General features: G+C 50.4%; 3 protein-coding genes across 6 annotated transcripts in view; 2 read left to right on the top strand and 1 right to left on the bottom strand.

The window, feature by feature from the left end:
- Positions 1–20015, top strand: part of PLBD2 (phospholipase B domain containing 2) — a 24114-nt gene extending 4099 nt beyond the window's left edge. Inside the window, exons 2-12 of the mRNA XM_075898205.1 lie at positions 5815–5908; positions 6415–6573; positions 7386–7486; positions 8726–8940; positions 9395–9489; positions 9837–9997; positions 11931–12026; positions 12556–12627; positions 13864–14016; positions 14875–15037; positions 15978–20015. Coding sequence (XP_075754320.1) covers positions 5815–5908; positions 6415–6573; positions 7386–7486; positions 8726–8940; positions 9395–9489; positions 9837–9997; positions 11931–12026; positions 12556–12627; positions 13864–14016; positions 14875–15037; positions 15978–16145 — 1477 coding nt within the window. The 3' untranslated portion in view covers positions 16146–20015. The remainder of the gene's footprint in view (positions 1–5814; positions 5909–6414; positions 6574–7385; positions 7487–8725; positions 8941–9394; positions 9490–9836; positions 9998–11930; positions 12027–12555; positions 12628–13863; positions 14017–14874; positions 15038–15977) is intronic.
- Positions 20016–23492: 3477 nt separating this feature from the next.
- Positions 23493–37201, bottom strand: LOC102454795 (L-serine dehydratase/L-threonine deaminase). The gene is made up of 8 exons (XM_075898204.1): positions 37046–37201; positions 33165–33325; positions 32395–32434; positions 31753–31892; positions 31472–31563; positions 30283–30510; positions 29522–29646; positions 23493–25794 (listed from the first exon to the last, which is right to left on the bottom strand). The coding sequence occupies exons 2-8, from the start codon at positions 33315–33317 to the stop codon at positions 25586–25588; spliced, it is 987 nt and encodes a 328-aa protein (XP_075754319.1). The 5' UTR covers positions 33318–33325; positions 37046–37201; the 3' UTR covers positions 23493–25585.
- Positions 37202–37877: 676 nt separating this feature from the next.
- Positions 37878–60710, top strand: SDSL (serine dehydratase like). 4 transcript variants are annotated; one of them, XM_075898203.1, is made up of 8 exons: positions 37878–38006; positions 49187–49372; positions 50124–50163; positions 50643–50782; positions 52708–52796; positions 55515–55742; positions 57890–58014; positions 59961–60710. In XM_075898203.1, exons 2-8 carry the CDS (start codon positions 49205–49207, stop codon positions 60152–60154), a joined length of 984 nt encoding a protein of 327 aa, XP_075754318.1. In that variant the 5' UTR covers positions 37878–38006; positions 49187–49204; the 3' UTR covers positions 60155–60710. The 4 variants fall into 4 exon arrangements, with proteins under 4 accessions (XP_075754318.1, XP_075754317.1, XP_075754315.1 ...); XM_075898202.1 differs by lacking the exon at positions 37878–38006 and adding an exon at positions 41077–41309; XM_075898200.1 differs by lacking the exon at positions 37878–38006 and adding an exon at positions 44093–44246.
- The last annotated feature ends 8546 nt before the right edge of the window (positions 60711–69256 follow it).

Below are 69256 nucleotides of genomic sequence, written 5' to 3'. Positions count from 1 at the left end.
GAAAGAACCAGCCACCTCCTTGGAACAATTGTTCTCAAACTCTGGTTCTGTTTAGGCCAGCATTAGACCCTTGTTGCTGTGTCATGCCTCTTAATCAGGAAGCCTCTTTCATTTCTGTGCCCGATCATCTGGCAGGCAAAATGATCTAGTAACATCCTAGCCTGCTGTCAACAAGTAACAGATCGTAGGACTGTCTTGACCTGACTTGCCTTCCAGTGAGTGAGCCTGGCTGCCCCATGTTTTGGGTGAGCATTCCTCATAGGACACTAAGGCTATGTCTACATTGCCCCCATTTTGCACAAACAATATGCAAATGAGGTGAAGGGTGAAAGAGCGCCGTGCCTCATTTGCATAATTAATGAGGCTCTCTTTTTGTGCAAGAGGCTTTTACGGAAAAAGAAGCCATCTACAAAGCTCCTTTTTGTGCAAAAACCCCCTCTTGCACAAGAGCCATTCTTCCTGAAAAAAAATGTGGAAAAACGGCTCTTGCTCGAGGGGGGTTTTGCGCAAAAGAGGCAGCTAATTAATTATGCAAATGAAGCACGGCAATATTCCACACTGCACTTCATTTGTATAAGTTTTTCCGGAAGAAGGCTACAGTGTAGCTGTAGCCTAAGGCTATGTCTATACTCGCGGCTTCTTGCACGAGAAATACGCAAATGAGGCTAAGCGTGGAATATCGCCGAGCAAGAAAAACCTTCTTGCGCAATGCCGTTATTCTTGAAAATAATTGGCATTGTGCAAGAGGGTTTTCTCTAGCGTGAGAAGGAGCGGTGTAGATAGCTCCTTCTGGCGCAAGAGCCTCTTCTGAGAAAATGGCGGCTCATTAGGTATGCAAATAAGGCTCAGCGATAGTCCTAGTCTCATAGACTTTAAGGTCAGAAGGGACCATTATGATCATCTAGTCTGACCCCCTGCACAGTGCAGGCCACAAAATCTCACCCACCCCTCCTAGAATAATCCTCTCACCTATATCTCAGATATTGAAGCCTTCAAATACTTTGAAGACCCCAAGATGCAGAGAATCCTCCAGCTGTGATCTGTACCCCATGCTACAGAGGAAGGCGAAAAACCTCCAGGGCCTCTGCCAATCTACCCTGGAGGAAAATTCCTTCCCAACCCCAAATATGGCGATCAGCTAAACCCTGAGCATGTGGGCAAGACTCACCAGCCAGACACCCAGAAAGTTCTCTATAGTAACTCCTATCATCCCTCCATTGACCTATTTCCCACTGATAATGAATGGTCAATTAGTTACCAAGATCCTGTTATCTCATCAAACCATCCCCTTCATAAACCCATCTAGTTTAATCTTGAAACCAGATAAATCTTTTGCCCCCACTACTTCCCTTGGAAGGCCGTTCCAGAACTTCACTCCTCTAATGGTTAGAAACCTTCGTCTAATCTCAAGTCTAAACTTCTTACTAGCCAGCTTATATCCATTTGTTCTTGTGTCCACATTGGTATTAAACTTAAATAATTCCTCTCCCTCCATGGTATTTATCCCTCTAATATATTTAAAAAGTGCAATCATGTCCCCCCTCAGCCTTCTTTTGGTTAAAGTAAACAAGCCAAGCTCCTTGAGTCTCCTTTCATAAGACAGGTTTTCCATTCCTCTGATCATCCTAGTGGCCCTTCTTTGTACCTGTTCCAGTTTGAATTCATCCTTCTTAAACATGGGAGACCAGAACTGCACACAGTATTCCAAATGGGGTCTCACCAATGCCTTGTATAATGGCACTAACACCTCCTTATTTCTACTGGAAATACCTCGCCTAATACATCCCAAGATCGTATTAGCCTTTTTCACGGCCATGTCACAATGGCGGCTCATAGTCATTCTATAATCAACCAGGACTCCGAGGTCCTTCTCCTCCTCCGTTACTTCCAACTGATGTGTCCCCATCTTATAACTAAAATTCTTGTTGTTAATCCCTAAATGCATAACCTTACACTTCTCACTATTAAATTTCATCCTATTGCTATCACTCCAATTTACAAGATCATCCAGATCTTCCTGTATGATATCCCGATCCTTTTCTGAATTGGCAATAGCTCCCAATTTTGTCATCCGTAAATTTTATTAGGACACTTCCACTTTTGGTGCCAAGATCAGCAATAAAAAGATTAAATAAAATTGGCCCCAAAACTGATCCCTGAGGAACTCCGCTAGTAACCTTCCTCCAACCTGACAGTTCACCTTTCAGTATGACCCGCTGTAGTCTCCCCTTTAACCAGTTGCTTATCCACCTCTCAACTTTCATATTAATCCCGATCTTTTCCAATTTAACCAATAATTCCCCATGTGTTACTGTATCAAATGCCTTACTAAAGTCGAGCTAGATTAGATCCACTGCATTTCCTTTATCTAAAAAACCTGTTACTTTCTCAAAAAAGGAGATCAGGTTGGTTTGGCACGATCTACCTTTTGTAAAACCATATTGTAATTTGTCCCAATTGCCATTAGCCTCAATGGCTCTAACTACTTTCTCCTTCAAAATTTTTTCCAGGATCTTACATACTACAGATGTCAAACTAACAGGCCTATAGTTAACCGGGTCGCTTTTTTTCCTTTTCTTAAAAATTGGAACTATATTAGCAATTCTCCAGTCAAATGGTGCAACCCCTGAGTTTAGAGATTTATTAAAAAATTTTGCTAATGGACTTGCAAGTTCATGTGCCAGTTCCTTTAATATTCTTGGATGAAGATTATCTGGGCCCCCCGATTTACTCCCATTAAGCTGTTCAAGTTTGGCTTTTACCTCGGATATGGTAATATATACCTCCTTATCCTTAGTCCCATTTGTTAACTTACCATTATCCCTAAGCTCTTCATTAGCCTCATTAAAGACTGAAGCAAAGTATTTGTTCAAATATTGGGCCATTCCTAGATTATCCTTAACCTCCACTCCATCCTTAGTAATTAGCGGTCCTACTTCTTTTTTTGTTTTTTTTCCTGCCCCCATATTCAATGCTTAGCCTCATTTGCGTATTTCTCGTGCAAGAAGCCACGAGTGTAGACATTGCCAATAACAATGAAGGGGCAGAAGGGACTTTTATTGTCCAGACTGCTGCTTTACCAGATGCACACTGTGACTCTGCTCACTTAGGCTATGTGACTGGGGTGAGAGGTTGCTTTGGATCAGACTTAACGTGTTGGTTAGCTACCTCTCCCAGGTTCAAAGCTGGCCTAGACAGTAACAAATAACTGCGTTTTACTGGCTCATCACACGGCTGCCATAGGAGGCATTTCCCTAAACTCTGTGCAGCAGAAATAGTTACGCTTCTTCATTCACATGTGAAGAACAACCCTTCCGTAACTTAGCAGAGGAGGCTTATTTCAGATTTAAGGAAAACCATCTCTTTAGGAGAGAGAACAGTGCTACCCCCAAGCACTCAGAAATTCTGTCCAGCCCTCTAAAAATCACAATTTTTTTTTTAACCAATAACTCTACAGTTTGTCTTGAGGCTGTTGTACTTTCAACCTTTTCTCTGCAACTGAGAGCTGGAATCCACCTTTTTAAAATAAAATTAAAAGCGGATTCTCATGGGACCACATTGGTGTGGGAACTTGGACTTAATAAAAAGCGCCCAGCATCATGTGAGCTGACCTCACTGCGATGTGTTGCTCCCTCTGGAGCAGTCTACTGTGCTCAGTGGCAGCTGCCTCCTGGCAACAGATGCTTTGCTGTGTGTAGACGTGATGGTGACATACCTAGGTCTGTTGGAAGGGGGTGGTTTGGCTGCTGGTTCTGGTTGGAAGTATGGCCTGCAGGCCTGACTTGCTTTGTGAGCTCAGTCAAGCCGCTTCGGAGTACCAGCACTGGAGGAGTTAAGCTGTATTTAGCACTCTGAAATACTTACCACAATACCCTTCCGGGGATGCCTTTGAGTTACCCCTCATGGGATCTTGCTCCATTATCAGGTGGGTCCTATAGAGAGGTGACCCTGGAACCAGTGGGGGAAAGCTCTCACTGCCAAAGCCTTGGCCATATCTTTCCAGGGGCTTTCAGTCTCCAGGGCAATCAAGCTGGCACCAGTGTTGTTTCTCTTATAAATCAATAACTCTCCTTGCCCGTGAGTGGGATGATTAGCCAGCTGCAAGGGGGCAGGGCTGTTATCTTGGTGCGACTATCTGGCTGCTTGCTGGTGCCCTCCTGTGCTGACCTTGAGTTTTGCTTACTGATTTCAGCAAGGCTGAGTAGAGGTGTGGGCTCCTGGGCTGTCCTGTAAGCAGGGCTCAGCAGGAGGCAGCTGGGAATGGCTGTTTTCTCCTGAGTGAATGTGTTAGGTTTTTTAAAAAAAAAAAAAAACTCTGGTGTTCAGTGATTCTATGGAAAGATCCAAATGCTGCTGGCTGGTGGGTTTTGTTTGCTGATGGTGTACAATCCGCCCAAGACCTGACTGTGGGATGGAGAACAGGGCTACAAAGGGATGCCACTTAGCCAGCTGCCAATGGCCTTGTCCTCTTTGTATCTCTCCCTCCCCTTCCAAATTACATGCTCTCTGTCCACTTCTCTTCTCCACATTCTCCCCCCCCCCCCTCCTTCTGGGCTTTGGGACTGGGGGTTGAATTAGCAAAGGTGTGGGCAAGTGCACTGTGTATAATGGGCCTGTCCAGAGAGACCCTGGCCAGAGCTCAAGGGCAGTGGAAGGGCTGGTACAGCCACAGAGATGGGACCCGTGCTGGGCCCCCCAAAGCTGTGCAACAGCCGGACGGGGGAGCCAGCTCCTGCAGGGCAGCACCGTGGCCGGCCCAAACCAAGGGGAGCGCCAATGTCACCGCTGCAGCTTTACCGCGCAGGGGGCCCAAACTTCCCCAGGTCACAAGCGGAGTGACCCTGCTCAGTTTGCTCTCGGCGGGGGGAGAGATGTGGTGTAGTGGGGGTGCTGTCCGCTCTGTAACCTAGGGTCCCCCTGTGCTGAGAGGTGTGATTCCCACTGACTCATCCGCATGTGGGGATGTAGTGTCAGTACCTTGCTGGTTGCGGTACTTGGGCTGTGGATGACCCCTACTGGCCTCTGCCATGAGCACTGCCCAGCAGGTGGGCTGCCTAAGTCAGGTAGACAAAGACCCAACTGGTCAGATGGGTTAAGGGAAGCAAGAGAACTAAGAACGTGAGTGGTCGGGAGAAGGGACAGTTGCTGGTTGGCAAACATAAAGGGAACAGCCTGAGCTGAAGGGCTAGGGTGATGGATCCCTAACCCAAGGGGTCTGAGGCCTCTGAGTCCTGGCTCCTGTAACCACATCATGTCTACACTGGGCTGTATCCTGGAGAAGCAATAAACTCTCTATTCTACTGGCTGGTGGAGTCTGTTCTTGCTGCAGACTGGGTGCAGGATCGGGGGTATCTGACTTGGCATCGCAGCCCGTCTGGATACCATGGAAATGCCAATTCCTATGTAAGGGATGATAATTATGCAGGCCCTTTAAGGGGGAGCAAAAGCTTGTCTGGTCCTTCCCCTCCTCTCCTCCCCCCATCATCTTCATTTTGCTCCCGATTCCTTCCTTATGGAGGAAGACCCCCTCCCTATGGCTGTAGTGCGTGTCTAGCCCTGGCGGCAGAGTGCTGGAGGAGTCTTGGCAGCAGCTCCAGACAAGGCACACCAGAAGCAAAACATAGAGGAGCCTAGAGAGTGGTTTGTTTTGTCCCAGAGCTGGAGACTTTATCTGAAGGCCGCTTAAAATAAAATAAAATACACAGACGCTGTGCCCAGGAGGGCATGGCTAGGGGGCTGCACAGGGAGTTGGCGTTGTGTGGGTTCCAGTGGCATCTATTTCTTGTTCATTCAGTGGCCTCTTTGTTTGGTCAGGTGGGCCTTTCTGGAACTGGCTACCAGTGAGAAGTACAATGACAGTCTGCAGGCCTACGCTGCGGGACTGGCTGAAGCGGCTGTATCCGAGCAGGTAAATGGTGGCACATGGCAGGGGTTGGTTAGACCCATAGAGTTGGAAGCTCTGCTCGGGTTGGTCTGCAAGGCTCTCTCCTGTTCCAGTCCCAGGTTCCCCAGCCTTGCTATGCCTCTGCCCTTTAGTCTGCACAGAGGTCTGGTTCAGTCCATTCCTGGCCTTCTCCTATCAGATGGCCAGTGGTGCCAAAAGCTTGTGGGCCACTTGCGCCCAGTGGGGGTGAGGCTAAGGTTCTCACGCTTGTTTTCACGGTGAGCTAAGCGTGGCTTAGACTGAAGTCTGGAAAACCCGATGTGGCTGGATTGCCTCTCTGCACTCCTCAGTTGCCTTCTGCCCCATGTGGCTGGTTCCTAGCTCTCTAGCCAGCCCACAGGAGATGCTTTGGTGACAAGAATGTGGCTTCATGCAGCGGTGATGGAAAATGAGCCCCTCAAGGATATTAAGTGGATGAAAAGGAGGTGAGCAGGTCTGCCTGTTCCAGTGTTCTCCTATTCTTCCCCCAGCTCATCTACATGCACTGGATGAACACTATGGTGGGCTATTGTGGCCCCTTCAAATACCAGACTGACTACTGTGAGAAGCTGAAGAGCTACATAGAGACCAATCTGGCCTGGATGGAGACGCAGATAGAGAAAGGAGATGCTCCTGAGTACTGGTACCAGGTTGGTTTGTGCTGCTAAGGGGTGGGCCGTACTGTGCATTTGTATGGGTGTGTTGGTCACTGTGGGGGGGGAAAGGGCAGTTTCCTTGGGTCCGGGGCTGGAGTCTGGGAGGCCAGTTCCCATTATGCTCCTCCAGGAGCTCTAGACCAGGTACCTACCGGTGAAAATCTGGGTGTTCCATGACTTTAAGTAGAAAGGGGAGCCAGGAACTGGAAGTTACTTGGTGCCATCAGCTTTAAAATTGGCTTGCTGCCCACCTGTGTCCATTAACGTTCCCCTGGATCTTTAACCAAGCGCAGGATTGACGTTAATCCTGGTTGTCTTGCCCACATTCCAGCTGGGGTGGCTAGATCCGGCCTTCATAACTCTCCCCTCTCTGCAGCGTTAGCTGGCAAAGTTCTTCCTGCAGGACTCTGTGTAGGCAATGTGGACTGAGTAGTTCTGTACATGCACCGGAATGGGCTTCAGGGGTGAGCCATAGAGAGCCTGAATTGTCACGGAGAGCTCACATGGCTGAGCAGAACCTTCATAGTGATGCAGGACAGCACTCAGCGTGACCGTAGGAGTTTGCAGAATTCCAGGACTTGAGGTTCAGGGGGTCCAGCTTGCAGGCTGAGCATGTGTCAAGCAGTCAAACATGGAGCGGGATGCCCTTCCAAAACCCTTTAGAACTGTCCCTCTCTTTAGACTCCCTTTTCCAGTTCTTGTTGCAGCTCTTCCTTCTGCCCTCCCCACGTGACTCTCAGACCCCAGATGGCTCGCTAGTCTGTGTGAACGTGGGTTTTGCAGTATGCTTGTCCCTCCCTTGACAGGTGCGCCTGGCTCTGCTGCAGCTGAAGGGCCTTGAGGACAGTTATAACGGACGAGTGGCTTTCCCCACTGGACGATTCTCAGTGGCCCCCTTTGGGTTCCTGTAAGTCTCTTTGGGCATGAGGGTGGATGATTGGCCAGAACCCTTTTAGCTGATGTCAGGATCAAAGGGGCTGGAGAGAGGAGGTGGGTGTTAGCCTGATATGTGCTTGGCAGTTACAGTTCACTGGCAGCTGTAGGGAGGAGCTGGGCCTGCATTCCATATGTAGGCAGTGAGGGGAAGATGTTGGCTTTATGGAGTCATTATTCTCCTCATGCTAGAGGGGAAACTGAGGCACAGAGATGTGCTGTAACTTGAGTCAGCGGTGGGAGTAGAACCAGGAGCTCTGACTCTGCTGTGATGGCACCCCATCACATGCTCTTGTTACTGGTCCTGTTTGGGCATGACTTGTTGCTGTATCCCTGTCTCTTCAGGAAAGGCCCTGTCTTCCTGCTCTACACCCCCTCGCCCCCAACTTCATCTGCTTAGCTTGCTGCCAGCCAATATGCATGGCTCTCGTTGGCTCTGCAGAGCTAAGGTCATTGAGGAGAACAGGCTAGATTTGCTTCTACCTCCCAGCGGGCAGTATGGGTTCTTATTGCTCTTTCCCATTCCTCAGTTTTCCCATTCCTCAGTTTTCCCATCTATAAACCAGGGAGTGGAGTAGTTTCCTCCCAAGGTCCTGAGAACTGCTTGTTAATGTTTGCATGATGCCTTGATGACTTCACATTGGGCTGTTGGCCCAAAGGACAGGACCTCACATTTTAATTGTAGTACTGAAGCTTCTTGGACTGGGGGTAGGACGAGTCCAGGCAGAAATAGTCTATTTATACCCACACAGCAGAGTAGACTGACAGATCCCAAATTTACGTGAATACTCTCCTAGCCTTGGGCTCTACTAGTGAGCTGTGACTACCCTGCCCCTGTGCTGCGCTGCTGGGTCTGGTGCTGGCTGTGCCAGTCTCCTTGCTTTATTTTGCCCTGGGGTTGAGGTGAGGCCTGACTCTCTGGAGCAGAAGCAATACCCTGTGCCTGTATTTGCTGCAGACTACAGTTCTATGGCCATTGCTCGGGCTTGCACCTTCCCCATAGTGTGATATGGGAGTCCTGTGTGCCAGGACCAGGAGGGCAGAGTTCTCTGCTTCCTCCGCCCCAGAGTGTGGGCGTAACTTGGAGTATCCTGCAGCAAGCCTTCAGCCATGGAGAGGGCCAGTGGCTCAAGGGTTGTCTCTGCTCTGGCAAATCCAGGGGCTTCTGGCTATGCTGCCGCAGTCCCATGTGTCTTTCTCTTCTCCCCCCAAGCTTGTTCCAGCTGGGTGGTGACCTGGAGGATCTGGAGTCTGCCTTGAACAAAAGTGGAAGAGAGCGCTCCCTGGGCTCAGGGTCTTGTTCCGCTCTCCTCAAGCTGCTGCCGGGGAACCAGGAGCTCTTGGTCTCCCACGACACCTGGAACACTTACCAGTCCATGCTGCGCATCATCAAGAAGTACACGCTGCCCTTCCGGACCTCAGCCCAGAGTACGTAAGGCAGGCAGGGGGCCTGGGAGATTGGTGCTCCTGAGTAGGGGCCAGAGGAAGGGAAGAAGTGAAGGCAGGACGAAGGCGTGGAAAGACAGCAGCAGAAAGCACTGTATCTGCCTACCAGGAAGCAGGATTGTTGGCTGTCCATGGGAAGGATGAGAGGGGTAGCTAACAGAATGGTGCTTCTAGAGACCACATAGATGCAGTGTAAGTTTCCCCGCTTCTTATGCGAAGAGAAGGGTCCCACCAGAGCCAGCCCAAGGTACAGGCCAACCGGGCTACTGGGGCGCGCAAATGGCTCAGGCCAGCCCTGGGTCCCACTCCCCTTGCCGCAGACCTTGCCACAATTGTAGGGCTGCTTTTTGCTCTGGGAAGCTGGTAGGACCCATCTCTGGAGGTGACGTGGCATGGCATCTGCATCCCTGATAGCTCCTGTGGTCTGCTCCTTCAGGTGATGCTGTCATCTCTGGGCACGTCCAGACATTCTCATCCTACCCCGGCACCATCTTCTCGGGAGATGACTTCTACATCTTGAGCAGTGGCTTGGTGAGCAGCTGCTGCCTGGATCCTCCTCCCCTGCCTCCCTCCCCCATGCTCCAGCTGTCCCTGGGTTTTGCTCGATAGGGATAGAGCCTCCTGCCCCACTGCTGCTCTGGGACTCGAAGGGGTTGTACACATCCAGGCCCTTGGTTACTGTCTACACCAGGCATCCTGTAAGCTTCGGGCTGAAAGCCAGATCTCCCTCTGTATGAACTGGCCTAGTACTGCACCCTTCACATGGGCAGTGGGGCTGGTTTCCCCTCTGGCTCTGCCTGTGTCATGCACCTGCCCCATTTGCCCAGGTCCAGGCTCTTAGGTCACATTCACTGTTACCTCCATTCTGCTTCTTGTAGGTGACTTTGGAAACCACCATTGGGAACAGCAATGCTGCCTTATGGAAATACATCCATCCAGAAGAAAGTGTCCTAGAATGGTTAAGAAATATAGTGGCAAACCGGCTAGCCAGGAGTGGGGCCGAGTGGGCTGCCATTTTCCAGCAGTTCAACAGTGGCACGTAAGTTGAGTTGCAGTCATTCTGTCATGTCCTCTCCCTCCCTGGCAGCCATGGATTGGAATGAGGTGAAACTTCCAGGTTATTGCCTAGAAGTTTAATCACGCAGGAAGATCTAACCTCTCCTGATGTTGGATTATTGCACAAGGTGGTTCGTGGTGATGGCATGATATTGTGGGAGTCTTGACATGCCTTGGCTATGTGGTGTCGCATGGTGTGAGTATGCTAAGTTCTGCTGCATTGCATGATAATATGGTGCTGAGACCAAGAAGCACATTTTAGAAGCTTTATGGCTGGTATGTGTGTGCTCCACTGCTGGGTGGAATTATTACTGATCGTCACTGTCATTGTTTCTATTACTCTAATGCCTACACGACAACCTAGATCATGTGCTGCATGTACGCAACAGACAGCCCTTGCTGTGAAGAATGTACAAGTAAAGAGCCAGGATAGATCAAGGGTAGAGGAGAGGCACAGAGCACAGACTGTTCAGTTGTGTGTCATAGGACTTGTACTGCTAAGGGAGTCTCTCCTTTTATGTAGATTGAAGGGGTTACTGGTTTTGAATTCTGTCTTTGTTGGTTGCTGCTTTGAAAATCTGTCTCTGTGAGGTAGTCTAGAATGGGGATATAAAATCGTGTTTTATTGGTTAACAAGTTAAATGTAGTGTTAAATGCTCTGTTTAACTTAGTAAAGATCTTCAGTGGGGCTGGAGAAAAGCCCTTGCTTATCGCAAGTGAGGTTGCTCCAGACGGGGAATCTTGGAGGGGGAGCACTGCATGGGGGGGCCAGTGAACTGTTCCCAGGTACTGGAACTGTTAACCATTTACCCGTTAAGGGTGATGCTTACCAGGTCACCTGGCTAGTCTTTGTCCTTATTCTGGACTAGGGATGTGAATCAGGATATCCTAGGGCATCATGGATTTGTAATAAAAATGGAGTCTGTTGCATTTGTCACTAGGCAGTTTGCTTGGCTTGCAGAGACATCTGCAATGCTGCAGTCATTGCCTACAGAACAGCTCCTTTTGATTTCTCCGCAGCTCTTCTCTGAAACCAGCCCCAAATGACGTACTGACCTGGCATGGCAAGGGTGGGGGGAGAAGTGGGGACAGACAAAATGCCACTGACTGTGTTCAGTTTGTTCCTCATTATGGTGTCCACTGCAGTCACGTGAGAGTTGCTTTCACTGCAGCCAAATGGGGATCCTTTAGACAGAAGCATCCGAATGCCCATCCTGGGTCAGACCCATGGTCCATACAACTCAGTATCTTAGGATAGTTCCCCATACTGATATTAGGGGATTGCCTGGGGCCAGCAGCAGGGGGTCAGGCCTGGAGCCAAGGGAAGCCAAGCAACTCAACAGCCTGCTCTGTTCTGCCACACTTTTCTCAGCTAGGACGCTCTACTTCGCCGCAGCAGTGGGAAGGGGCGCACCAGAAGGCGGGGGCCATGGGACAGCCCTACCGGTATCCGTGCCAGACTGTGCAGAGGGCATGATCCATCCCCTGTCATTCAGTGCCAGCTACTGGCAGACTGAGTTTAGGGAACCTGGAGCAATGGGATGTGCCCTTGTCTAACAGCCTGTGTGTGTGGTTTAAACCCAGTTATACTTTGAGACTCCCCACACATCCTAGCAATGTGTTCTGCAGGTTGTCTGTATGCTTATTAACAGTAATCACCAAAGAGTGTACAGTAGTTATTTTGAATAGCCACATGGTGGCAGCATTAGTACACCAGCACTATTCATAGAATCCTAGGGCTGGAAGAGATCTCTGGAGATTACTGAGTCCAACCCCCTGTCTAAAGCAGGACTAATCCCAACTATTACTTGAGATTTACCAACATGGCCTAAGGCATTCAACCTTCTTCCTCCTCCCTCTTCTCCTCTCCCCGCCCCCCCCCCCCCCCCCCCCCGGTCTCCCCATCTCTTGCCCAGGTACAACAACCAGTGGATGATTGTGGATTATAACACCTTCCTGCCAGGCAAAGTTGGCCTCCATCATGGGGTGCTCACGGTGCTGGAGCAGATCCCGTAAGTGTCTTAGAAGGGAATATTGGGCTGTGATATTACCAAGCTGCAAGCTTGTTCCTTCTCCCAACCCTCCTCTGAGAGTGGTAGGATGACTCCTGGCTTACACCATCATGTTGACTGACTCAGACTGCCCCTGTAACTCGGAGAGGAGGTCACCGTCCTTTGTCTGATGCTGAGGCTTCAGCCCTGGGGTTTCTGATAATGGCAGTCTGCCTGCTTCCCCCTAGGCTAGCCAGCTGCTCCTGCTGGGTTTTTGTTCTAGGTCACCGTTCTAGGCACTGATCAACTGCAGAAGCCCTGCTAAGTCAGAGGGTCTTGGGGGAGCCTGTTGAGTCTGGGGCAGCTGCCCATCAAAGCTGGGTCTGTATGCTCCTTGAGGAGCTGGCTGGCCAATACTCTGCCACCCTGACTCTTGGTTATCCAAGGTAGAGGCTGCACTCCTGCATTCCCAGCATGCACTCTGCTTCCTGGCTTGTGTTCTGATCTATCATGACATGACTTGTTCTCTCTGTCTCTCTCTCTCTCTCAGGGGGCTGGTGGTCGTGGCTGACAAAACAGAAGAGTTGTACCAGAAGGGATACTGGGCCAGTTACAATGTGCCGTAAGAAGCGCTGCTTCTCTCTCCATCCCAATCCCCAGTTTAGGGCACCTTGCTCCAGGAAGGATGTCAGCTGGGTGTAAGGAGCAGGCATCTAACCTCTCTTGGGCTTATGAGCAGTATTCTCTGCTCCCAGCCAGCTGAGGCTGGGAATGCTGTACTCTCAGGGAGCTGTGCAACCTGGTCTCAGAAGGGCAGCACTCTGCTAATAAGAGGGACTCCACCTTTAATTGCTGTCTGGGGGAGGGAGGTGAAGGAGTAGTCAACTAGATGATTAACCAATAAGCCTAGGCTTATCGTTTAATCTAGTCGACTATTCGCATCCTCCCTTCCCCCCCCATTGCTGCCTCTCTAATGGAGGCAGCAAAGTGGGGGAATGAAGCTGGAGCTGGCTTAAAAGCTAGTTCTGCCCCCAACTACACAAAGCAGCCTCCGTCCGTGGCAAGCCTGGGCCCACCGAAGACCAAGGCTGGTCTGCGGCAGCAGCCCCTGCCTGCAGGGAGCTCTGACCTTCCCCTGCAGACAGACTGCTGCCATCCCACACTGCTGCCTCTGTATCCGAAGCAGCAGAGTAGGGTGGCAGGCAGCCAGTCTGTGAGGGGAGCTGGTTTTTAAGATGGCTCCTCTTGCTGACTAGCTCCTTCCTGGCTCCTTTTAGTTCTGCCTGTGGAATGGCAGGGGGCTCCCCAGGAGCGGGCTGGCGTGCGCTGGCTGCTGGTCCCGCCCCCAGGGACTGGAGAATAGTTGAGTAACCGATAAGAATCATGCCGTTAGTTGACTGTTCTATGACCCGCTGTCTAACATCCCTAGTCTGGGGGTTGGTATGCAGTGGGGTTGGCAGCTGGGCCACAACCGGGTGGAAATGCCCCTTTAGAACAAGCCTTGCTCTGGCAGGCTCTTCTAGTGACGCCTTGTGAAGAGGGCCTCAAAGAGCTTCAGAGCCTGTGACTTCTCCTCATGACCCTCTTGAGGTGGGGGAGAGCTGTTATCCCCCTTCTGTTGATGGGGAAACTGGGGTGCACAGGCAAGAGCTTGGCCCTAGATGACACTAAGTCAGGGATAGAGCAGGGAATTGAATCTCCAAGCCATAGGCTAGTGCTCTAACCAATTGGCCATCCCTTACCTTCCCCCATCCCACTGGAATCTGGCCTGGCAGGGGTGAGATTCTCTGTGGCAGCGTATTAAAAACAGGAGGTGTCCCTGTTTGACTTGTGTGGTACTCTGTCCCCTGCTCCCTAGATACTTTGAGGAGATCTTCAATGTCAGTGGCCAGCTGGAGCTGGTGAAGAAATACGGAGACTGGTTCACTTATGACAAGAACCCCCGGGCCCTGATCTTCAGGCGCAATCAGACACTCGTCCGGGACATGGACTCCATGATCCAGCTCATGAGGTGAGGGATTCTCTGGAGGGAGTGGAGCTCAGCAGTGTTTTATCCTAGGAGGGCATATGGCTTGTGGAACAGGCAGACCTCGAGATACAAGAGCTCCGTGCCCTTGTCATGGGGAGAAGGGCACAGACAGGGTGTCGAGATGAGTGTGGAGGCGGAGTTTAGGGGCTCTTTGGCGGGATGCCACTTAGCCTGATGTTGACAAGGCAGCACAGCTACGTGGAACAAGGGAGCCTCCTAGGAGCTGATGTACCGTCCTTGCCTCTTGTCACAGCAGTGCTCGTCATGATACCAGGAGCACAGGAGCTGTTCTCCAAGAGGCCAGCCTCTCCTGGGTGTCGGGCTGAGGGACAGCTGGGGCAGATGCAGTTGCACTGGGAGATGGGCCCAGAGAGCCAAATCAAGAGCCCTCTAATTGTTCAGGTGTTTGGGGTTTCTTGAGGTTTGTCTCTTAACTGCCATGCCAATCATTCAGCACTTTGTCAGCCCCGGCAGGGTGATCCGTTTCTCTGTGCGCCCATCCTGCTGAGTCTCACCTCAGTGTAGATCCCACCTTTGGAGCTCTGGCCTGTTGGGGCTCCAGGACTCTGATCTGATGTGCACAGAAGAAAGCCAGACTCCGCAAAGGCAGTATTGGCCTTCATGGCTCTGGCTCTGTGGCAGCTGCTTGATCGATGAGTGCAGTGGAAGAACCTGGACAGACCAGAATAGCTCCTCTCCTTCCCCAAGTCAAACCCAGCCTAGGGTGCATCCCCCCCCCCCCCAACTGGTTGTTGGCATGAGCTCCATACCTGTACCTGCCAGGACCCACCTCTCCTCCCCTGGGCTGCCTCCATTGAACATATTTGTGCTGCCTCTCAGGTTCAACAACTTCCTGAAGGACCCACTGTCCCGGTGCCAGGGCTGCGACCCGCCCCAGAACGCGGAGAATGCCATTGCCGCCAGGTCGGACCTGAACCCCGCCAACGGGACCTACCCGTTTGCTGCACTGCGCCAGCGATCACATGGGGGCACCGACATGAAGGTGAGGGGTCTGAGGTGGTGGTAGTAATAGAGAGGGAGTTAGGAATGGAGGGGAATCTGATGGGTTAGCAAAGGGGTGGGCAATAACTTTTGATGGGAAGGGCCATTGTAGTGTGGAACAAGCACCCTTAGGGGTACTCAAGAGAAGTCTGAGGGGTACAACACAACTGAAACTTGGCTATAACTGAATTTTTGTTCTAAGTTCTACAGTATTTTAGGTTTTATTTTTTTTTGTACTTTTTACACCTAAAAATTTCATTGCCCGCCCGGCTACGATTAAGTTGTTTAAACAAATGTGCTGCAATGGTAGAAGAAAATTTTGTCTGAAAACTGTAGGTACTGAGGGTACTTATAATTTTATTTTTAAAAGGGGTACTTTATTTATTAAAAAAAAAAAAGTTGAGAAACACTGGTTCACAGAAGCACACATGGCCTGCTGAGGTGGGGCAGGCAGCGAGCTTGGCTGCAGCTCCCAATGGGCTGTGGGCCAGATTTGGCAGCTTATCCAGCCTGTAGACTGTATTTTGCTTGCGCTGTGTTAGGCTTCTTCCCCAGCAGGAAGAGGTGCTACTGCAGCCTCGGCCCACAGAGCAGCTTTTCTGGCTCTGGATCCAGAAGTTCTAGGTTTGATGCCTGCTGCTGACAATGTTTTACTGAGGGGCAGGGACAGAGGTGACTGGTTGAAGGGCCATCTGTCACGTGACAGCCTTCTTCCCTCCCTACCTCCCGCCTGGCTTTGCCCTCTTCCCCCATCCCCTGCTGGTGTCCCCTAAGTGTCTACTCTGGGCATGGCATTACAAATAATGTGTACACATGTGCACTTGCATGTTGCCTTTCCACCTGTTTCCACTGGTCCTGTGCCCTCCGGCAGCCAGAGGCTGTCCAGCAGAGTGTGTGACCGGGGATGTTCCTGCTGACTTTGCGGAGTTTTCTCTCCCTAGATCACATCCTACGTGATGGCCAAGGGCTACAGCCTGATTGCTGCCAGTGGGCCTACCTGGGATGAAGTCCCCCCTTTCCAGTGGAGCACCTCTCCCTACAGCAACCTAGTGCACATGGGGCACCCTGACCTCTGGAAGTTTCCTCCCATCAAGATCTTGTGGGACTGAAATAGAGACTGGATCCCCTAGGGTGTGAGGCCAAGTTGGCTGGCAGACAGGTGCTGATGGTGTCTCCTTGTCTGCTTCAGGAGGGTGGGTGGGACTGCTTCATCCCAGCTGCCTTTTTCCTGAGATAAGGAAAGAATGCGTCTGTGTCTGTGTGCAGGGGTGGGAGGCAGAGGAGACAGCACAGTGACTTTGGGTACCATGGAGCTACTGCATCAAATTCAGCCCTGGTGAAAGTTCAGCAAAGCTGATGGCCATTGCACCTGCTTCTGCCAAGCCTTGATTTGGCCCAGGGGATGTAGCTTATCACATTGAGCTTGCAAAACTGGCTTCTTGCTCTCTGCACAAACTGACACTCTCCAGAAGCCAGGGGATGCCCCCCTCCTTTCCTGACCCATTGGTGGTTCAGTCCCTGGCTCCTTGAGGGCTCCCCACTTGGGAACTCACCTCCAAAGACCAGAGCTGCCACACATCCCACTCGGAGGAGCTGCCCTGCCAGGATGGCGAAGCTGGGTCCCCTGTGGGCTGCCAACTCGTGTGCTGGCCCTGAGAAGTGGGTCAGTCCCCTATGTGAACTCTGGGAGTGGCGCATGGGAGGGGTCACTCTTGTGCTTGAGAGCCGCTCTCGCGGAGTGTAGTGCAGAAAGGCAGGTTTGCCTCATCCCCTAATCTTCCCAGCTGGGGCTTGGTGTGCTGTCCCCGCTGGCATCTGCCAGCCCCGGAAGATCCCAGGCAGAGCATCCTCCGAGGGGTGGGAAGACTGCCCCAGCCCTCTGCCGCTATTACTCTGCCACACCTCTCTGCACGCCAGTGCTCACGGATGATCGTGGCTATTTACCAGTGCTGCCTTTGAATCATGCACTGCAATGTGATGCCTCTATGGCTCAGGTGATGGCCTCAGCCGTTGCTTCCCGTCCAAAGCAAAAGCAGTCTTAGTCTGAAATCTGTCTGCCCTTGTTCCTGTTGTGCCCACTGCCTCCCTCAGCCTGGCCCTACATGGCCCCACAGCTGTGTGGCTTGTGCAAGGTGAACATAAGAATGGCCATGCTGGGTCAGACTGAAGGTCCATCCAGCCCAGCACCCTGTCTGTCCACAGTAGGCAATGCCAGGTGCCCCAGAGGGAATGGACACAATAGGTTATGATCAAGCGATCTCCCTCCTGCCATCCATCTCCACCCTCTGACAAACAGAGACTAGGGACACCATTCCTTACCCATCCTGGCTAATCGCCATTAATGGACTTAACCTCCATGAATTTATCTAGTTCTCTTTTAAACCCTGTTCTAGTCCTAGCCTTCACAGCCTCCTCAGGCAAGGAGTTCCACAGATTGACCTGGGCAGAACCTACTTCTCTTTAACAGGACCCAGACTCCCTTGGAGCCTGGATCAGGTACTCTCTCAGCAGGAGGCATTATCCCCCCATGGCTTAGCTGCCTGCTGGGCCCGATGGGGGCTGCAGGATGGGGCTTGTTCTGTGCTCCGCTGCAAACCAAGGCATTCTGGGCTTGGGCAAGTGGCATTAAAATAGCTAATTGGTTTAGCTTGAGTAACAAAACTTGCTCTGTTGTTTCTTGCTTGGCTCTGGGGGTGAGAGAAGGCTGGTTGGGGTTTCAGCTTGTGTGTGAAAATTCCTAGATTAAGGCCCAAAGGGACCCTTATGCTCATGCAGTCTGACTTCTGTGTTACACAGACCCGAGCATGTTGCCTGGCTCAAAGCCCATAACTTCTGGATGAGCTTGTGTATGGGGTGCAGCAGATCCCTGGTTGGGTCACTTTTCCAGCTAGCAGCACGGGCTCCTTGGTGCTGTCTGCTACTTCCTCCTTCACGCCCCCCTAGCCCTTCCTGGTGTGCACCCAAACTTGGATCACTCAGTCTCTGCCCAGAGCTCTGGTGCTCATAGTTGGCTGCAGCCATAAAAGCAGCATTTCTGCCCAACTTTGGTCTGTCGGTCTGCAAGCAGGATGGGAGAGGGGGTGGAAAGCTGAGGGAATCCCTTTCTCAGCTGCTAGTGCATGAGATGAGTGAGCCTGTCTGGGCGTTTGGGGATACCCATACAGAGATCTGGGAGGTGCGTGGCCTAGGTAACCCCTCGTGTAGGCTCGGTTCCATGCTGGCAGCAGATGAACTCTTTTAGCTGATTGCCACCTGAGTGTGGTTGTAGAACCAGGGCCAGAGCTTGGTACAGCCATGAGATGTGTGGAGGCCACTGTGACTAGGCCTTAATCCAGACCTGTAGCAAAGACCCTTATTTGTGCTGTGCATCTCCTGGTACTGCTTTGAAGAACAACAAGGAGTGCCCTAGGGCTAGTGCATTAGTCTGCAGCCTACAGACCTGCATTCAGTTCCCTATTCCAGCACACACTTCCTATGTGGCCTTGGGCAAGCGAGGCAGCTGCTCTGTGCCTGTTTCTCCATCTGTACTACCCCTTCAGAACCACCCCTTCAGAGTTACTTATCTTCAATCCACCCTGGACTGCTCAAGTGTTCAGTGAGACTAAGTGCCAGAGCTAGAGAGATAGTAGCGGAGTCCGCTAGTGATATCTCTAGTGGTCATAAAATATTTGCAGAGTCTCATGCCCTCCTCTGGCAGGGACATAACAGTTCAGTTTATTCATTGGGAATAATTAGCTAAAGTTTGAAGTGTCAAGAAGGTGCCCTCTGGCCCCACAGAGGGCAGAGAATTTTTTGGGGGTGCCTTACACTGATCTTTCCCTCTGTCTGATTAGCTTTCCCCTCTGCATTGGAGTAAAAGCAAAAAGTTGGAGTGGCAACATTTTTTTTTATACCTGTCAGAATCCCCCAGAGCTCAGGCAGAGTCTCTCTATAAAGTCAGTCCATGCTACAGAAACCACATCCTCCAAATCTCTTCTTAGGCAAGGCCTGTGAGGTCTTTGCCATCATCTTTCTAGGCATAGGAATGTAAGAAGAGCAGTGACATTAATACATTTGACTAGTTCCTGTTGGTGAAAGAGACCAGTTTTAGAGCTTATGCAGTGCATAGGATGCATTCCCAAAACAGCTATGTGGGTCTCAAAAGCTTGTCTCTTTCACCACTGGAAGCTGGTCCAATACAAGATGTGGCTTCACCAACTTGTAGCTCATCCTGGGTCCAATATGGCTACAACAGTCAGTGTAACATCATTCTGCTGGGATAGGCTAGACTAGATAGGCCTAATGCACTATGAGCAAGAGGTGCTGCTCCAGTTGGCCAGGCCGACTAGTTAACCGGTTATCTGGTAAGCATGCTGTTAAGACTAATACTTACCAGGTAACCAGTTAAACTTGTACATTCCTGTTAGGACTGAACATCAGGCCTAGCCTATTCCCAGCACTGGTATTTTTGTGGCAGGCGATTCCAGGCCTCTGCAGATGACTGGTGGCGAAGCCCAAAGAAATCCCCACTTTCCAAATCTCCCCCTTCCCCTCCCAGATCCAGCCCAGAGCCTTGTGCCTTTCTAAAGTCCCGGCCTCCTACCTCAAACCCTACCAAGGCCTTAGCTGATTTACCAGTGCAGTGGTTTCCAATGCTGGCAGCCCGCAATGCTACTCTTGTAGAAAAGCGGGGCCACTCGTTTTCCGCGGCAGCTTCTTGTTTTAAACAAAACCTGTTTTTGTGACCGAATAAACACGTTAGTGAAATATTTGCATTTTGGTAGAATTTTTGCAGCACTTTGGGGGGGGGGGAACGGCATGTGGATTTGATTGGGGAGACTTAAGGGTGATTCTAGGTGGGGTTTTTTGGTCTTGTCAAATCAGTTTTTCTGAAACTCAAAAGTTTGTACAGGAAATGGAAATATTTCCAGGGGGCTTTCAAAACTGAAAAATTTTCATTGGCCAGTTAAAAAGTGGAGGGGTTTTTTTTTTTTCCATTTTGTCAAAATAACTTGCATTTTCTGCCTTTCTTTATTTCCCAGCTTTCAGTGGTCTCCCTTCAGTCATCCCTTCTGGCTTAGTCGGCAAGTGAAGGACATGCTGCTGCGAGAGCACTGTTCAGACATTGTCAGGGTCGTGGAATCTTTTTAGGGCCAGGGAGCTGCTGATCCCCAGAAAAATCAATCAGGGGCAGCAAACGTGAGAAGGGAGGGGCAAACATCTCACCAAAAACAAATCCTCATGGATGTGGCTCCCACCTGAGGAAGACACTCCCTACATTCTCCTTGCACACCAGAGTCTAGGGGCCCCAGGATAGTAGATCTTATGCCCTCCAATGCTCTGGGGGGCCAAAAATGAGGGGTTTCATGTGGGAGGGAACTGCTATGCAGCAGGCTTTGGGTGTTGGGTCTGGGAGGGAGGGTGCAGGTAGGGTTGCCAGATGGTTTCAACAAAAATACCGGCCACACTTGACACTAAGATCACAGTCTACATGACATCTTACTTAGAAAATACCAGACCTATATATAGTCTCATTTATATTTTCTCAAGTTGTTTCTGCAACAGGAAGCTCAAATACTGGACTGTCCGGGTCAAAGCTGGACTCCTGGTAACCCAAGGTGCAGGAGTGGAGTGGGGTGTTTGGGGTCTAGGCAGGAAGAGGGCTGCAGGGCTAGAATGCTAGCCTCACTGCCGCATGCTGGGGGGATGGGGATTCCTGAGCATTGAGGGCCCAGATCCAGGCAAACTGGGGGCTGGATATGGTCCCCAGATTGTATGTTTCCCCACCCTGGACATGCAGCCATAGTGGCCAGCCTGTGACCCTTGTGAGTTGGTTTGCTGAGCAATAGTCAGTGTTAACCGTGTGGGGTGTTTTTTCCTTCAAAGCTGCAATGTTTGAATAAGCCCTGTTTGAATAAGGCAGGTGCAGGTGCTACCCAGCTGCACCTTCTCCCACTGCTTCCCCATTACTCCCAGCTCACACTACAGTTGCTTGTGTTGCACTTGCTCAGCATTGCAGGGCTGGAAGCCTGATGCATTGCAGGGGAAGAGGGTGAGTGATTCTTTCTGCTGCTGGGTGGTGGGAGCTGCTCCTTGCTCAGGTACCTCCCGCTCTCACCCAGGCTAATGCAAGAGAGGTGAGCAAGGAGGAGAAGCTGAGAACCAGTTGGTTCCTGTGCCCTGATTGTTTGCCCCAGTGCAACCTTGAGGCTACTCAAATTGGCTCTGCCTTTTGCCAACTGGCTGCGGCTTCCTTGGGCTCTCATGCCAGCTGGGGCAGCCAGAGAGCAGCCCCTTGCACAAACATCTTAGGTCTTGCAACAAGGGAGGTACAAGAGCCCCTGAGGACTGTTTTACATGGGGGAGGAGGGCAGGGTGAAGATAAAAATCCAACTTCCCTTTGCATCACTTGTGCAGCACACAGTGCAGATTAACTACTGCCCAGTTATAGACTATGGCCCCTTGACCTTCAGGCAGACTAAGGGTATGTCTACACTGGCAGATTTACAGGGTGGCTCAGAGAGCTGCAGGGAAACTGCTTTGCGGAGGGTTCAGAATAGTTGGGGCAGCTGCTGTGGACAGGACAGTCCCTCATATAGATCTTAGGGGTTCAAGATCAGGGTGTCTTAGGGGATTGCCTGGGGTGGGATGGCCACAGGGTTCAGGCCCCCCTGCACTCACTGCAAGAAGCAGAGTGATGTGGCAGCTTGGTCTGCTCCACAACCATCTCCCAGTTGGGTCGCTCCCCGTAACCCTGGTGGGAAGCAGAATGCCCTGGCCTGCTCCATTCCCCCTGAGCCCTTATGTGGCTCAAGGGAGGTGCTCTGCTTTCCACCACCTCAGTGAAGCAGCGCAAACCAACCCTTCCCAGGAGGTGGCGGTGGAATGGAGCAGGCCACTGGGTCACTCTGGCTCCTATTTCAGTGAGGGTGATTGCAGCCGTAATCGTCTGCCTCATGTTGCTGGAGAGTGGGGGTTTTGGAGAGGGGATCAATGGGGCAGAAGAAGGCAGAAAAGAAGTGGGAAGGGAGTGGAGCAGGGATAGGGTAAGAGGGTGCCCCTCCACCCCTGGGTCCATACTACTCCTTGGGATGGCGGAGCACATGCTGTCTTATACAGTTAGAAAGTGGCAGGAAACAGCCTGTCCTGGGAGAAGGGGCAACCCTGATATCAGCCCCCTACCTCCCTCCCTCTGCACAGCTGTGGGTGCATCTCACTCCCACACACTGGTGCCTGCCTCTGTGCTCAACAGCAGGAGCCCTCTGCCCAGCAGGGCTTGCTGTGTCCCAGAGCAGATCAGCAGAGCCTGTAGCTGTCAGAAATACAGCTTCGAAAGGGTCTATGCACGTGCCTCCAATAGCTGAGTGGCCACTTGGGGGGTTGTGGGAGATTTCCGAAGTCCGGTTACACAGAAAACAGTTGACGTGTTTATACTGGCACCCTGGTGCTCTAACCACTGCACAGACAGTTCTATGCCTCTTGTGGAGGTGGTTTTCTGAGAGCCCTGCAAACTGGTGTTTGTGTCAACTAAGTGCCTTGCCAGCATGGACGTGGCGGTTTTAACTTGCCAGTGTAGACAAGGCCTTACAGGATAAAATCCTATTACTGCTGATTGCTAACAGAGCTTTTCCCTTCATCAAGTGGCAGGGCCCTGTGCTTGAATCCAGAATCTTTCTTACTCAAACCCCCTACAGATAAAAGTTGTTAAATTTCCACAGCAGAGAGGAAGGATGATCCAGGGGTTAAGATATGAGTGACCTGGCTCCATTTCTTCCTCTGCCACAGACTTTCAGTATGACCTCAGGCAAATCTTTTATCTCTGTGCCACAGAGCTCCTTGTGTACCGGGGTTAACAGCCTGGCCCTGCTTCACAGGGGTGTTGTGAGGCACTCAGATTCTCCAATAGAAGAGGCCAGTTAAAATAATGAGGTGGTGATAGTGGGGCAGCCTCACTGAAAATGGCCATGCAGTTCTGTCTGAAATCAAATGAGACACACAGCTTTATAGAAATACGGATTTTTTTTTTAAGTGCAAATACAGGCAGTCCCCGGGTTACATACAAGATAGGGACTGTAGGTTTGTTCTTAAGTTGAATTTGTATGTAAGACGGAACTGGCGTCCAGATTCAGCCGCTGCTGAAACTGAACAGTGGCTGACTACAGGAAGCCCGAGGCAGAGTTGCTCTGCCCTGGGCTTCCTGGAATCAGCCGCTGATCAGTTTCAACAGCGGCTGAATTTGGACGCCTGGGACAGAGCAGCTGGGGTGCTGCCGGGTAGGTCCCCGCAGCGCCGTACCTCAGCGCTGCAGGGACCAACCCGGCAGCACCCCAGCTGCTCTACCCCAGGTGTTCCCAAGTCAGCCGCTGCTGAAACTGATCAGCGGCTGATTCCAGGAAGCCCGGGGCAGAGCAACTCTGCCTCGGGCTTGCTGTAGTCAGCCGCTGGTCAGTTTCAGCAGTGGCTGACTTAGGGACGCCTGGGGCAGAGCAGCTGGAGTGCTGCCGGGTTGGTCCAGTAGCGCCGAGGAGCGGTGCTGCGGGACCAACCCGCAGCGCCCCAGCTACTCTACCCCAGGCGTCATCGGCGAGAAAAGCCTGGTCTGCTGGGGGGGGAGAGGTACGCACTAGCTGCGTCCCTCCCCCCCAGCAGACCAGGGAGACGCGGGTGGTGGGACCGCCGAGACACACCGCGGTCCCGCCCGCATCCTCTGCGGCTTTGCTCTCTGTCTCCCTGGTCTGCTGGGGGGAGCTCCCCCCCCCCCCCCCCAGCAGCCCAGGGAGACGGGAAGCAAAGCCTCAGAGGACGCTGGCAGCAGGCCAGCCGCGGTGCGTCTGGGCTGTCCCGCTGCCCGCGTGCTCCGCGGCTTTGCTCCGCGTCTCCCTAGTCTGCTCCAGGGAGACGCGGAGCAGCTTTTCTCGCCCCGGAGGGCGCGGGTGGTGGGACCGCGGCGCATCTGGGCGTCCCGCTGCTCCTGCCCTCCGGGGCGAGAAAGGCCCCGTTCGTAACTGCGGATCTGATGTAAGTCGGATCCGCGTAACTCGGGGACTGCCTGTAGTTAAATAGTGGGTGCTGTTAGAAAAGCCAGCATGTTAGAGCATACTGTGTTCTGGCTATAAGATACAACACTCATTTCTCAGACTAATCTCATGTTACATAAACCTTCCCCAACAATTACATCCCACAGCCTACACAGTGAAGTGAATGAGAGATTGGCAAGCCTGCTCTTAGTCCTGGTGCTAAGTGGACTGGCTGGTAAGATAGTGATGCTAAACCACATAACTCCAGAGGCCTCCCCGGAAGGCATGGCTTGTTGTACAACTACTAGGCAAGGAATTCAAATGGTATTTTACACTAGTAAAGCCATTCTTCCTCGTTCTGACAGAACGGGGCGCAATGGTCTCAAGTTGCAGTGGGGATGGTCTAGATTGGATATTAGGAAAAACTATTTCCCTAGGAGGGTGGGGAAGCACTGGGATGGGTTCCCTAGCAAGGGGGTGGAATCTCCATCCCTAGAGATTTTTAAGTTCTGGCTTGACAAAGCCCTGGCTGGGATGATTGAGTTGGGATTGGTCCTGCTTTGGGCAGAGGGCTGGACTTGATGAGTCCTGTGGTTTCTGCCAGCCCTAAGATTCTATGAAAGCTTTTGAGGTAAGAATAGCCCCCTACAGCAGGCTGGAGTAAACCAACCCAGCAGCTGATCTAGTTCTGGCTCCCTGCCATGCCAGAACAGAACTACAGCTTGTCCAGCCCTAGGAACTCTCCTTTTGGAATCACAGAAATCTGTGGTGGGATGGATCCACACGCCCAGCTCCCTGTAACCCTAGACCACCCCAAGAGGTGTTTGTCCAAACTACTGTATTCTGAAAAGCTTCCATTAAAAATTTATTCCAGAGTTTAACTGCCATTACAGCTATTAGGAGACTTTCTGTCTAACCTGAATTTCCCTTGCTGCAGATTCTCATGGTTTTTGTCCTGCTGCCCACGAATAAGGAGATCAGTTGATCTCTGTCCTCTTTATAACACCCCTTAGCAGAGCTTAGGGCTGTGTTCAGGGTCCACCTAAGTCTTTTCTCCAGACTAGACATGCTCTGCTGTTGCACAGCATGGCCTGGTGCTTAGGGCAGTGGATAAGGATCTAGGAGACCTGGTTTATTCCTGACTGCTGTGTGACCTTGGCTACAATTACTTCCTCTCTCTTTCCTAACTTCTCTGGCTAGATTGGCAGCAGTGTCTATCTCTCACTGGTCATCTATGCAGTACCTGAAGGGACTACTGGATCAGATGTTGATAATGCACTGAATTGTGTGGCCATCTCGGCCTTGGGAGCGGTTCCTTCCTGCCCACTGGCTGGGGATGAGCCCAGGCCTGAGAGGAGGCAGGTTGGGAGTCCTGGGTTTAGCCTCAGCCTGTGTGATCCAGCTCGAAAGGAAGGGGCAACATGACCACAAGTTAAAAACATGCATCCTTGCCAACATGCTGACTGTTAAAACCAGCATCCTACACTTGAAAACAAAGCCCTGGATAAAACTCCAGAGCTCCTCTCCCCCAGCCCATGTGGTGCCCAGCCAGCTTAGGCTGCCATGATGTTCTGGATCCCTAGCTGCTCCTTGAGGCGACGCAGCTGGGCCAGCGTGATGTTGTTGCCCCCGCACACAATGACCACCAGCGAGCCCAGGGCCTGGCTCAGTTTCCCCTCCGCCTGCAGCCTCTGCATCACACCGCTGTAGACAGCTGCCAGTGCCGCCCCGCAGGCTGGCTCCACTAGGATCTTCTCGTCGTCTGTATGGCGGGATAGAGGAGAAATGGGGGAGGTTAGCTGGAGCTCTGTGCGCCCATGTGGTCATTCACCCATCCCACATCTGCCTGGGCAGGAGGTCTCAGCTAGCAGGATGGTAGGTGGCACAGTTCTGGATGTTGAGCAGTGGACAGGGAGTGGTCCCTGGTTCATGCATTCAACATCTGCTTCAAGGAGCCAAGTAGGATGAAAAGTTGCCCTTGTTTCATGGCAGGTCTCTAGAAAAGGGCCAATGGAGAGAACAAGCCACAAACAGGCATCTGGAAAATTGTTTGGTGGGCTCTCCCCTACATCCAGGGCAAATCTTGGAGAGAACATCCTAGCTGGCCATGGTCAAAGCAGCCACTGATCTCCCCTGCACTCAGGAACACACAGTCTTGTGGATTAACTGACCATCACCTGAGTAAAGAGACCAGAAAGAGTGCTCTTGCTCTGTAGGATTCCCCTACTCCTCACCACAAGTGACACGGGACAATTTCTGACTCAGGATGTTTCCAAGAGAGGAAGCAGAGAGGGGCTAGGGTCACACACATGGAAGAAGCCTTGAGTCCCTGACGGGGGTTATGTGGAGACAGCTGTGGCTCTAGGGAATACTGTGGGTTGCAGGAGAGGCATTCACAGTTGCAGACATGATGCATTGTCCCTATGCTGCTTCTCAGTGAGTCCAGGCTAGCCCACCTGGTGCTAGTTCAGTTGGTGGCATCTTCCCCAGCTGGGTGAGACCAGGGTACTTTCTATAGAGGATGCAGAGTGGAAGAAGTTCTCTGCTGGGTTTGAGGCAGATGTGCCAGAAGCAAAGGCCCAGGTGGCAGCAGGTGGAAGAAATCTTGGAGGCTGGGAAACCCAGGTGGAGATGCTGGGGGTTAATGATTAACCATGGCATGGGGAGGCCTCTTTAAGAGCTTCATTCCCCAGGGTAACTGAAGGGGAGAATCTGGCACTCCCGCATTGGGAAGAGGAGCAGCCCAAAGTTCAGGAAGGTCCTGGAGAAGCAGCCTTGTGAGACTGCAATTGTTGTGAAGAGTATGGTTTGGGCTGGAGGCAAGGCTCCTGTAACCCAATACATGGCCCTGGCCAGGTTGTTTCAGTGAGTTCTAAAACACCCTTCACCTGCAGAGGGCAGAGTGGCAGGTTTGAGTTCCAGGTCGCCTCTCCCCTCCCCCCCAGCGAGAGGTGGGATGAAGGGCACCCAGAGAGTAAGGCAGTGGGGTGGGTTCCGGCGTGGCCTAGGGGATAGGACATCACAAAGCAGTCACTCCATAGCTGACCTCTCAGCCCTCATCTTCCAAGGAAATCTGCACAACTCTTTTAATAGATAAGCCAGGGAGCTTAAATTCATGATTTTGCTAAACACCATGGTGTGTCTACATTGACACGATCTTGCGCCAAAGTGGCCACTTTTGCGCAAAAACATATGCTGCTTGTCTACATGGGCGGGGAGTTCTTGCACAAGAACACTGATGTTCTACTGTATGAAATCAGGGCTTCTTGCGCAAGAACTATGATGCTCCCATTCAGGAATAAGCCCTCTTGCGCAACTGTTCTTGCGCAAGAGGCCAGTGTAGACAGGCAACATGAATTTCTTGCACAAGAAAGCCCTATGGCTAAAATGGCCATTGGAGCTTTCTTGCACAAGAGAGCGTCTACACTGGCACAGATGCTCTTGCGCAAAGGCACATGCCAGTGTAGACACTCTCTTGCACAAATACTCTAATGCAAAAACTCTTGCGTTAAAGAGTATTTGTGCAAAAACTTGCCAATGTAGACGTAGCCTAAAAGTCATGGGCTGGACAGAGATGCTGGATTTATGGCTTCTTATAACCATTTGTAACCCTCTAACACTCCCCTCATGCCTTCTTCCCTTTCCTCCGTCCTCCATGATTGTCTCTTTAATGCACAGGTGGGTAAGATACAGCCCATTAGTTCATAGCCTGCCTCTGTGCACTGAGCAGCAACACTCAAAGCAGCTGCAGAGTGTGATGGGGAGGCCTTGCATGCTGCCTCCCCTTCACCTTCCCCCCCCCCCCCACAAAATGTCTCATCCCCTATTGGCTGGAAACCAGCCAATGAGAGCCAAGAGCTTTTGCTGAGGGCAGGGCCTGTGCTGCACAATTTCTCAGCTCCCATTTACCCGTTTCCAGTCTATAGGGGTGCGTCTACACTGCACCATTATTTCGAGATAACTAGCATTATTTTGAAATAATAATGGCTACACAGCCATTCCGTTATTTCAAAATAATTTCAAAATAACAGGCAGCTTATTCCAATATCTGTAAACCTCATTCTACAAGGAATAACACCTGTTCCAAAATAGCTATTTCAAAATAAGGCATGTGTAGATGCTCCACTGATGCTATTTCGATATAGCCCCTCACCAGGGCCATTCTAAGTTATTCCTCCCCAGTGCCTCCTGGGACTCTTAATTGACATAGCACATCTACCTTAGGGAAGCCTGCCTCAGACTAATTTTGAGGCTTCCCTGCAGCGTAGACATGCTATTTCGAAATAAGCTATTTCAGAATAACTATTCCGGAAGGCTGTGTCTAGACTGGCCAGTTTTTCCAGAAAATCAGCCACTTTTCCGGAAAAACTTGCCAGCTGTCTACACTGGCTGCTTGAATTTCCGCAAAAGCACTGACTTCCTAGTGTAAGAAATCAGTGTTTTTTGTGGAAATACTATGCTGCTCCCGTTCGGGCAAAAACTTTTGCGCAAAAGGGCCAGTGTAGACAGCTGAGATTTGTTTTCTGCAATAAAGCCCCGATCGCAAAAATGGCGATTTTGCAGAAAAGCGCGTCTAGATTGGCCATGGACACTTTTGCGGAAAACCATCCATGCCAATCTAGACGCTCTGTTCCGAAAATGCTTTTAACGGAAAACTTTTCCGTTAAAAGCATTTCCGGAAAATCATGCCAGTCTAGATGTAGCCAAATAGTTTATTTTGAAATAGCTGTGCAATGTAGGCGTACCATCGTAGCTTAGAGATTTTGCAGGCAGCAGGGCAGTGTGTAAAGCATTCCCTGCCCAAGCACTCAGAGCCACATGGAACAGTCAGCTGCTCTGAGTGTTCTGAGGTTGCTGGCAGGAGTGCTGCTGGTCAAGAGCGGCTTAGGTAAGTGCCTCCTGGCCAGAGCCTGCTTCTGGCATCCCACCCCTTCCCACACCTCAACTCCCTCCCAGACTCTGCAGTTCTTCTTACAACCCTCCCCTGCAAAAATCCTCTCCTGCACCCCAATCCCCTGCCCAAGCTCCCTTCCGCACCTAACCTCCATCCCAGACCCCGCATCCTCTCCATAGAAAAGCATGGTCCTTGACCACTTACCAAAATCTTGGACTGGCCCCTGATAAAAAATTGTTGCCCACTCCTGGTCTAGTGGGCTCTATAGACCTGTAGGTCCCGCAGGGACGTGTACCTGCCCCTAGGGGACAGCAGGAGGCCTCGATCTGTTACAGGCACAATCTGGCATGGGGGTTGCAAGCAGATTGGAGGAGGGGAGCCTGCAATTTGTGAGGAGAGGATTAGCCGCAGTGTACAGATGAGTTGGCAGATGAATGGGGCACAGACAGATCCTGCCATTCTGTGTGACTGGGAGGACCCTCAGGCTATTTTAAACATTTCTATTCACCTTCGGGGGGGACAGCAATGCTCTGGAAGAATGATCGTCCCTTGGCAAGTCATTGTCTGAGTGTGCAGGGAGGGGGCTATTACATACCCACAAACTTTTCAATGGCCAACACTGCCTCCTGGTCTGTGACAACCTCTGAGAAGACAGGGTGCTCTTGGGCCAGCTTCAGTGTCTCAACTCCCACTGTCTTCGCCCCGAGGGTCTTTGCCACGCTGCAGCCAGGAGAGAAGAAGAGACGTGTGGCAGGTGGGGATAATGGAGTCCCCTAGCACACTTTTGCAGGTCAGTGCAACCTATCCCTGCAAGTGTGTAAGCTGCCAGGGTTTGAGCCAGGCAAGGAGCTGCCAGGGATAGCAGGGTGGAATCCCCACTGCCCCTCACATTCTCCTTGCCAGAGCAGATCCCTACATCTGTATGGGCCGGTGTGCCCCAGATTCAGTGCAGCTACATGGGGTAGCACGGGGCAAGCTCTTGGGTTACCTGGTTTCTACTCCTTCCTAGATCACAAAGAGGTTTGACTCTGTGGATCTGGGAGAAGGGGGCATCTGTAGTGCCCAAAGACCTGTGCTCCCTGCTGTCCACATGGAGGAGCATCACTGTGCTATTTTAGATTATGCACAGGAAGGGGCTAGGTGGAGGTGCCCCGTGGGAGGGGGAATAAGCCAATAACATCCAAGGCATGTAGGTGGCAGAGTAGCGGACCTGGGGGGAATCATGAGGCTGCTGGACAAGTCTCTCTTCTATCAGCCCCTGAGCTTTCGTTCTTCCTAGCCGACCCCAAGTCTTGGCTCCTTTGATTATCAAGTCACAGGCCAGGAGCCCTGATTCACCCAGCTCCTGTCACTCACCTGGTGATCTCTGGCAGGGTCACCAGCTGCCCAGCAGCCATGGCAGCATTCAGGCTGTGCGCCCCTTTGGTCTCCATGGCAATGATAGGCACATCCTCCCAGCCCACCTCACGGAGGCCTTGGACCACTCCACACAGCATCCCACCACCACCCACGGACAGAGCCAGCGCCCCCGGCTTGGAGTCCAAGTTTTGCTTCAGTTCCTTCACTATGGATGTGTGGCCTTCCCTGCAGAGAGATAGCAAGAGGGAGCAGGGGAGGGGAGGTAATGGCTAGAGGTGACCTGAGTCCTGACCATACTCTATAAAAGAGCCTGGAAAATACAGGTCCTGATTCTGCTCAGTGCTGCCAGTGTCATCCCATTGAGTTCAGGGAGCTCACACCAGTGTCAAAGAAGCAGGGTTCCCCACAACCTGGGATATTTTGGTTTAGCAGCTTGAGACAATTTCAGTCTTTGTGCTCTGTAGTGCTCAGGCTACAGGCTCATGCCTTTGGGACAGGTGACGCTTCAGAACAGGCCTGGGTGCAAGCACTAGAAGGTGAGGGACTGTGTGGACAAACAGACCAAAGTCCAGATAACTTTCAAGATGGGGGGACCCTGCCCAACTATAGAACTTTCTAAAGCACCCAAGTCACAGCTGTGTTTTTAGGGCAGGCGGGGCATCAGTGCAGTGGCAATTGTGAAGCTCCTATCTGAACAGCCATGGAGATCCCAGCCCAGGTACAATGCAGAGTGCCCCTGCTAGGCTAGTGGCACCAGCTTCTGTGGGTGCACTGACTTTAGAGATGCACCATGCAGAGCATGGGCCAGAGCAGTGGGTAATAAATAGTCATGGGGGCTCTCTCTCTGGCAAGCAGCGGCGGATTTAGGGCAGGGTGAGTGGGGCAGCTGCCCCAGGCCCCGCGCATGCGCCGTGTGAAAGGGGGGGCCCTGTGAAATTTCACTGCCTGGGGACCCGTGGCACTCCCATCCGCCCCTGCTGGTAAGCACTCCCATGCTTGGGCACTGAGAGATGGTGGCCATGCTAATGCAGTCTGCATAGAGTGGACCACCTTGTGTGCAGCATGCAATGACCTTGTTGGGGCTACGTGCAGCTGGTGGCTGGGACTAGTAGGGATGTTAATAGGCAGCAGTGGCTAAAATGAAACCTTCCAGCCTCTGGTGTCAGCCTTCACTCAGGCCACATACCAGATGAGAGGGTCATCGAAAGGGGGCACATAGACCCAGCCGGGGTTGTTCTTCACCAGCTCCTTGGCTTGTTCTATGGCCTCGTCCAGCATCTGCAGAGAAGAGACATTTTATTGGACACCCCTCCCCAAGGGGAGCCATTTGTGGTCAGAACCATGAACCTTAGACCCAGTGGGGCAGCCTGCTCTGCAGGGCTCTCCTGTCCTGGCTCTGGGTCATGGTGGGGGAAGATATTCTGGTTCTCACACCAGACAGGCAGACTGATCTACCCACATACCTACCTCTCCCACAATGCAGACGGTGGCCCCCTCGTCCTTCAGCCGCTCAATGGTGAAAGCTGGCGTGGACGTGGGCACGAGGATTGTGGCTGGGATACCCAGTTTCCTGGCAGAGTAGGCAGCTGCCAGGCCAGCATTGCCACCTGAAATCAACCACATTGGGCCTTTGGTTTCCTGTATTCCACCCCGCAAGAGATGTCACAGTGCTGCCTTCAGGGCCTCCCAAAGCATTGTGTCTATCCACCCTCTTCTCCTTCAGCCTTCTCCAGGCTTGAGGCTTCTCAGGAGTTTCAGGAGATGTGGAATCTTGTGGCACAGACTGAGGCGGGGAGGTTGTAACATCACAGGAACTCCACATCACATTTGCTATATGACCAAAGATGTCAGAAGCCCCATCGCCCCTACACAATCCACACCAACGCCATCACTAGTGCTTCTCTTCCTTTTCCAGCTGTCCCACAAATACAGCACCAGCCAGCAGGAAGCAGCCTGGATTAGGGTTCCTGTGCACCCTTGTGGTCATTATTTACATCCAGGAGCAAGAGGAGGAGCTGGAACCCCTGAGTTTTTGGGGAGTATTGGCTTGGGGGTGACACAGCAGCCAGCCCCCTCTGGGAGCCAGGGCCCCAGGTTGGTATATCTCACCTGAGGAGCAAACGAAGCGCTCACAGCCTCTCTCTGCCCACTGTGGAGGCAAATCAAGAGGGAAGGGTGAGTGAAGCGAACGTGGCCACAGCCTGACCTCATGGGAGCTGCTGTTCTCTTAGCAGCCTTGACCCTTCCACCCATTTAATATTTCAGGTCAGTTTCCCCACGGGGCTCCTTTAATGCCTCTCATTGACCCCATCCACAGAGTCCCTGCATCACTGCCAAAGCCACCAGAATGAAGTAAAGTCCAGCAGCAGCCACCCTCCCAGTCCAGCTGCTCCAAAAAGGAGCGTCCTGGCAATTTTCACCCTCCTCCTCCCATCTGAGGTAGGTGGACTCTCAAGATCAGGTATCTTCTGTGAGGTTGCCATAGTAGGTCCCAGAGCTGATACAGTCAGATGCAGATGATGCAGAGACATCAGCTAGTGTCTACACCAAGAAGACACAGAAATCCAGGCTAAGTTCTTCTCCTCCTCAGCCGGAGTTGCATCCAGAATCTATTCCAGGTAGAAGCAGGAATCCAGGCCTGATTAACCTTAGTCATCCCGAGTTAGAGGGGTGCCAATGCTCCCTCCTTACAGTGTACAAGATTGCTGCAGGGAACAGCCAAACTGGTTTGCTGCTCCCGCGGCAAAAGGATTCCATCTTACTACGGTGCTCTCCCATACCCTAGCAATTGTACATTCCAGTTTTGCTCTGCAGTCTTTTTTCTGCACCAGTTGATCATTGTGCCCTTCCCACTGCCTCCGACCGCCCCGCGTCCATACCGTTTTACAGAGGTGACCAATGCCCCGGATCTTAAAGGAACCTGTGGGCTGAGCATTGTCCAGCTTCAGGTAGACACTGGTGCCAGCCACCTTGGAGAGTGGGACACTGTCCCGCAGGGGCGTGTTCACATGCAGGCTCCTGGCAGAAGTCATGCTGGGCTCTGAGGGAAAAAGGAAAATAAGACCCACCATCAGGACTGTGAATATTGTGAGGGTTTCTCTTGCTATGGCTTTATGCTCCGCGGTCTCAGCTCCCATTTTATAGTGGTGTCAGCAGCCTATTCATTTCAATTGGCCATTGACTCTGAAGCCTAATGATGGCTTGAGTGTCAGGACAGTTAACTGTTTCACTGCTGATTATTTCAGCTAATATGTTTATCCCCCACTTTCAAATTAACCTCTCCCCAGATGTTAAGAACCCCAACTCCCCCTACTCAGCTGCTCCAGCTTCTCTCCTCTCCCATGCACATAATAAAAAAAAAATCTGTGTCACAATGAAAGTGTGGAACCAGCATCAAACAAACTGATTTAATCCAAGACACATGGGAGGAGGAGGCTTGCTGCACTGAGTGGCCCATTCATCCATTTCCCTGTTTAATTAATTGAGCCCCGTCCATATTCTAAATGCAATGAAGTAGCCATATAATGACCAGGCTGATTCGCCAAGTGCCACAGCAACTGGAGCCAAATCTACCCCCAGGTAAATGGGTCCCAGCCCAAAGTGTCATCAGAGTCTCATTCTCTCTGTAGATTTCACATGAAAATCTTCCTTTGCCTCTAGCGTATGGCTCTCTGGGCTAAGTGCTTTGTGACCCGGTGTGAAAGATGTCACCCAGGGTGAACTGTACTCGGACCCTTTCAGCTTGAAAGGCCAAATCCATGTGACTCATGTCAGTCAGTAGATTGTATCTCAATTCCCATCATCCTTCCGTGTCTTTCTTCCACCTGGCGTAGGCACAGTCTGCCTGTCCCCATCCTCACCCACCCTTCACTTCTCTCCTGAAAACACAACCAGGCTGATAAATCCAACTTTTCCCCTCAAAGTGGGGTAGTGAATGACACCCCCAAACAGACCATGGCACTAGCCCGGTGCCTGTGTAACAACCCCACTACAGGCCAGCATGAGGATTACAACTTCAGGCCTGCTGCTGCCATGTGAGGTAGAGTAGCTAGCAGCACTCTGAGGAGCTGGTCCATATAGAGCAGTGGTCACCAACCAGTCGATCGGGATCTACTGATAGATCTTGTAGCTTCTGACAGGTGATCTTGACTGGTTTAGCCCGGGAGCTATCAAGAGCTGGCTCCTGCCCTCTGCCTCGGAGGCGCGCTCCTGGGAGCCTCCTGCTTGCTGTGCAGGGTGTGGGAGGGACAAGGGGATGCTGATGTCAAGGTGTCCCTCCTCCCCCCACTTCTGTACCCTATCTCCACACAGAGAGAAGGGGATGGAGGGAGCTTGGCAGTGCAAATCTGTCACTATACACTGTGTGTGTGTCTGTCATTCTCACAAACATGCACTGTCCTGCACTCTCATCTCCCGACCCAACCCATACGTGGGGGTTGTTGTTACTTCTTTTACTACTTGCAAAGTGGGTTATTTTTGTTTTTTGACTGTCCCTGCCCTGAACCTCCTCCTACACCCAACCTTCTGCCCCTGAAGTGAGTGTCCCTGTGCTCAAACTCCTTCCCAGAACTTGCACCCTAAACCTCTCCTGGACCCCAATTCCTCACCCTGGGCTAAGCCCAGAGCCCCTCGCACACTCCAAATTCCTTGGCTCAAGACCAGAGCCTGCACCCCAAATCCCTATCCCAGCCTGGTGAAAGTGAGTGATGTGGAAGAGGAATGCATTGTAGACAGACCCTAAGACACTTGGCCAGCATAGTTAACTTAGCACACACAGGCTACGTATACACTGCCTCTTTTTTGTGGAAGAGGCAATGCAAATGAAGCACTCATTAGCAATTTCTCTTACTTCATTTGCATATTCTCTTCCGCTGCTTTTTGCAGAAGAGGGTTTTGAGCAAAAAAAAGCAGTGTAGATGGGTCCGTTTTGTGCAAAAAAACCCCCCTTTTGTGCAAGAATTCTTATTCCTCAAAAAAAGAGGTTTTCAGTCAAATAAAAAAAAATATTTGATCAAAAGGCCATTGTTTGTTGGGAGGAAGGGAAAGTTGTATTTTTTGTTGTCCTTGTTGTTATCAGCTCCATTAATCAATAATTATTAGTATATAGTAGATCTGGCCAGCAATAAGGTTTTCCTAGTCCATGAAAACTTCTGAGCTATCAAAAAATGTTCCTATCCCCAAGAAGGACCAAAAATAAAAATAATAAAAAAAAAATAATCAAACTTGAAAAATTAAAAATCCTGAAACAGATTTTGGTTCAGGTCAATTTATTTATTTTGATTAAATTGTAACTCTTTTTTTTTACTTTTTAAAAACTATAATTATCTTAAAACTTTAAACAAAGTTATTTTGAGCTGGCAAACTAGACTTTTTTTATTTAGTACAGGTCAAAATGAAACAGTTTGGCAATTTTGAAACTTTGTTTTTTCAGTCCAAAACATTTTCAAGAGCAACCTTTTCCTGTGAAAAATTTCAGTTGTGGCAAACCAGTGTTTTCTGATGGAAAGACGTCTTGGTGAAAAATTCCCACCAGGATCTAGTGTATATCATTCCCACCCAGTTCTGTGTGGAATGACTTGGGGGATTCAGTCTGGTTCCATCGCCACAGTCCACCACCCAACTGGCCCTTGCCATTAGCCTCTAGTACCCTGGTTCTGAAGTCCTGGCTCATCTCAGAGGTGCGGGCAGAGACACATTATTGGGGCATGTGTGGGAAGCTAATCCTGCAACTGCCTGCACTGCACCTCTCTTGTGACTTGAGTCCAACTGGGGAATTTCATGCTGAGCCCATGACATGTACAAGATAAAAATCCTGCTGCAAACGCAGTGACATCTTTGCTGGAGGGACACCGTCTCTGAGCTGAAAGAGATCCTTTCTGCAGCAGCTCTGTAAACCTTTCTTTCTAGCGCTAGGCCCTCACTCAGAGCCCATTTACAGCTGGTCCCCTGGAGGGTCAATTGCCATGGGAAATACACAAACAGATCATCCCTGTGGCTGGTGACAGAGGGCTCATCCTCTTTTGGGTGGGGAGGGAGGAGAGGAGAAGGCTACACCTTAGCCCCACAGCATCCATTCTGGCCTTCTAGCTAACTGTTGGCCCTAAAGTGAATCCTGCTTGGTTAGCCAGGCAATGGCAGAGATGCAGGGAACCGTGGGGTTAAAGATGGAAGGGATGGGTAGGATTAGATGGCAGGGTCTTCAGAGATCTAGCGGGGAAAGAGAGCATGGGGCAGCATGTGTGAGAGGAGGAGAGACAGCAAAACAGCCTCCTTAACCCTATTTATTACTGCTAAAACCATGGAGATGCATCATGGAGATGCCTGACTCCACATAGGTTTGAGCAGCTCCTAGCATGTCACAGGAACCTGATCTTACACTGGATAAAACCCTTGAGGTTTTATTCTTACTCATCTTAGGCCAGGCCCCAGAGAAACCAACACAATCAAAAACCAGGGGCCAGGTCTGAAGATGAAGGGCAATCATTTTAAAAAGTCCTCAGCTGCTAAGGCGATGAGAGCAGAATTGAAAAGCAGGAGCGCTTCAGTTCATCTCCCTTCGAGCCAGGTTAATGTTGATATCATCAAGGTGTCAATGGGGAAACCGAGGCAGGGAGTGTTTAAAGTCATTTGCCCATGGCCCTTGAAAGAGTCAGTGTCAGAGCTGGAATTAGAACACTGCCAGCCCTTGGCTTTGTCCAAACCTTGCTATTTATTTAAATAATCATCTCATGATGTGCTGGGAAAGGAAGAATGTACTTACCAGGTTGCTGCAGGGTCTTTAGCTAATGTATGTCCTGATGGTTTGTATGCTTGCTGCTGCTGTTCTGTGCAGGAGTGAGTAAGGTGGCAGGTCTGTGGTCCCTTCTCTGCAGTGAGGGTAATGTGTGGAGCCACTGCCTCATTGGAGGATGCCAGTCCCTTGGCAAGTTTTATAGGGCTATGGTTTTTGCTTGGTAGCCAATTAGGGAATGGGGCACCCCCCACACCTCCCTCGCCTCTGATGTCATTCATTCCCCTCCGTGCTCAGCAGCCAGATTCCAGCTAAAGGGAAACCAGCAGTAACAATACCAAAAGGGACGAGGTCAGGGAGGGGGAATTTTTCAGGCTCTTTGCAAAAGGAAAAGAGCCTATTTCAGGCACTCCTGTGCCAAAAGGAGAGTGACGCACACATTGGGGTGGGGACATTGCTCAGACAAAAGTTCATTGAGTCAGATGTTTCTGAGCCGGCTCAAACCAGGCTGGAGAGCTAGGTCTGGAATTATGATTAGGGAGAAAGGCTGTGGGCGGGGGGGCTTTTTCTTTCACTGGAATAGCTAGTCCCTGTGTTTTCTCAGAAAAACACAAGCAAGGGATTGGAATGGGCAAGGGAGCCTATAATCTTGGGATTCCTGTTTCTCCAAATCTGGCTTATTTGTATTATCTTCTCTCCTGTCCACACAAGACTTTGGCACATTTGCTTCTATATCGATACTTATGTTATAAGAGGCATTGCCATGAAATAATTAAATATGGGAAGGGGGGGGGTGAGAGGCAGGACTCTGGGGTTCTCTTCGACTTGGTGTGATCAGGGACAAGTCAATTAGTTTTGCTGCATCTCCTCCATCCATTTCTCAGCACTTCCCAACTATTTCAAACTGGAAATAACAAAAATGTTATAACAATCATTCCCAGAGTGTAGAAGCAGAAGCTGGACTGGCTTGGGGTTCTGCCGGGGAAGGAAGGTAAGCCACAGAGAGTGTGTATGTTGCATATGAAGAACACATTGAGGGAAAGCTAAGTTGGAATTTTGAGTTTAGTTCTCAAAATAGTGAGCTTGGGATCTCTTGTGGCAGGGGGCTCTAAAGTCTATGTCCAGTTCACCTGAGTTCTGTCTCCTGTGTCTACAAGCCTCCCCATAGAAATTTGCAGTTTTATTGTTCTGCGGGGACTTAGCTGTTGTGTGGCTGGGATGGAAGTATCTGTCAGATAGCCTGGGCCAGTCACGGGGCACTGAGTAAGTCTTGCCCTGGACTCACTGTTCAGTGAGCTGGCACATAGAGCAGCTGCAGGGTGATAGGCACACAGTCACCTAGCAGGGAATGGGGGAAGGGCTGCTCCATTTTGTCCACGTGGTGCTTTTTTCAGGGTGAGTTGACACAGAGGGCCAGAGTCTCCTTTTCCTTACACCAAGGGTGTAATGCCCTTGGCTTCCATGAAGATTCTCTCCTGGCTGACTCTGGTGTATGAGGAGAACCTGGCCCCATGAGGTGCAGTCACAAGTGCACAACTCACTGTGGGCAGTCCTGTGACTAGGACCTGGGGTGCAATCTACTGCTCAGTGGCAGCTAGAGGGGTGTTTCAGGAGCTCTTTGAGCATCTAACAGGCTGGGCAAAGCCAAAGAGACTGTAAGGCTGCAGGAGAGGGCAGGTGGCAATTGGATAGCCGAGAGTGCAGTATACTGTCCTCTGCTTGTGCTGCAGCCCCAAGCATCCCCCCAGCTCTTGCCATGGCCTCATGCAAGTGGTGACAGGCTATGCGGGTAGGCTTGGAGCCCCACACCTGAGGGCTGTGCAGGTGGAGGACCAGCTACCCACTTGGGTGGCAAGTCCTGGGCTGCCCAGTTGGGTTGCAAGTGTCATTGTGGCCTCTTCCATTCACCATTACAGCTTTTTGGAGCATGTCAGAAATAACCAGTGTTTGGCAGAATCAAAGGCAAACATAACTTGATTGGATCAACCTTCTCCACCCTGAATTCTGTACACCTTCAAGGGTCCCATCATGCTGTTGGGAAGGGATAGCTCAGTGCTTTGAGCATTGACCTGCTAAACCCAGGGTTGTGAGTTCAATCCTTGCAGAGGCCATTAGGGATTTGGGGCAAAAATTTGTCAGGGATGGTACTTGGTCCTGCTGTGAAGGCAGAGGACTGGACTTGATGACCCTTCAAGCTCTATGAGATAGGCAATCTCCATTAATTTAACTGCCCCCTGGCACAGACCCAACCCCCTCTGAACACAAACTCCAGGATTAGGATGGAAGTCCCCCATTGTGCAAGTGCGTGGGCTGTGGTTCCACTTCAGAGCTGCCTTACACCTCTGCCCTATAGGCCTCGGCTTGCTGAACATCATGACAGGAGACCACTGCTCCATCTGTTGGTTATGTCAATGCTGGGCCCTGCCCTGTCTATGGCTGCTGATTTGCTCTGGGTTCACTCTGCTGTAGCTGGTGTGGAGACTGGGGCTGAGTAACTGAGCTCTCAAAGATCGCTGTGGTGCTTTGCTTTCCCCCGAAGCTGCTGTGAAGCAATCTCCAGTAGAAAAGCGGTATTATCCAGGGTGCAGCGAGTGAGACAAGAGGTGAGGTGACTTGCCAGGGGCATAAAATATCTGTGGCCATTGGAGGCAAAGAACCTGGACTTCTTGGTGCCCAGCTCTGTGCTTTAACCACAGCATGACTGTGCTGCAACATTCCCATCTATAACACCTCAGCCCCCCCTGCTACTTCTGTCCTGGGTCCCCAGCGGTTGATACACTTCAAGCCCAGACTCTGCAGCATCTCTTGTTGCTTCAGCTCTAGACATCCCAGAGGAAGACAAGACTGTGGCTCTCCTGGTCTGAAGTACTCATGCAGTGGGACCCTCAATTCTCAGTCGACAGATGGCTAGAGAGCAGGCACCTCGAGAGACTGTTCCAGTCTTTGTGCCTTAATTATGCTGTAGCTTTACACTATAGGGGGCGGGGGGACCCTACAAATTGATGAAATGCAAGAGAAGAGTGAAACCTGGCACGTTCATCTACCATAGGCCACCTGGGCACCTGCCAGGGTGAGTTTGTTCCCGTGGCCAGTTGGCACTCAGCAGCCATATCCTTCCTGCTGATCTGTTCAGATGGGAGAAAGAGATTATTGAGGTCTGCAGGGGCTGGATTGAGTGGAGGGGACTGAGGAGTTAGGAGGCAAAGGAAGGGCAGAGGAGACAATGGACAGACAAATGAGGATGTTTCAGTTTTAATGAGTCTGTCATGCCCTCCCTCTCTGCCTATGGACTTCCCTGGGGAAGTCAGGGGCTCTCACCAGCTGATGGAGCATGATAGTTCCTGCTCATGTACCATGGGCAGAGTGCAAGCTGTTAAGTGCTGACTGGGGGCCCTGTAGGGACTCACGTTCTCTCCCCCTTTATTGCAGCTCTCCCCAACTTTCCGTTTAACAACCTCCATCTACTCTATTCCCCTAGTTCCACACCTCACATTTCCTTCTCACTCCTCTCCCTGCAGGACAGATTCCCCCTCCCCCCCCCCCCCCCAGCTAGCATGGCAGAGCTGATGAATGCCAGGTGTTGCCCCCTGGCCATTGTGCCTTACAGCTGGAGCGGGGTGGGGGGGAAGCCAGGGCTGCGGGATTTGTTTGTGCCAGCCTCGCTGTCCCTTGGCAACTGGGCTAAGAGAATAAAAGCTCGGCAGGAAATGTGTCCTGAGCCAGGGGCAGAGAATATGGTGCCCCCCTCCTTCTACTGGGAAAAGCAGGAACAGGCCAGTGAAGGAGACAAACGATGTAATTTCCTAAGGGATCCTGCACTAAGCAGTTTAAGTAAATATTTGCTTCTGGCCCTGGGCTGGTACAAAGGTTTTAACTCGGACTTCAGCAGAAGCAGTCTGGGACTCTTGGCTCATTAGTACTCTGAGCATACTCATACTTTTGACCTTTTTGTACCAAAGGATCTGGCCAAGCTCCAGGGGCGGGAATGAGGAGTTAAGGGAGTCTGTGCCTCACAAAGAAATAAACTAGACAGTGGGAGGCAGCTGTGAACATTAACGTTGATTATTAGGGTTTTATCAGGGAAACGGTGAGAATTTTTAATATGGGCAAAACAACGTATTTTTCCCTAGCCTCATTCACAGAAATGACTGCTCAGTTTTAGCTGAAGCTTTCAAAAAAAATCAGCTTGTGGCATGGAAAATGTCATTAAACGAAATTGAAAACGGGGGCTCTAGTGGTGCCTCCCCCTTGGAAGTGGCCAGACAGCCAACACAGGATAAGAGACCCTCTCAAGGTAGGGAGATGGGGTGGGTTCTGGGGTGACCGAGGGGATAGGGTATTGGCCTGGGGAGAGAAGGTTAGCTCCCAGGGCCGGGAGCTAACCCCACTGCAGCTCTCATGCTTACTGCCTAATCAACTAGTCGATAGAAAATCTGTCGATGAGTTGAATAAACTAAATTTAACACACACTCACCAATGCACAAATGATCACACATGTACCCACACAGCTGCATCTGTGCCCTTATGTGCTCACAAATATAAACACATATACAGTCCAGTAAATATGTATGCTCACAGATTTACACTTACATTCCTGTACAAACACAGATGACAGTATACATGTATGTGTACACATGAACAAAATACACATTAATGCATACACGTGCGTTCAATCCCCCGCTTGTACTCTAACGTGTATGCCCACGCATGCACTGCCTTGTATACACATTCCCATATCCCTCCCTGCTAATGTGTGAGTAGAAATAACATATACATGTACACATGCAACTGCTCTCACATGTATGCACACAAATGCACAAGCATCTTTTACTAGATAAGAAAATGCACTGCTCATGTGCATGTCTGATTATTTGAAGAACTTTAACATTCTTGTTGAGGTCTACAACAAGCTCAGACCAAACCCCTGACTGTTCTGGCTGCAAAGACAATTCCCAGTCTTGTCTTTTGTAGCTCAGGAAGTGTGGCTTTGTCCAGACTGATGAACTGAGTTTGACTATTAAACACAGATTTTGTTTTATCCAAGTGCACTTGTATATGTGGCACAGACTGTAGTAGTATTGCCCAAATTAATAACCCGCATCTAGCAATTCTGTACACTGCTCCTCCCTCCCTTCCTGAACTGTCAGTCACAACCAGCTGCAGTGTTGTATGGTGCTGTTATTTTGCTCATGCTTCTCAAAGCAGAGCAGAGCTTGTGTCTCTGGCTGCTGAGCTGCTCTGTTTGCCCCTTGTTGAGAATGCCCACATTGGAGACCCTGAAAGTGGTGTTAGGGACCTGCAGGTTGGCAGCATTCAGAGCTAAATTTCCAAAACTCAGCAGCGCGAGCAAATGATGCCTGTTTTTATATGAAGAGGTGACCTATATACATGTTGCCGAGCAACTCCACATTAACTGGCATGGATATGTGTGGCGTTTGCATGCGTGGTTACATATATATATATATATATATATATGCATACAAGTACCTCCCTGCATTTTGCATGTAAACACAACTACAGATTTTGCACCTACAGTTCTCTGGCACATGAATGCTTGCAGGGTTTGCATATATGGCTCTCTCTCTTTGCCCTTGTGAATGTACATGCACCGCACACCAATTATGGATTTTGGTTTATTTATGTGCAGCTAAACATTCTAGAGATATCTGATCGGAAGCACCTGCTGAATTCCTGAACATATTGGGAAGTGCCTCCCACTACCTAAATAGTCCCATGGTATGTTAATAGAACAACAGCTGGACAGCAGGAATGATGGGGACCCAGCACGGAAGGGGTTAACATTCCTAGAATTGTACAGGAAATTCTTTGGTGTTGCATGGGTGTTTGGTGCATGCCTGGAAAAGCAGCCAGGCTCACAGTGGCAGGAGTGGGAAATACTGAGATGTCCTGACTGGGAATGCCACCAATCAGTGCAGGAAAATAATACTGTTACAATGCTCCGTCAGGGCGGCAGCATGATGCCATGTTTGCTTTCCCATCTGGCAATTTTACATCAATTGTGAGGATGAATCACGGCTCAGGGTCACAAGCTCCAAACTAAACCCAGAGATTTATTAACTTTCTGGCAAAGCTTGCCATGCAGGAATTAGGCTAGGCTGTGGAAATCAGGAGTGGCCCTTACACTGCAAGGGGACAACTACATAGACCACACATGGCTTCCAAGGGTTTATCAGTCTGAAATTTGGTCACTTTCACAAAGTGAGTTCAAAATAGCTTCTGGTGTTACATCTGCCTGCTTCCTCTGTGCCAGCTGTGTGCTTATAACCATGCTTTTCTGCTTACTTTCACCACTGCTCCTGCACCAAAGACCTACACAAACAGGAGGAGCAACCAATGCACCTAAGTGTCTTAGGAGGTGAAACCCCATTTTCAAAAGTGACCTGGACACTTATGCTTATGATGTATTATTTGCTGTTACAGGATCTTAAGTCTCACTGAAAGTCCTGAGGGCCAGATTGTGAAAGGTATTTCGGCACCAAAGGATCTAGATCAGTGCCTAGTGCAAGGGTGGGCAAAAATCAGGCCCATGGGCTGGATCTGGCCTGCTAAGCATTTCTCTCTAGTCTGTCCAGCTGTTTAACAGAGCATGCACAATGTGTGTTCAGCTACCCCTCCCCCCACCTTGTTCCCCCTGTAGCCGAACTGCTCCCAGGAGAGGAGAGGCAAGTGCTGAAATCAGGGTGTCCCCGTGCCCTTGTACCCCATCTCTGCAGAGTAGGTCAGGGAAAGGGAGGCACACAGCAGAGCTGCTCTGGTCTGAAGCATGGATGATAAGTAACTGAGATGAATGCACTGCCCTGTTTCTAAGATTTCAGTGTTCATCTCTCTCTCTCTCTCTCTCTAACACACACACACACACACACACACACACACACACACGATGTAAAATCCCGTTTAATCAGTAAAGCAGTTAAACATTATAGGGAGAAATTAGTGTAGTCCATTGTTCTGCTCTGTCCTCATCCAGTTCAGCCTTTTTTGGCATTATTTACAACAAGAGCCAGTGAAACATTTTCTGAGCGGAAGTGGACTTGTCACATGCCTCTTTAACATAACTCTGATTAGCTCCATTTCCCCGCCTCCATTTCTTAAACTTTGCACTGAGGTTTACAGTTTGGAATCACTGACTCCTCTACATCTGTATGCCTGGGGAAAGGCATCTCCTTTCCAGCCTGGGGCAAGGGGTCAAGAGAACCCAGCCAGAATCAAGGTAAATCTTCCAAATGCAAAGCAGATGTTAGGCACGTCATGGCGCAACCCGACTGACAGGCAAAGCTACTAAGGACACAGCTAAGAGATCGCTGGGGAGAGCTGAGCTCAGGGAGCTAATCCTGCCCTTGTATGCCGGGGGTGTGTCTAACTCCAAAGGGATTTGCTAATTTGGGACACGTCCTGGTTCTTTCAGGGAGATAATATTTTCACCCCTCCATGGGTTGAGAGATAATCTGCTAAACCCGTTAACCCTTCCATAAATCTAACCCGCTTCCCTAAGTGCATGTGGGTCATGCATGCGGGCTGGCATCACGCTCAGCATCAGTAAATAATAAATGAGCAAGTGAACGCCATCCTCTTTCTTCAGCCCTCGACAGCTGCTCAAAGATTCCGATCCTGAGATTTCCCGGTTTCTGAAGGCTGTGCTGACCGCAGCCTTTCTGCAATCACTGGGTGACGCTGGCTGACACATGTGCTGCCCTCAGTGGCCATCTTTTCGCTTTCCCAGGAGTGTGCTGTCAGAAAGAAGCAGTCCGGAGAGGGTAGAGAGCAGCTCCTGGATGGATCAGGAGAAAGGGTCCTGTTTGGATTCAGTCAGGCCCAAACCCTCTCAAGGAGTACAGAAGAGTGGGCAGGGGGTGCCCTGTTCTGCATCTGTTGTTGTCCTGAGTAGTGTGTTTGATATGCTGGTGGCGGGCTAGATAGGCAGACAGACTTCTGATTCCTAGGCTGCCTCAGAGGGCTTGCCCAAGGTCCGAGTCTCAGTTATAATAATGCCCTCCTGGCAGCATAAAGGCACCAGAAATGGGCTTTCTCCTGGTGCAAGGGCTCTCTGTGGCTGCTGTGAAAATGGCACATGAGTTCCACAGTGTCTCTGCTTTCAGCTCCTGCCATAGGAGTAATGGTAGGGACAGAAAGAGGGCCTGGCTGTTGTGCTCTAACCTATTCTCTGCTTTCCGAGGGGGCAAATCCTACATCAGAACAACTCTGAGGCTGCTCTAATTTACCCCAGGGGCTGGATAGGGTCCTGCAGAACCCCCCAAACATAGAGTGCATCGCTTGCTTAAAATCTCTTTTCCTAACCTTGTTTCTGCCCCCAGTTTAGGCACAGACTGAGTGAGCTTGAGCTGACAGGGTCCAACACAGCAAGCTGGCTAGCTGGGAACTAGCTGAAAGGAGGTGATATGGAAAGTGCTTAAATTGCAGTGACTGTAGCAATACTCAAAGCTAACAGGGTGCCTTTATCACTGGTCTCCAAGGCTTGGTACTTTGGTCCATCATCCAGCCTGTGGATGTCGTTATGTGTGTTTCCTACTATCTGCCCTTAGCACACAGGTTGAGTCCTTCTTTTGGCAGTGGGAGCTCGTTGTGCTTAGTCATCCTTAGGCTTTATTCCCTCCTTCTCCGTCATTGCCTGGGGTTCTTTTTTTTTTTTTTTTTTACTTCCCATCAAACTCATGGCCAATGGTGAGCCCCTTCCTGTTGGAAATAAGGGTGCAGTTAATAATTCATTGGAAGCACTTGCTTTAGGAGGTGATGGATTCTCTGTCCCTTGAAACTTTAGCATCAGCGTGGCTATTGTTCTGAAAGAGATGCTACAGCTCCAACAGAAGTTATGGACTTGATACAAAAATTATTGCATGAGGTTCTCTGGCCTGTACAGTGCAGAGGCTGGATTACATAAGCATAGTTGTGCTTTCTGGATTTAGCATGGATGAATTTATTAATCTGAGATTTTTCTTTTTGTTGAAAACTGAATTTTATGTTGAAAGGCAGTTTGGACGGAAAATTTTCAGCCAGCCCTTCTCATAAATGCAACCACTGCTTCATTTACAGTTCATTCCCCATCCCACCCCCAGGAACTCCAAAAAGTACGTATCATGGCCAGTTTGCCTAGGGAAAGGCAAATACAGAACCATTGGTCATCTGGGCATACAATTACACAGAATAAAAAGGGAAACTAAAGAAGAATACAAGGAAAGAACAGAGGTCTGATCCTGTGCTGGTATAAATCAACATAGTGCAATGGAAGTCAAAGGAGTTCTGCTGATTTATATTAGCCAAATGCCTGGTCCCTTGTGAGTAAAGACAACCAAGAAAAAACTTATTAACTATTGATGTCAGCACAGTTATCCAGAGTAATTGCAATAAATAATTTTTTCCACCAAAAGAGAAGTTTTTAAATTTTACATAGTAATAAGCAGGCTTGTGGTAAGGTGCTATGACTGTCCTTTACTGCATGCTATCAGGACTGCTTAACTGTGTCCTATATGTTCTATATTGCTTTAGCTAAAGGAGAGTCTCTTTGAATTTTAGCTCAGGTGAGAGGGAATTCTGATTCTGGAGCAAGAATTTCTGATTTCTGTTAATTATAGAGGTGAGACAAATTGTGGTCAATTATTCAAGCAGTTTGTTCATGACATTTTCCACCAGTGTATTGATTTCATCAGTTTGTGTGCCCAGTTTCATTTTTCTGAAAGCAGCAATTTAGTTGAAAAGCATGTGAAATCACACAGGGTCATGTTAGAATCAAAGAATCCTCAGGAGGTCATCGAGTCCAACCCCTGCCCAAAGCAGGACCAACCCCAACTCAATCTCCCCACCCAGGGTTTTGCCAAGCCAGAACTTAAAAACCTCTAGGAGATTCCACCACCTCCCTAGGTAACCCATTACAGTGCTTCCCCACTCTCCTAGGGAAATAGTTTTTCCTAATGCAGTCCCCTTACTAAAGGGGCCTCTGTTTTATTCTGAAAAGACCTTGTGTGCTACACTCCAGACTACAATTCCCATGAGCCTTTGGAAAAAAACAGGAAGAAAGGACTGGTGTGTGAGAGAGGGCTGCTCTCTCCATGTGCTTGAAGAAAGAGGCCTAGCAGTCTGGGACTCTGCCTTGGAATTTGGAACCAAAGGGGGAGCCAGGCTGCTGCCAAGGACATTGACCCAGTGCAGGGGCTGTTGGATGCAGCTACTACATGTCTGTTGGAACTGGGATCTAGCAGGCTGCTTCCTATAGGCACAGCATGAGGCAGTAAGTTTGGGCCTTGTTGGAAAAGTGCTGCCTGGGACAGAGCTGCTGTTTAGCCTGGACCAAATCCTCACTACAGCTGCAACATCAGCGCCCACGCAAGCAAGTGTCTGGGACTGAGTCTAGGGGTGTGCACACTCTGGGGTGGGGTCACTGTTGTCTAGCTATATAAGCTTCAGTTATTGTTATGTGTTTTGTTAAGGCTATTCCTTGCTAATCTGTTAATCCCTGTTTAGTTAAGTAAAGATGGTTTATTTTAAAGGATTCTATTAGATGTATATGATTTGTAGTTGTTCTGGAATTAGATCCAGCTTTATGTTGGAATGAGTATATTCCTGGAGGCTCTCAAGGCACACTAGTGTGTGTACAAGGCCAGCCAGGTGGAGGCACCACCATTTTACATTCATTGCCAGCAAGGGACTGCAGCAAGGGGGTGGATAAAGCTTTCCCCAACTAAACACCATCACCACTGGGGTGCTCAGGATCTCTTTTGGGTTAAAACACCAGGCGCCCAGGCACACCTGTGAGTGTGACCTGCTCCCCAGTAACCCGGGGAGGAAAAAGGGAGTTACACTAATATCCAACCTAGACCTCCCCCACTGCAACTTGAGACCATTGCTCCTGGTTCTGTCATCTGTCGCCACTGAGAACAGCCTCTCTCCATCCTCTTTGGAACCTCCCTTCAGGTAGTTAAAAGCAGCCCCTTCACTCTTCTCTTCTGTAGACTAAATAAGCCCAAATCCCTCAGCCTCTCCTCCTATATCATGTGCTACATCCTCCTTATTATTTTTGTTGCCCTCTGCTGGACCCTCTCCCTTTCTATAGTGGGGGACCCAGAACTGGACACAATACTCCAGATGTGACCTCACCAGAGCCAAATAAAGGGGAATAATCACTTCCTTAGAACTGCTGGCAATGATCCTCCTAATGCACCCTAATAGGTCATTAACCTTCTTAGCTACAAGGGCACACATGTTGTTACAATGATAGCAATTTAGTTCAAATACAGAGTCCCCTTTTTACACAAAATAGCTCAGTTTTGGAATTTGGGGGAGGGGGGAGAAAGCTGTATGTGTATGTGTGTGCGACTATTTCAACTTGGCAATGAACTGCAAAAGTGTTCAGATTTTCAGCAATTCAGATGTCCTTGCAAATAGTAGCAAGACATAACCTTTTCCATGGCCAGATCCTGCAAGTCTTACCCGTGTAAAGAGATCCTCTGAAGAACGGAACTATACCTCTATGCAAGGACAAATCAGTTGTGTTTTGGCACAGTTGGACCTCCCTGATCCAGCACCCTTGGGACCTGACCAGTTCTGGAGAAGGGAGTTTCCTGGACCAACAAAGCTTTTGGAGGGAGAGGTTGCCAGCCTCTCTTCTGGGCTCCTCTCCTCAGCCACCTGGCACTGCTGCACCCAGTCCCCTGGCAGTAGTACTGCCAGCCCTGTGAACTCCATCAGCCCTGTCAACCCTGTGAACTCTGAAGATCCCACTGACCCTTGCATCTGTGGTGGCCCTGCCAGCACTTCCTGGCCCTGCTGACTGTGGGTTCTGATGCACCATGGGCTCTGCTGCCCCATTGGCCCCACCAGCCGGTTCTGCTTCCAGCTGCCAGCAACTTCTGTACTAGTGCTCTCTAGTCCAACGACATCTGTGGTCCTGGATGTTGCCGGACCAGAGAATCCCAGACCAGAGGTTCAACCTGTATTCATTTTCCACCTACTACTTGGTTGCATGGGCAAAGAAAGCAGATTCTGGCCTCTTAGATTTTCCTTGTCCATGTGTGCCATGAAAGGCTATAGGCTGGATTTCTTCACTTACACCAGTGCTAGTTGGTGGAAATACTCCAGGTTTAACTGAGAGGAGACTCTGGTATCTCCTGCCTTGTCTCATTGCTTTACCTGTACTTTCAGGGGTTTCCTTTGATACAAATGGCAGCTACATTGGACAGACATGGGAGAGGGTTCTATTTGGTTACTCCTGTGCTGGAAAGTATGGCCCTGTCGAAGGCTGCAGGCACCAGGGTCTACATGAAACTGGAGAATGTCCAACCTACAGGCTCCTTCAAGATTAGGGGCATTGGCTACTTCTGTCAGGAGGTGAGAACAGCATTGGGATGTTAACTTTGCTTTTTTGAGGTGCTTGATGGTTGACACAGTGTGCCGTGAATGTGCACAGAAGAAGGATGTGTGTGTTTTTCGGTGTGTGTGTTTGGTGGTACAAAATAAGGATGTTAAATATTGGTTAATTTCTTAGTTGAGTAGTGGATGTACTACTCAACTAGTTGATAGGCACTTCCGCATTCCTCCTTTGAAATGTACAAGAGCCCCTGCCGAGGTGGTGTTTCAAAGGGGCAGAGCCACACAGTTGATCCCGGGCTCAGCTGTGCGGCACTGCTGCTTTGAAGTACCCCTTTTCCCCCCCCTTTGCTGCCTTTATCTGATAGAAGCAGCAAGGGGGTGGAATCGACTAGTCGACTGACTTTCCCATAAGCATTTGCTTATGGATCGTTGACTGGTCGATTAGTCCTTAACATCCTTAGTACAAAATGCATTAGTGTGGGTATGTGTTGCAAAATGCAGTTGTGTGTGCTTGTAAAATGATGCAGAAACATTGTGCAGGATGGATGCAGTGTGTGTGTGTGGCGATGCAGATGTGCAGTTTATGGCACAGGATGCACTTGAGTGTGGGTGTGTAGTCTGAATTATGTTACTGACTTTACAGTGTTAGAGTGGTCATTGTATTGCTAATTTCATGGCCAATCTGTGTTTGGGATATGGCGGATGTACACTGTCAGCCCTGAGATGTGAGTTAAATGAATTCCAAGCTCTACTTTCTCTTTGGTTTCAGGCTGCCAAGAACGGCTGCAAACATTTTGTTTGTTCCACCGGTAAATTTACTTCAAACTATTCTTCTCTCTTGGGATATTCAGCAAGATGGGGCTGTTCTTCTCCATCACCTGATCCCTGGGGTTCCATGGGTACCAATGGAGATTTCTTTAAAGCATTGAGGAAGTGGGATTTGCTCTCACACTGTCGAGGCCCAGGTGAGGGCATCTGCCCTTTCCAATACAGGCCAGAAGTTCATTGAGTAGGTTTAGGATAGTGGTTGAGGGTTGGCGGTCCCACCCATCCTGGGGGCAGCCACCAGCAGCTTCCCGAGGAATGGAGCTGGCACCATTAGAGGGTGAGAAGGATAAGGGTGCCGAGGGATGGAGCTAGCACTCCTGGAAGGTAGCGCTTGGGAAGGTGGTGGTGACTTGGGAAGCAGGCGGGACCAGATTCCTCCGGAACATTGTTCCATTGCCACACTGGGGTGTCCCCAAGCCTCTCCAGCTGTTCACTGACCCCTGGCTCCATGTCTCTACAGGGGGGAATGCTGGGCTTGCCGCGGCGTACGCTGCCAAGAAGCTGGGGATCCCTGCCACCATCATAGTGCCAACAAACACCTCTCAAGATACAGTGCAGAAGCTGGAGGAGCAGGGGGCGGAGGTGGAGGTCTTTGGGAAGGTACCTGTTGTCATGGATCCACAGAGGTTGGGCTTTGTCCCCGTTCGTAACCAGTCCCTTGGGAGTGAACCCTTCAGTGGCCAGACACCAAGGGCCACAGTTCCACAGGGACAGGTCCCAGAAGTCCATGACATCAACACTTGGCCTTGGGCCCCAGCAATCTTATCTCTCTCTGTGGCCCCTGCTGTCAGTGCAGCTGAGCCAGACTCCAGAGAGAGGCCTCTATTGGGTCCTTTTGGGAGGCCATGCTCCCGGGTGTATTCTCCCTGCCTGATCTTGCTGACACTCAGTGTCAATAAGCCAGTCATCGGGATTGCAGTTTGTTCTAGCAACCTATTCGTGTCGCCCCAGAGAGCTATGTAACACTAGCACTGGGTGTCTTCTGGTCTGCTCGCCATGGGCTAGCGATCCCAAAGTGACAGGTGGAGTCATATGGATAATTCATGAAAATAGTACAGAAAATCCCCCCTCCCCCCGTTCCTTACGGCCGTGCTGGGAGAAATGGGGGGAAACCAGCCTGGGGTGAACAACTGCAGAATTGCAGTGGGTAGTAAAATTGCTAGAGGCCAGTGATGTGCACCACTGGGGTTCTGGGATGGCCCATCTCCTTGTTTATACTCTGCCTAGCATTTTACTTGCTGTAAATTGCTACTGGGTAGCTACTAAAAATATATCCAGGTAAGTTCCATTTATTGGCATGGCCCAAGGGAAGTCCTACACTCTGGGATAACTGGGCATTTGTGTCGACAGATGTGCACGCCCATCTCCTGCTGTCTCCTGTGGCTGTTCCCCTCCTTGCTCCCTTCCTCCCTTCCCAATCTACAGGTCTTCAGTCTTCCAGCTCGTTACTCAGCAGGTATCAGTTCATATAGTGCTAGGTTTGGGAGAGGACACAAAGCTGTATAAAGAATTGAAATTCAGATAAATGTACATTACGTGTGTACTGAGGTGACAAAAGGGGCCAAATTCCAGCCTTATTCACCCACAGGCAGGCAACCCAATGCAAATCACAGGAGAACAGGACTGACCACAAGATTTTGCTTGCTGCGTCATTTCTGGGCCCGGCAACTTTCCATACATACGAATACACTCAGGCTATGTCTACACTACGAGGTTTTTGCGCAAAAAATGATGGAGCGTCCACACTTCAAGTGCATTTTTGCACAACCCCCCCTCCCTCCCTCCAGTAAATTGACAGGACAGAGGGCTTTTGCCAGTAGAGTTATTCCTCTCCCCACGAGGAATAACTCCTTTATGTACAGCAGTTCTTGCACAAAAAGGCATGTGTGGATGTTCCACAGGGGTTTCTTGTGCAAAAAAAGCCTATCAGAAAAAACACAGGTGCTCTGATGGCCATTCTGTGAATGGCCATCAGAGTTTTTTTGCGCAATAGCATCCATGCACTGTAGACTCTCTCTTGCACTAAAGCACATCACTTTTGTGATGCACTTTTGAGGTGTGGATGTGCTTTTGTGCAAGAAGTTTTTGTGGAAGAACTCTCCCACAAAAAGCTTATTGCGCAAAAACCCTGTAGACAAAGCTGCACTGATCTGTAAGCCTGATTCTCATCTCACACACACACACAGAGAAACGCGCGCACATATACGCGTGCACACATACACACACACTGATGCATGCCCTAAAAATCACTGGGCCAAACTCTTTTCTTCCCTCAGTATTCCACCAGTATAACTCCATTACCCTGGATAGGCTTCTGTCTTATTCTGCCAGAAGCGGGTAACCATGATGTGAAGCTTAGCCTCCCCTGTCCATCAAGTCCCCTTCGTGCTAGGTGCTGCACATTTATATAAGGAAAGTCTAAATGGCAGGCAGGCCATTCCCAGCCAGCCTTGTTAGTGAGGGCTGGGTGAAGCTGGCAGTGGCAGGCAGATCATGGATCCTTCCCTGCATCATTGTGCCGGCAGGTCTGGGATGATGCCTACGTAAAAGCGCTGGCGTTAGCGGAGACCGAAGGCTGGAACAGTGTCCACCCCTTCGACCATCCTCTCATCTGGTGAGAAGTTGGGGCTTTGGTCCTTACATTGTTTTTTGTCTCTCTAGCCCTGGGGCCCGCATCTGAGCCCTCAAAGTCCCTCTGAGGCTTTGATTGCACACCATGCCTCTTCCCTCCACAGTTCTGTGTCTCCCTCTTTCTTATATCCTGCGCATGCCCAGAGCTGCTGTTAGTATAATCAGGCTGCAGAGGGCTTGTCCCCATGCCATTTTGGGGATTGGGTCTCCATTTGCTGCATGGTTTCTCCATCAGCCCCCGGGGGCATATTGCTGAGTCTGACTGTGGCCTCAGGCCCCTGGGAAGGATCCATGTGGTGAGAGGAGCAAGGCAGGATGCACAAGGGAGGGAGAGAACAGCAAGAGGCTGCTGGGTTCTTCATGTCCCCACTGCTCCCTGTGGACTCTGTGTGCAGTGAGTGGTGTCCAGCCAGCCCTTTTGTCCTCAGTGTACCCTAAGCTGGCAAGTGCACAGCTGCAGCCCAGCTCAGAGCAAGGAGCTGCTCGTCAGACCAGATCTCCGCTTTCTGGACCTGGCAGGGCACCTGCCGGAACAAGGGGGTTGTGTCTGAATGAATGCCACCAGCTGGCTGATTCCAAGGGGAATTTGCTGTGTCAGTCCTGCCTGGGCGTCCAGCGGCTGGTGCCACTCGTCCCAGTGTCTCTTTGCACTCAGGCAGTGGGAACATGGCCTAGTAGGGCCCGACTGAGGAAGATGCTTCAGCATGTGTTGAGGGGCTGGTGGGGAGGGGAGGAAAGGGGCCCAAGGGCTTTCCTCTCTGGGAGATTGTTCAGATCTCCTACCCCTGCCTCTCACAGCCTTTGCTGACAAGGCCTCTGGAGTGATTTTGGGGGGAACTTTTACCTCCTCAAATGAGCAGGCTACCTGCACCCCTGGCCCCAAGTCACTAGCCCAGGAGCCCCTCACCCTTGGACTCTGGCCTGATCCTGTAGGGCTGTGAATGGCTAGAGCTGCATGCTTCCTTCCCTCCCTGGTGCTCTGGGGTCAGGGAGGCTGGGGACACGGGCTGCCCACCCCTCCCGTGCATGCCCATCCACCCTCCTCCCCTCCTTGTGGTGGTGGGGGTGCAGGCATATGGCATGCTGCTCTGCCTCTCTGTGGTGGGGGGGAGGAATGGGGAGGCAGCTTGGTCAGGAAGGGGTCAGGCTGGGGGCTTGTCTCCCCCAGCCCTGCCTTCACAACCGCCCATATTAAAGGTCTAGATACTAATGAAAGGTGTGGAAAAATAGAATAAGAAAATGTTATTCATTCCTTCATTAACATAACACAAGAAACTGGCCCAATCAAATTTAAAGGCAGCAGAACTAAACCAAACAAAATCAATTATTTTTTCACAATCAACTTGCAGAACTCTTTGCTGGGAGATGGTGGATAGGCCCAAACCATAACAGGGTTCCAATAAGAACCAAATAAGTTCAAGGCGGATAGGTCCATCAGTGGCTACTAGCCAGAATTGGCAGGGACAGTGTTCCCGACTTCAGTATGCTAGAAGGGGATGGATCATGATGATTATCTCTTCTGAAGTGGCATTGGCCACTGTTGGCAGACGGGATAGTGGGCTGGATAGACCATTGATCTGACCCAGTATGGGCGTTCTGATGTTCTTATATAGAACTGAAGTGTATCTGCCTGCTGCTGTAACCCACTAGATGCCACATCTCTCTCAGAGCTGAGATAGAGCCCAGGAGTCCTTATGGGGTCTGTCTATCCCCACGGAGTTAGTAATAAAGTAAGACCATACATTAAAATGTTAAGACTAACCAGTCTCCCTTAAGTGACTTGCCACATGATCTCAGAATATGTTAGTGTTAGAGCTGAATGGGTGTAATATTTATTTCATTTTCTTTCTTTTCTATAGGAATTAGATACAGTGCTCCTGTCAGCTAACTGTTAAGTTGTCTACCAAAAATGTAGAGTTTTCCATTGCCGTAGCAGCTCTTGGGTAGAGGTGTGTGTGTGTGTGTGTGTGTGTGTGTGTGGGTGTGTGTGTGTGTGTGTGTGTGAGGGCGAAAGGGATTGATTTCCACCCCTCCCCCCGAATTGGTGCTTGACTTGTACCTAGCGTGCTCAGTAATACTGCTGACGCCTCTGTCTTCAGTTTGCCCCTTCTCACTCTCTTCTCCCTGCTTCATCACAGCATGCACAGGTCGGCCCTCCTACCAAAATCTGAAATGGCTCCTCTTCTCTAGTCCAGTGGAAGAGGGCAGGAACAGGAAGCTAGGATTGGGGTTTCTGCTGCCTCCCTAATTCTAGGGAGAGAGTAGGTCATGGGTGCTCAAGGCTGGCATGGCAGAGTGGAGACGGGCACAGCTATAGCAATGTCAGACTTGCTAGGCAGGGTGTGGCTAAGCCCAATTGCTGTCAAAAGGCTGCCCCAGGAGAGGAGACATTTGGGGGCCACACATCCCCTGCCCCCACTTTGGTTATACCTGTGCATCTATCTAGCCATCCTCTCATGGTCTCCTGCCCTCCTCACTTCTCTGGTTTCTTCTACCTCCAAGACTCTTGCCACTGCACAGCCTAGCTGGCAGAATGTGCCCTGACCAGCCTCCTTGTGCAAATGCCGTGAGGTCTGGCTAGGGCTGAAGCTGCCCAGCCCTCTGCCCATTATCAGAGTCTGGCAGGGACATTTCATACCCAAGTGCCTGCTGGCTGATTTCTCACAGCCAGTCTGGTGTTTCTCTCCATCTGTTCCCATAGGGAAGGCCATGCCAGCATGGTCAGGGAGCTGAAGGATGCGTTAAGCAACAAGCCGGGAGCCATCGTCCTGGCGGTGGGAGGTGGAGGGCTGCTGGCTGGAGTGGTGGCTGGCCTGCAGGACGTGGGCTGGCAGGATGTACCCATCATTGCAGTGGAAACCAAAGGAGCTGATAGCTTCAATGCAGCGCTCAGTGCAGGGAGATTGGTCACCCTGCCAGATATCACCAGGTGAGTGCAACTGCTCTGGGGACTTGAGGAGACTGATTCCAAAGGGGGCTCTGCAGGGGGTGATGGCAGGGGAGGGGAAGTCTGCAGGGGACAGGGAGGGGAGAGTGTCTGAGGGGGTCTGGGCAGGGGAGGAGGGATCAGAGGCACTTATTATTGAATTGCCCTTTAGCAGCCTGTCAAGGCCTTGGTCAGGTGTTATGCTAGGTGCTGTTATAATGACAGGGAAGGGAAAGGAAGTGGTAGGGACATGAGACATGCCAGTGGGAGGGTGGGGAAGGGAGGAAGCGGGACCAACAAGAGTCAAGCTTCTTCTTCAGAAGAGGCCTGGCCTTTACACTGCCCTATCAATGTCCTTCACTCATTCTCCTGTGTAGAGTTTCCAGCTGGTAGCAGCTGCCAGATTGACAGTTCTTGCTTGGCCTTCCCCATCCCCTGCTCTGGAGGAACCCTCTCTGTAGGTGGGAACTTTTGCTGAATCCCAGGCTGGATGCCACAGTATCCGGCCCTGGGGTCCCTGGATTCCCGCCATGCCATGCCACTCTAACCCCACGTTCCCTCTGTGAATGATCTTTCCACCCTGAACATCCTTGAGTTCACAAGGCCAGCAGCCAGCGGGGACCTGCCGGCTTTACCAAGAGCTGGAAACTCTCCCTGTCTGGCAGTTCAAGCCAGAAATCAGGGTGAGTCCAGTCTCTGACTAGTGCCCAACTTCAGATGTGAGGGTGGTCCTGCTTTCAGAGAGCAGGGGCATACTCACTCTCTCTAGGCCCGGCCTTGCCTCTCGTGTACTGAGCTAGACAGAACCCCCCTAAGAAGATTTGAAGGCAGGATGTTTTCCCAGGGATATGGGGAAATAATATTGTATCCTGAGCTGATATGAGCAAAGGAAATATCTGCTTCCAGGTGTCCCTGTAGCTTTGCTGGGAACTGTCTCCTGAACTCCTCCAAGAGTTTCTGTGCCATGTGTAAGGATCTGATCTAGCTGACCAGTCAGCTGAGCCAGCAGTCAGAGCCTTCCCTCATAGGACTGTGTTTTCCAGAGCAGTGTGAATCAGGAGAAGAGGGGGGCAGTGGTCTGATGTCACCTCAGGGGGTATATATAGATTACATGCCTCTGCCGACAGAGGCATGTAAAATAGGCTACCCGACATACTCAGTGAAGCGGGGATTTAAATATCCCTGGCTTCATTAAAATAAAAATGGCTGCCGCACTGTGCTGGCTCAGCTGATCATCGGCACAGCGCGCGAGTCAAGACGTGGATCGGTCGACAAGGGAAGCCTTTGTCAATCACTCCCTTATGCCTTGTGAAACGAGGTTTGCAGGAATGGTCAACAAAGACTTCCCTTGTCGACCGATCCGCGTCAGCAGAGGCATGTAGTCTAGACATACCCAGGCTGAGGAGAGGGTTTGTTTCACCCCCTTTGCTGAAGACATTGTGTGACCATGGGCATGTCTCTTAGCTGCTCTGTGCCTCAGTTCTCCACCTGTACAATGAGGTTAAATGCTCAGAGCTGGTATGAAAGCAGATCCATTAACACTCATGAGGGGCTGTAGTGAGTGGGATAGTGGAAATTCCTTCGACAGCCAAATGCCCATCTCTGCACCCCCTTTGAGAATCCCAGCTTTGGACCTCAGAGGCCATTCCTTTGGTCTGGATGAAATGCTTGGACAATGCCCTGATTTGTTGCCATCAGGTTGATACAGTCCTGTCTAAGGTGCAACTTTTTGCAAGCTCTGAAGATGACCACATTGAAATGCTTTTTATAGGCGGGTGTTAATGCTCATACGCTGTGTCTGCACCAGATTCAAATCCTTCCTGAGTCAGTAATGGCAGCAAGCCCTGTCTGTATCTGATGACTCTTGAATGGTCTTTTTGTGTGATGAATTGGCAGGCCTCAATCCTGTGGGCTCCACATCACAAAACCCAGCAACACTGTTAGCCACCCAGCAGAGGGGCAAAAGGCCAGATGGGCCATGGAGACCAAACTCCCGACTTGTGACCTGGCTTCACAGCTGTCCTGTGCTATGTCTGGTCAATGTCATTCCCCAGAGGGTTGCCAGCCTAGAAACTTCTTGTCCTAGTTGCAGAGATCCAGGTCTGAATTCTCCCAGCTCTGGGCATGCTCTCACTGTCTCCATTTCCCAGTGTGGCCAAATGCTTAGGAGCCAAGACGGTGTGTGTCCGGGCACTGGAATGTGCCCGTGAATGCCAAGTCATCTCCCAGCTGGTGGAGGATGTGGAAGCAGTCCAAGCCATGGAACAGTTCCTGGGTAAGTGAATGAGCTTTTCCTACAGTGCCTGGGTACTGATGCTGCTCTCTGGCTGACAGATGAGCCAACAGCACCACCTAATGCCTGCTGGAGTTGCTTCATGCTCTGAGCTATTCCAACGGCCTCTGTAGATCTCTCTTTTTCATAAGGAAGGTTGTTGACCTTTGATTCTGGGTTTAGTTAGCATTTCTCTCTCAATGGAATGAAGAAATCAGATCCAGGGATGGGAGACACTGACAGACCCGCCTACGTTACAGTTACAATCGTGCGATGCAGTTCAGACCCAGCTGTGTCCCAAATGTATACTAATAACATATAGAATAGTAATAGAAATGTAGCCGTATTAGTCTGGTGTAGCTGAAGCAAAATGCAGGACAATGTAGCACTTTAAAGACTAACAAGATGGTTTATTAGATGATGAGCTTTCGTGGGCCAGACCCACTTCCTCAGATCAAATAATGGAAGAAAATAGTCACAACCATATATACCAAAGGATACAATAAAAAAAATGAACACATATGAAAAGGACAAATCACATTTCAGAACAGAAGGGGAATGCGGGGGGGGGGGGGAGGAAGGTAAATGTCTGTGAGTTAATGATATTAGAGGTGGGGAAGGTAGATGTCTGTGAACTAATGGTATTAGAGGAGATAATTGGGGAAGTTATGTTTTTTCTATGTACATTGGACAAACGTCTCAGACACTTCGCCAAAGGATTAATGCCCACAAAACAGATATCAGACAAGATCACAAAGAAAAAACAGTTTCTTGCCATTTCAACCAGAAAGGACACTGTCTCAACAACTTAACTACCTGCATTCTGCTACAAAGACCTTTTACATCTGCACTTGAAAGGGAATCCTCTGAACTGTCATTCACGCTAAAATTCGACACTCTCCGGGGGGATTGAACAAAGACCCCAACTACCTTACCCATTTCAAAGATAGCTTCCCCAGTTATCACCTCTAATACCATTAGTTCACAGACATCTACCTTCCCTATCTCTAATATCATTAACTCACAGACATTTACCTTCCTTCCCCCCCTGCATCCCCCTTCTGTTCTGAAATGTGATTTGTCCTTTTCATTTGTGTTCATTTTTTTAATTGTATCCTTTGATATATATAGTTGTGACTATTTTCTTCCACTATTTGATCTGAGGAAGTGGGTCTGGCCCACAAAAGCTCATCACCTAATAAACCATCTTGTTAGTCTTTAAAGTGTTACATAGCTAATAACATGTTTGGTTTCACCCGAGTAGATGGGTCCAAATTGTGCTACAGCCAATAAAGGACTTGTGCCACCTGCCCAAGGAAATTAGGTGTAGAAAGGGGCTTCCTCAGCTGGCTTGGAGTGTCATTTAATTGTAGGAAATTTGAACATTAGTGGAAACATCAAGTGTGTTGGATTTTCAGATACCAGCTTAGGCTGAAAGCACAAGGGCTAGTCTCCAGTTAGTGTGTATATCCTTCCTCCCTGTAGTACAGGGTGGGGAACCTTTTCTGGGGCGGGAGCTGCTGACCCACAGAAAAATCAGTCGGGGGCCACACACATGTGAGAAGCAATGTGAGAAATGCGAGAAGCCCCTGACTGAGAAGGAGAAAGACCCTCCCCACATTCCCCTTGCACTCCAGTGCCTAGGGGGGCGCCCAGACAAGTAGGTATTGTGTGCTCTGGTCCTACGGGTGGGTGGCAGAGGGGCTGGTGCACCAGTGCAGGCTCCCCAATGCTGAGCCTCAGGGGCTGGATCCCAGGCAAGCAGGGAGCTGCATCCGGCCTCCTGGGCCAGAGGTTCCCCACCCCTGCTCCTGTGGCTTCCCTCTGTGATGATAACAGCCTACTGTTGGGCATAGCTAAATTCTTCTTTTAGCTCATGCAATGGAGGTTTGTGCTTTTGAGGATGAAGTATCTCTACTTTCTTGCTCCTTCCTGCTGGCATTGTCTAGATGACGAGCGGATGCTGGTCCAGCCTGCCTGTGGAGCCCCTCTGGCTTTACTCTACACAGGTCGTGTTCAACAGCTGCAACGGGAAGGGCATTTGAACCCAGACCTGGACTCCATTGTCATCATTGTGTGCGGAGGAAGCAACATCCAAATGTCTGGGCTGCAGGCCCTGAAAACCCAGCTGGGCATGAAATGACTGTAGAGCAGCTCATGGAGCAGGGGACTCATGGAATCCAATGTAGCCACTAATAAATTGTATTATTGAGTTTTTGTAAGTGGAATCTAATGAAATTCTAACCAGTTTATAGACAAAGATGCAAGGCTTCTCTTGAGTCTTCGATTCTCAGTGACTGCTTTAATGTTCCTGAATGAGGCTGCATGCCCTGACGGTACCAGCTCTTGGGTAAGAATGAAGGAGTGAGTCAGCTGAGCAATGCTGGTTCTCTGTGAGCTGTGTCATTTGGAAAGGTACTTTAGCCTACTCACTAGAGCTAGACAATTTATAGATTTTGGTGATCCATCACTGTAGTTTTAACCCATCTTTTTCAGCGTGAATCATTCATGACTGACCCTGATTTCTGATATTCTCAGAAGTTTATTTGCTGAATAATTCTCACCCAGTGGAGCAAAAAGTTCATTTGTGGTTGATTATCAGTCATAATAGAGTTGTTTCTGATTCTTGACTGGATGACAGAAACATGTCTAGCTGCCAAATAAAGCGAAGGATGGATTCTGCATTTGGGATGTTAAAATGTGATTATTTTTGGTACACACGTAACCACTGAAATGTTTACATGCGGGGCAGGCAGGGACTCTGTGGGAGCTGGTTTGCAGGAGGAGCAACACAGGATGGTAGCATCGGTTAACCATTTATACATTTACACTATCGTATCTCTATTCTGAATAGGATTCTTCTTGGGCCAGACTCTCAGATGAATGATTATTTATGCTAAAAGTCCATGAAAACCTTCTGGCTTCATGATCATTTTCATAGGTACTTTACAGTTGCCTACACACTTAGAAGAAAGGAAGTTGTTTGTTAAAGATCTAACTTTCCCACCCACTAAAATGAGGTGTCAGATCTGACAATACACATCTCTGAGACCATCCAAAATGGGCTTGGGTGTTCCAGATAGAGTGTTGCCTACTCTCATGATTTTATTGGGAGTCTCATGATATTTGATGCTGTACTTACATCGCAGGCTCCTGGAGGCAGGTGAATACATGAGAATCTCAGCTTTCATTTTTAAAAGATGTTTCTAGTCCTCCTAGCTGGGGGAAAGCTAGGAAACGTGACCCTCTAAAGGCTCAAGCACCAAAAGGAAAATAAAAAGCGCTCATTTTTTTTTAAGAAGTCTTAGGATTGTTAAGACAACTCTTGCTTTTTCTGGCCTTTCCCCTTTCGGCATTTGCAATGGTGCCTATATTTCTAAGCTAATAACTAGAAAAAATCCTTTTAAAAACAAAAGCCTTTCAAAACTGAGAGAGGATTAGGACTCAAAGATTTCAACTGAACCCTTTTTGGTTTAATCCACCAAAACTTTGAAATGTCCCCTGGAGAAAAAAGATGATGGTACCCAAATGCCCCTAAGTGCCTTCCTTCCTTAGTGGTACCTTCTGTGTATCCTCCAATGTGTCCTTTGGTCCTCCATTTGCTACTGCTTCCTCATCCCTCTACATGAACACACAGGGCCTGATTTTTCCAAGGTGCATGGCATCCGGAGTTCCCACTGCTTTTAACTGGAGAAATGGGAGCTCAGCATCTCGGCAAGCCAGACTTGTAGGGCTTCACCATTCCTTTCTGCTATATTAAGTCCCTTTGGAATCCTGTACCCAGGTATGGAACCAGCCATCCAGAAGACACAGCAGATACCAGAGAGAAGAACCTGGCATCTGATGCAAGGGAATTATATGATTCCAGTCCACAAGGGGGCCACAGAGTGAGAATTCCATACCTGCAGAGTATGCAGCTTAGCTCTGCTCAGCAGCTCAAACGACAGAAATTTGCCCCCAATATGAAAAAGTAAATGACGAGAATGAAGAGCCTCTGGTTTTCAGTACCTCGGGATGTGGCCAGTTCAGATCCAGTGTTTATATGTGTCTTAGGGATAATTAGTGAGTCAAGCTGTGTGTGGCAATATCTTTTATTGAACCAGTTTCTGTGTGAGCGTGTCTCCCTTCCCAACAGACTTTGGTCCAATAAATTACCTCACCACACCTTGTCTCTCTGCATCCCAGACCAGCGGCTCCAATGCCACTGCTGGCAATTGGGAATAATCAGCCTTTCTTTTAACACAGTCCGGACCCATTTTCATTTCCAAATTCAGCATTAATCATAGTAATAATATTCAATCCAGGCTTTCCACATCTGTTATGTTTGGATGAACTTCTCAACCACTGATTAAGTCACAGTGGGCAGGTCTCACTATCCCTTTTTCAAGGGGTGGAAATGGAGGCAGAGTGGGGGTTACAGGAAGTCAGTGGGAAAGAATAGGACCCAGGAGTCCTGACTCATGGGACATGCCTACACAGCAATGCAAGCCCAGGCTGGAACTAACCCTCCTTGAGGCAACATACCAATTGTGTTAGTTAACACAAGGCTCAAATCTAAGGTCCCAGGACCCCTCAGGGATGGAGGATCTGAGTCTGTGTTGAAGGGACCCTATTGCATTTCAGTGTGCACGTGGTCTTAGCTTGGCTTGGGTCCCACCACTCCCTTGGATGTATCACAGGTGCTTGGAGCAACTTCCTTAGTCCTCCCTGTGCCAGCAATCCGAGGTGCAGTTCGTTGCACTCTATTGCAGATCCAGCCACTCCAATCGGCCTTAACCCCCGAGCTGCATGCATGTACTTGAGCCTGCAGGGTTTGTACTGGACACTGATCAGAAACTTCTTGCAAAGAGAGCTGCTTCCTGGTCACAAAACCACAGCCAGATTTTGGCACATGTGGCACATATGTGCCTGCACGTTCAGTTCTGTGGAGGCTGGGGCAGGGAATGGAAAGTGGCCTGTACAACTAGTCTGCTGGGAGGCAGGGAGTAGCTGAGCTCAGCACAGCTGGGAAGAATGACCTGCAGGATTGGTCCCCATTCCACCCTCTGCTCCCCCACCCCGGCTGCATGTGCAGGGGTGCTGAGGCAGCATGCATTGTCATGGCGGTAGGTGGGAGCCAGGCCCCAAGCTTTCATGCTGCTGTGCAGAGCTTGCCCAGTGCAGAGCAATACTGGCAGGTGGGGGGTAGCTCCTGGTTGCCAGATAAAGGGATCATCCGTCCCCTGGGTGTACTGATCTGGAAGCTTTTCTGCTGACCTATCCTGCAGAGCAACCACAATCCACCCCAGAGGTAGCTGCATTTCAGTGGGCAGCTCAGTGAGCGATACATAGAACAAAGAGATAAATATGCATATACATGAGCTAGCTACACAGATTGTAAAACAGCGTGTAGCACTGTGAGGCCCTCACCTCAGATCAGAGCCTTATTGTACTGCTGCTGCACATATAGATAGGGAGAGACTATCCCAGTCTCAAAGAACTCACCGTCTACAATAAACGACAGGGAGAGGGTGAGCGGGGTGACGACACAAGAGGTCAGTGGCAAAGTCAGGAATGGAACCCAGGACTCCCATTCTAACCTCTAGGCCAGGTGCTAATTAACTAGTTACATGTTGCAGCAAAGCTATACAATATATTGGATAGAACTGGTTGAAATGTGTGACCGTAACATCCTCTGAATTCCCCCAAGAGTGTGCCAGCCTCCCTATCAAAGGACTCACTGTATCCAGTGGTGTGATGTCAGTTTACACCAGCTGAGCATATGGCCCTGTATATTTCATCAAATCACTTACCAGGAGAAGCATGGACACATGAATGTCTTCCGTGATCTTAGAGTAGGAGGACACGCCGAGCAATGGAAAGGTACTGAGGAAAACTGGCCTTGCTAATTATTCATGAATCTAGACAACAGGCTCACCAGATAATGGCACACCCCACTCGCTAGTTATGCAGCATGGCACCAGATCCTTGGTCATTACTGGCAGCCAATGAAAATTACCAGTAGAAATGCCAGTGAAAACATGGGTGAGATGACGGGTAGAACAAACTGATACACAAAGTTCTTTGGGAGAAGGCAAAGGATGCTGGGAAGGATGAGCCAGCATCCCACACACGCCTCTTGTGACTGCCAGGTTTTCAAAGGAATCTGCCTTCCGCAGAACTTTGCTGAATTATCCCCTCCTCTCCTGCCCACCTGGGAATGGGAGAGTTGGTCTCTCACCAATCTGCCTCCTCCAGCAGCACCGTGCACCACTCCACTGCTGGGCTGGGTGGAAATGACATCTCTTGTCTCAGGCAATAACGGGCCCTCCCCATGCCCCTGTATGCAAGCTGCATACACAGGAGGCGGCTGAGAACAGCTGCTGCAGGCCCAGGTTTTCACACAGCAAACAATGGGGATACGGGGGCCTAGCACACAGGTGAAAGGAGCTGCGGGTGTGACATCCAGGAGAGAGAAAGATCCAGGAGATAAGAACTCACAGAGGGGAGGAGGGCTGAGTTATTTTTATACCTTCTAACAACAAGCAGTCCTGGCACCAGCCACTAAGTGCTAGACGTTCAGAAGGACACCTGCCAGACACCACTGTTGTGCCAGCTATAGTTTAACCAGGGGGAAGGAAGGTGACTGTGCTATGCTGTCCCATTTCCACGGAAATCGTAGATGGCTTTAATGTCAGTTGTAGAGGAGGAGTTGGATGGTTCGTGAGACCCTTTCGCCTTGCCTCTTCAGAGCCCATCATTGGATCGGGCCAAACCTCCCACACTGTTCAGCAGCATCTGTGGGCTCCTAGCAGACAGTCCAGGCTGTACGGTGGCAAGTGCCAGGCTGACTTGCTAGACCAGGAATGGTGGGTAGAGCCCACCAAAGCAATGGAAAGAGGAGCACAGAACCCAAGCAAGCATGGGGGCCGGGGGCTGAACAAACTGGAACAAGGGGCAGATCAGAGGGAGTTAACTTAAAGGAGCTATAAAAGTTAAGCTCTTCACCAGGCCTAGTAGGATCAGAACCTGACTTCTGCTGACAGTCTGGATGGCTGAGATCCTCTAGCAATCTGTTGTGCAGGCTTGTTCCTACCCCCATCAACTTCAGGCTCCTTGCCTACTTTGCCATAGCCGCTGGCTGCCTCCTCCTCCTCAGGGTATTTACCCTCCCAAGCCCCATGTGCTGGGGCAGGGTTCTTAGGCACAGAGAGACTTTGGATAGATCTATGTGTAAAAAAAAAATGGCACCGCTAGTTTGGGTCACCTGCCTCGGGCTCTCCAGGCTCCAAATAGCAGCGTAATGGGCCTGCTGTGCCGGTAGCTGAGCTCTGCAACCCAAGGAGGGAAGTGGGGCTCGGAGCCCTGGCAGGAACTGCCACATTGTGATCTTTACCCTGATATGCAAGCCCCACGAGTCCAAGTCCTTTGTCCCAAGTTCTGGGACACACTGTCATGGGGATTCTGGGCTATGTCGGCCTTTGCTAAATGAGTTGCCCAAGGTGACAGAGGGAGGCTACAGACATCAGAGAAGAGATCCCTGCTCTTCTACATCCCCTGACCACAGACCCAGCCTTCCTCCCACTTGACTTTTGATCCTACACTTTCCCATCATTGCTGCCACTGGTCCATTCCCCCTGCCCCACAATGGAAGTGCCAGTGTTGAAAGCATCCAGGCAGCTGTAGATGTGTTTGGAGGAGACCGCACAGCCCCATCTACAACCTACCTTGTTCACGCTGTTGATCTAAGCAGGCCATCATGCTCATGTTTTGTCGCAAAGACTACATGAAGTGTACTAGTACCTTGCTCTTCCATAGTGCTGTTCATCGACTGATCCCAACATGCTTTACCTTGGAGATCAATATCACGGCAGGCTTAGCTTGGGCCAGTGCAGGAACGCTCATTGGTGTCTGTTGCCATCGTAGACTGGTCAATAAACTTATAGCTACACTTTTGAAAGTGTGCTCTCTCCATTAAGGTGAACGAGGGATGGGGGAATGTCTACACAGCAGTGAAAGTGTGAGCTGAGGACTAGTGGGCCACGAGTCAGCTGGCCCACGTCAGGAATTTAAGCACTGAGGCTACATCTAGATTGCAGGCTTCTTTCAGAAGTAGATTTCCTAGATGCATGCTGGGGGAGAGAGGGAGGTGACACTAAGGAGGCTGGAATCATAGACAGACAAACAGCAGCGCTGCACCCGACACACGGGCATGCTGGCACTCTCGGGGCAGCATCTACTCCCAGGCAAGAGTGACAAGGCAAAGGACACTGAGCCGCTGCCAGGGGAGCCGCGGGGAGGGATGGAAGTGGAGAGGAACCCAGTAGCACCCGCCCCGGCATGTGGTGTCTTCCACTCACACACGCCTCCCCCAACACCCTCCTCCAGCGGGCAGGGATAGAAGTCCTCTCTCTGTGAGACGCTGCCGCTGCCAGAATCATCATGTGCGTGGCTCAGAGGGAAGCCAAGCTGCCCCATTCGCCCCCCTTCCTCCTGCAGGCTCCTGGCCTGGCTGGCACCTTCCCATGCTTGCTTGTCCCTGGGGCGTAAGGGACATGAAGCTCCCCCTGGGACATCTGTGCCCCTGCTGGAAAGTGCCCATTCTTCAGGCCTCAGGTGGCCTTGCAAGAAGTACATCACCTTCGTCTAACCTGAGACCGTTTGGTATCAGCTCAGCGATGAGGCTTCATGCACAGTGTCTCCTGGGATGACTGGCTTTTTTGTTCTTCACAGCTGGACCAGCCGTGAGTGGGGCCCAAGCCCCATCTCCTACACCAGTCTCCCAGTACTGCCAACCCCACAAGGACCTCAAGTGGGAACATCTAGCCTGCCTCTGTTCCCTACAGAAGTTTCTGGAGCAGCAGGACCAGAGGCTGGATGTGGACCTGGAGGAGCACCGTGCTGACTGAGAGTTGTGCTGGACCACCTGGCAGGAGCTGTCCCAGGAGGCACATAGCATGTGCACTGCATACAGCGCCACTGCCCATCATTTGGTCACCATGACTGAGTGGCCCAGGAGGCTCCCCCACATCCGCTCCTTCCCAAGTCCCCCCTGCACTCTGCCCTGCCCCTGCCCCTCTGGCTTCTCCCCCTAACCTTGTCCATGGCCTTGCACACAAGGCTGTGGGATTGCTTGAGGCAGGCTCCAATCCCAGCCGCATTCCTGAGCCTCTCCTCCCCTTTCCTCTTCCCTTCTTCCCCCACCCAGTTTCTTTCCCCAATCCCTCCTCTGTTACATTTACCTCAATTAAAAACTACAGAGAGTTTATTGTTTCAAAACAAAAAGACTTGTTTATTTTATCAGCAGGGGAGGGGCTGGGGGGAGAAGGGAAGAAGGAATAGAAGGGAAAGAGAAGGGTGGGGGAGGAAAGGCACACCGGAGCACTGCAGAAGCTCCTTGTGGGGAGGTCAGGGGGAGAATCTCACAGGTGGCCTTGGCTGAAACTCTCCCTCGGTACATCTCGGATATGCATAGCCCCCTGATGGGCCTGCCAGATGGCAGTGGTGCACATCTGCTCTAAGATCTTTGCAAGCTGCTCGACCTCTAGCTCCCACTGTGGCAGAAATGTCTTCCCCTTATTTTCACAAATATTGTGGAGGACACAGCAGGCTGCTACCGCTTGGGGGACGTTTTGCTCGCTGAGGTCCAGCCGGGTGAGGAGACAGTGGAACCTCCTGTTGCGACTGCTGAAGGCACCTTTCACAACCATCCAGGCCTTGCTGAGCCTGCCATTGAAATGTTCCTTGTTTTGGTCAAAGTGTCCCGCGTAGGGCTTCATGAGCCGGAGGAGCAGAGGGTAGGTTGCTTCCCCCACGATGCACATGGCCATATCTATGTCCCCGACCCTGACGGTGCAGCTGAGGAAAAATGTGCTGCTGTGAGTTGTAGAGGCTGGAGTTGTGGAATATGCGTGAGTCGTGCACCTTCACCAACCACCCAGTGTTAATATTCATGAAGCAGCCTCAGTGGTCCATGAGCACCGGTAGGACCATAGAAACGTATCCCTTCCAGTTGAAATAATCAGAGGCACAGTGGCTGGGGGCCCAGATGGGGATGTAGGTGCCATCAATGACCTCCCCCACCTCACAGCTGGGGAAGCCCATGGCAGCAAAGCCAGTGATGTTGGGGTCTGTGGAAGTTGAGCTTATGCAGCAGGATAGCATTGCTGGCCCTGTAGAAGGAGACAAACAGGAAATCACAGGGTTGCCAAAGCCCTTAGGAAGTCATGGAGCCCAGCCCCACTTCCCACACACCAGGCCCAACCTTAGCTTACCCGATCCCTCATCAGGGCTTTGTGAAGGCAGGATGACCTTCTGGGGAGGGAGTTTCCACCTGCCCCCCTTCCCTAGGGATCCCCATTCCAGCAGTTCACCACCCTCTGGGGACAATAACATGAGAGAGTCAAACCTGCATGAGTATGGCACTGACAGTCGATCTCCCCATGCTGAACTGGTTCCCGAAGGAGTGGTAGTTGTCCAGCGTGGCGAGCTTACACAGTGCAATGGTGACACGCTTCTGGAGGGGGATGGTGGGACGCATGTGGGTGTCCCATGGCCAGAGGGCAGGGGTGAGCTCTTGCACAGTTCTAGGAAGGTGGCCTTCTGCATGTGGAAGTTCTAAGGCCACTGCTGGTCATCCCACCGCTCCATGGTGATGGGATGGCCACTTAGTATGTGAGGATTGTCAGAATTCGGTGTGTTTGGATTCAAGGGGAGGATTTGTTTGAAGCACTGGCTGCTTTATAATGCACTGGTACTTTCCTCCATTTTCCCTTCTTTAACTCATCTGAGGAAGTGGGTTTTGCCCACGAAAGCTCAAGATAATATACATTTTTGTTAGTCTCTAAAGTGCCACAGGACTTCTTCCCTTCTTCAGTTTTTCTCAGCATCTGGATTCCCCCATATATCTATCATATTACCTATGTTAATCGTGCCTTCCCCAGCACACTTTTCTAATTTGGCTCGTCTCTAGCTTGCTGGTTCCTCTCACCTCTGGTCTAGTTTCATCCTTATCTTTCTGCTCCCTCCACTGTTTCCTTCATTCCCCCATCTGGTTAGAGCCATACACTCAGATCATCAGTTGGTGTACATTTGGGTCGGTCTGCTGAAGACATTGAAGTTCAGTGGAACTAGGCCTATTTACAACAGTTAAAGTCCGGGTCTATACTCCACACTTTACTTTTGTAGCTCAAAGACTTTTTGTACATTTATCCTTTGAGCCACCAGTTAGCCAAAATCCAGGGCCTATGGAGGAGAAGTAAATGAT

The sequence above is a fragment of the Pelodiscus sinensis genome, chromosome 15, assembly GCF_049634645.1.
Source record: "Pelodiscus sinensis isolate JC-2024 chromosome 15, ASM4963464v1, whole genome shotgun sequence".
In the NCBI taxonomy this organism is placed as follows: Eukaryota; Metazoa; Chordata; order Testudines; family Trionychidae; genus Pelodiscus; species Pelodiscus sinensis.
This window is presented reverse-complemented; position numbering and strand designations above follow the sequence as displayed.

What these genes read in the sequence shown, in the direction of transcription:
- SDSL (XM_075898203.1), top strand. Translation starts at nt 49,205, where the DNA reads ATGGCAGCTACATTGGACAGACATGGGAGAGGGTTCTATTTGGTTACT. An exon ending in TTCGACCATCCTCTCATCTG is followed by an intron (nt 52,797 to 55,514) that starts GTGAGAAGTTGG and finishes CTGTTCCCATAG; the next exon opens with GGAAGGCCATGCCAGCATGG. An exon ending in AGCCATGGAACAGTTCCTGG is followed by an intron (nt 58,015 to 59,960) that starts GTAAGTGAATGA and finishes GGCATTGTCTAG; the next exon opens with ATGACGAGCGGATGCTGGTC.
- LOC102454795 (XM_075898204.1), bottom strand. Translation starts at nt 33,317, where the DNA reads ATGACTTCTGCCAGGAGCCTGCATGTGAACACGCCCCTGCGGGACAGT. An exon ending in GCGCTTCGTTTGCTCCTCAG is followed by an intron (nt 31,893 to 32,394) that starts GTGAGATATACC and finishes GGTTGATTTCAG; the next exon opens with GTGGCAATGCTGGCCTGGCA. An exon ending in ACCCTGCCAGAGATCACCAG is followed by an intron (nt 29,647 to 30,282) that starts GTGAGTGACAGG and finishes TCCTGGCTGCAG; the next exon opens with CGTGGCAAAGACCCTCGGGG.